General features: G+C 58.9%; 1 protein-coding gene across 7 annotated transcripts; it reads left to right on the plus strand.

Moving 5' to 3' along the window:
• Positions 1–7121: 7121 nt before the first annotated feature.
• On the plus strand, positions 7122–60254 carry PMEPA1 (prostate transmembrane protein, androgen induced 1). 7 transcript variants are annotated; one of them, XM_042930580.1, is made up of 5 exons: positions 24671–25589; positions 26165–26237; positions 52000–52154; positions 57564–57617; positions 58049–60254. In XM_042930580.1, exons 3-5 carry the CDS (start codon positions 52044–52046, stop codon positions 58595–58597), a joined length of 714 nt encoding a protein of 237 aa, XP_042786514.1. In that variant the 5' UTR covers positions 24671–25589; positions 26165–26237; positions 52000–52043; the 3' UTR covers positions 58598–60254. The 7 variants fall into 7 exon arrangements, with proteins under 7 accessions (XP_042786509.1, XP_042786512.1, XP_042786514.1 ...); XM_042930575.1 differs by lacking the exons at positions 24671–25589; positions 26165–26237 and adding an exon at positions 7122–7230; XM_042930578.1 differs by lacking the exons at positions 24671–25589; positions 26165–26237 and adding an exon at positions 7179–7230 and having other exon boundaries at positions 52003–52154.
• Positions 60255–68854: the final 8600 nt, after the last annotated feature.

The raw sequence follows: 68854 nt of genomic DNA on the forward strand, positions 1-68854 counted from the left end.
GGCAGCCCAGCCTGGCCCCGAACGCCTTTTATGCCACCAAGAATCACTGTTTTACATTATTAATCACTCCTGACAACAGCACAGTTTATCCTTCACGAGAACAGAGACACAGAACACTTCTTCTCGGGTGTGTCTGGCCAGTAAAAACGGCTGGAACGACGCACAGTCCTTTCTGGAAGCGCGTTTCCGACGCGAGTTGAATACGTCTGAACGCGTTGAATCTCCTCTCAGCCTGTGAGAGAAAGGCCTGCATATTAAGTTATGGACGGTACCCAGAGACCCTGGACCTGAGCCTGGAGTCAAGAGCAGGATCCCGGCTCCCCTGGGCATTTTACCGGGAGCTTGACTTGGCCAAGTCTGGTCCTGGCCCGGGCCTCAGTTTACCCATCTGCCAGAAGCCAGGATTTGGCTCTAGTGTTTCCTTCTGTCCTTTCCTTCTGCCCACCCTTCTTCTCCCCGCCTGGGTCCCAAAGCCCTGTCTTCTCTGTGCGACCCAGTTCTCCTAGAACCCGGAAAGACAAAAGTGGATGGGAGAAAAGAGACGTCCGCCCTGGTGGGGGGGTGCTTCTACGGCCAGTTCAGCCAGCCGTCTTCGGCTTGCCGCGGGAGAGCTCAACCACGTGACATGGGTCCCGGAGCTAAGCTCCTGCGTCAACACCTAAGCACACACGACACGACCAACAAAACACACAGCCCGCGCGTACCTGCCCTCCCCCCAGCACGGGTATGTGCCCCACACACGAACCCACAACCCACAGCACACAGTCTACCCCGCCCCACCCCCAGTGCATCCTTATGGCTGGGACTTCTGGTTCCAGGCAAGGAGTTGTTCTCCTTGGCGGGCGCTGGCCCAGGCTTCTGGCTTCCGGATACTTAGCTAGAGGCTTGTCCAGGATGGGCATCCATCCACCTGAGAGGTGCAGGTGTGGGGGGTGCGAGCGAGCGGGGAAGAGACAGTTGTCGGCAGGTAAGTAACAGAGGCAGCCCCGAGGGTGACTTGCGGGTTGCGATGTGTGGGTGCCACTTACCCCACCGAGACTTGCCAAGTGCCTGCTGCCTGCCAGACCCTCGTCACTCACCCGCCAGGGGTGTAGACCCAACCGGTTCTCCAGAATCGTCACGTGGAGACAGGCCACGAATGCGCCACCACATGGGGCCGCTGCCGCTAGTCCCTGGGCTGAGGACCTGACACGCACACCACCCCTCACTGTGAAATTCTGGGTCCACCCCTCACTGAGGGGTGGGGGGGGGCAGGCTCAGCGAGGGGAGGCCGCCTGCCAAGGCCACCCATGCCGGGTTCTGGCAGCAGGTGTCCCTCTGAGTTCGGTCTTCCCCTCCCCCCATCTCCGCTAACTCCTGCCCCCTGCTCCCCACAAAAGTCAGCTGCTCCTCGGCTTCCGAGGGCAGGAGGAGCCCAGGGGAGCCTCCAGGAAGCCCAGGGAAGAGCCCAAAGCCCATTGGCGAAGGCCACGTGGCAGGGAAGAGCCCAGGCAGAGGTGGGAAGGGGGCTCAGGCTGGAGGAGAGGAGCGGAAAGCCTCTTCTGCTGAGGCTTAGACTTGGGCTCCGGGGCCCAAGGAGCTGTATCCACACCCTGCCCCGCCTCACCTGCGGGTTCCCACGCCTCCGTGCCCCCATCTGTCAAATGGAAATAATAATATTAGCTCAGACCTCCTGGGGCTGTTGTAGGGACCCAGGGAACTCACTGTGGATCCCCACACGTATCTGTGGCATGGCGACGAAGTGTCTAGGGCAGGGCCCGGTTCCCAGGCTGTGCCCAAAAAACATGAGCCCTGATTAGTGTTTGGAAACAAAACAAGACCCCCCGAGGCGGGAAAACACAAGGTCCAAAGACACTAAACTGGGAATATTGGAAGGCTGATTACTCCACACACAGGATTTGGGGGAGAAGTGGCTCCAGCTGGAAGGAGTTTCCCAAGGCGGTTAGTCAAGAGGTGGGGTTGGTTGTTCAATCACTCGGGGGCTGCACTGAGCTGCTTCTGAGGAGGTGAGGGGCAGGGCTGGACCCGAGGAGGCTGGGATCTGCCTTGTCCCCACTGCCCACAGCCAGAGCAGGCCCCGCGCCGACTCAGCAGGGCACTTTGCACAATGCCCAGGGGACACAGGACACGGCCAGCCACCCTCGGCCCCACCAAAACCCACACAGGCTTCTCCCAGGCTTCCCGACTGGCTGCCAGGGCAGGCCTGGCCCCCAAGCGGCAGGGCCCCCTGGTTCCAAAATTATTCATTATTAAGAACTTCAAGACGGTGACAGGAGAGCATTAACCTAAGCTTGGGGCCCTTCTGTGAGAGGACCCCCCTCCCCCCCCGCCACCGGTACCTACACGGGTCACACTTGTGAAGCTGGCCACAGGCCCAAGCCCAGCCAGCAGGGATGTGCCTCTAGCAGGAGGGCCTCCTTACTGGCGTGGACAGGACCTTTTCTCTCTAAAGAGCCCCTCTGGTGGTTCCAAAGCCACACTCAGGGCGGACCGCAGCACTGTCCTGTCTGGAGGCCCTGAAAGGCCCGTCCTGCCGGTCACCCGAGGACATACACCCATTTCACAATCCTACGCCCCGTAACCGGGCTGGGCACTGGCTGCTCCTGGCCTGGGACTCCCGTCTCGCTGTCCCACCTGCCCAGAGAGGCCACTTCTTGGGCTCCAGCTGCATCCAGACCAAGGCCCTCTGTATTCCCTTTTTTTTTTTTTTTTAACATTTATTGATTTTTGAAAGACAGAGAGAGACAGAGCGCAAACGGGGGAAGGCTAGAGAGAGGGAGACACAAAATCCGAAGCAGGCTCCAGGCTCCGAGCTGTCAGCACAGAGCCTGATGCGGGGCTCAAAGCCACAGACCACGAGATGGTGACCTGAGCCGAAGTCTGCCGGTCCACCGACTGAGCCCCCCAGGCGCCCCAAGGCCCTTTGTATTCTTTCCAGCTTTGCAGTCAGTGCCTCTCTGAAACCAACACCCGGACTTCTGTGTTTCTCCATTTGTCGTCTGTTTCGCCTGCAAGAAAAGGAGCCCCAGGAGGGAAAGGGTTTGTTTGTACCTGGCTCTAGGAAGATTCCCAGTAACTGTGAATTGAATGAAATGCCACCTCCTCAGGGTGGGCTTCCCTGACCACCAACCTGGCCTCTAACTCATCATCACCGTATCTGAAGGGACCTAGTTTAACTATGAATTTGTCTGTGAGTCTGTAGCCTCTCCAGTCCTATCCCATGTGACCCCCCCATGTCGCATGAGGGTGGAGACTTTTTTTTTGAAGTTTATTTATTTTGAGAGGCAGGGGTAGGGGGATGGGGGGTGTGCGGAGAGACAGGCGGAGAGGGAGAGAGAGAGAGAATCCCAAGCGGGCTCTGCCCTGTCAGCACAGAGCCTGATGCAGGGCCCAATGTCACAAACCCAGAGATCACGATCTGAGAGGAAAACCAAGAATCAGACGCTTAACTACTGAGCCACACAAGTGCCCCGAGGGTGGGGATTTTGTTTTGTTTCTTGCCCTGTGCCTGGTACCCAGCAAAGAGCCTGGCACTGAATTGGAACGCAATATTTGCTGAATGAATGAATGAAATTTTTCCCCCTGATTTATGGCCTCCCTCCCACAGACTCTTGTCCAGCAGATTTGGTCCACCCTCCAGCACCCACACACCCCGTAGGGTGAGTGCTCCCACGCTGCACCATTCACACCTTGGCCCTGCAGCGTGACCCTGGACAGAATCAGTGAGCTTTGATTCCTGTGCCTGGTCTGGCAGTGGGCACTGTCCTCCTCCTCACCAAATTCCCAGGGCCACAGTGCCGGGCACGCACAGGGCAACCAGATTTAGCAAATAAAAACACAGGACGTCCAGTCAAATTTGAATTTCAGATAAGCAACACACGAATTTTTAGTATAAGCATATCCCAAATATTGAACAGGATATACTTATACTAAACGTTATTTGTGGTTTATCCGAAATTCACATTTATCTGGCAGCCCCAGGCACACACAAAGCTTCCCATGCATGTGGCTTCTCAAGTTTATGCTTCTTCCAAAGCAATTCTGTCCTTTCCTAATACCCACCTTAGCCGAGGACCCCGTCATGGGGTGAAGCCTTCCCAATTGACAATCCTCTCCTCTGTAAACAGGAAGACCCTAACCCTAACCCTGACCCTGACCCTGACCCTGGACCTTAACCCTAACCCTATCATCCCGGACAACGACATCATTCACGATGCTATTTTGCAGAGGAGGAAACTGAGGCAGTAGTGGTGAAGGTACTTGCCAAGGTCACGTGTCCCACTCATCTTTGGAGATGGCGGTTGTGACCACCATGCCTGACGCCCCACTTTTGGAAACAGGGCGCAGACCACTAAACAGTCCCTCCCAGGTGCCACCATTAGAACAGCCATGTCACACTGTAGGTGCTCAATAAATGTGGCCACGGCCCCGTTGTCCCAGGAAGATCAACCAGAGGTCAACCTTGTGGGTAAGTTGTTGCCGTTGTTTTTAATTAATTGAATTCACTGGTTATTTTTTGCCTGCTGGTGGTTCAGCCTCAATTGTGTAAATACTGCTTCATTTCCAAGACAATCAGAGCGCCCTGATTTCTCACTGCCAGACAGCCCAGAGCCTCTGCAAGAGACTTAGAGGACAGGGTGGTTCCTGGTGTCCTGAATCCCCAGCACCTGGGGCTGGAGCTCCTGAGAGTTTGTGGATAGAGTGAAACAAGGAATAGCTGAAAGGGGAGGCTATGACAGTGGTCTTTTTTGGCCCAAGAGATGAGTGGGACCCATGGTTATCCCCAAGCCCAGCCTCCATTTTTAGGGTCCCCCAAGCAATGATCAGGACCCTCCAGCTTTTCCTCCAAGCCGCAGAAGCCAAATTATAACAATGGGGCACCTGGGTGCCTCGGTTGAGCACCCGACTTCGGCTCAGGTCATGATCTCACGGTTCGTGGGTTCAAGCCCCACGTCAGGCTCTGTGCTAATGGTTAAAAAAAAAAAAAAGTCCAATGAAAACAAAGAAGATGAATTGGAGGAAGACGTCCCCCGACCCCAGATCTGCTGGCGAAGTCCATCCTGCCTCAAGGTCGGGGCTGAGACTGTCCAGCCCATTGCCGGGGCGCCCGCCATACAGGCCCTGAGCACTGCCTACCTCCCTGTCCGCAGGGTTGGGCACAGCTCCGAGAGTCAGCTTCTCTTCCCAAATGATGGTCAGTGCCTTTGAAACTCCTTCTGTGCTGGACACCCTTGGACTCCTCCATAAACCCCGAAACCCCCAATCACCCCTGAGCTGGGGTCTTCCACAAAGTTTTCTGCCTGCCCTCTTAAGAGAACAAGAGACATCACTGTGACCAGCTGCCCGGAGAGATGTCACCCACTCCCCAGGCTGGCTTTCTCAAAGTTCTGCAAGTCTCTGGGCGGGTTACCATCTATTAAAAGGAAATAATAATTTTTAAACACCTCTCCTACCCTCGCCCAATACAAAAGGAGCCTCTGCTCATGCCTAAACTCCAGCAATTGAAGGGATACGTAGAAATGTAAAGAAGGAGAAAAATATGGGGGGGGGGGCGGGGGTGCAGCTACCCCAGGGACCTGGCTTGTGTAAGAGACTTGTGTCCTCCTTCATATAGCCCTAAGCAACCAACTCCCCAGGCCAGGCCAGTTCCCACGTCTGGAAAATGGGGATAAACATTTCTGCCCGGGGGAATAGGTATCAGGTTGAGTTAATATTTGGTAAGTTTCTGGCACAAGGTAGGCGCTCCATAAGCGCACGTAAACCAGAGACTTAGGCAGCGGTCTAGGAGAGGGCACACCAAATTGTGGAGAGTTTGGAGACGTGCCAGGGAGAGGGCCTCTGACGTAATATTTTAATATCTTTTTAACCAGGAGAATGTGTTCTTGCAGCCCTCGTGTAATTAAAACTTAATGAAATAAAAGTACACCCCCGCACTTCCTCGCCCACCTTTGAACTCCGGAGGCGCCCCCCCCCCCCCCCCCCCCCCCCCCCCAGCCAGCGGCCCCTCGGGCAGCAGACAATGGGAGTGGATTCGCCCCGGGCCCTGCGGGCTGGGACATTACACAAGTCCCCGACACGTATTTACATGACAAGGGCTCCCGGGCGTTTCTCCGGGCTGTCCGGGGCGTGTCTAAGCGAATTCCAGTCTTACCCAGTCGACCTCCTTGGGGTCGGGTTAAAGTGCGCAGGGGGCGCAGGGGGCTAGAGGCCCCGTGAGGCCGCAGACCTGGAGGCGGGGAGTTTCCTGCGAATCAGGTAGGGAGCCATCGGGAGGACTCCCCCCATCTTCTCCAGTTCTCCTACCCGGAGTCTCAGGGACCTCTCTGTGGCGGCGGGGGGTGGGGGGCAGGCTTCCCCCAAACCCGGGTCAAGAACCCCGGGGGCCCAGAACGCAGCCGCAACGGGCGGGGCCGGGGGGGGGTTGGGGTGAGCCCGGGACGGAGTGTGTGCCGCGCGGGTGTTCCAAACTGACCCCGGTAGGGGCGGGGACGCTACGCCCCTCCTCCGCCCCGCCGGTCCCGGGTCTACGCGGGCCGCCTGGCTCTGGCCCTTTAAGAGCCCGCCCCCTTCCCTGTCACCCCGCCCCGCGGCCCGGGGAGGGGGGTGCGGGGGAACCTCGGCGGGGATTGGCGCAGCGCGCGCCCCCTCCCCGGCCCCCGCGCGGTGGGAACCGGCAGCCCCGTCTAGCGCTGACGTCAGACCGTCTGCCTGCCTCCGACCGCGGTCTCGGAGCGAAACCCGATCTCCTTGGACTTGAATGAGGAGGAGGCGGCGGCGGCGGCGGCGGAGGCGCTCGGCTGCGGGAAGCCAGCAGCAGAGGCTCAGCCCAGGCGGCAGCGCGCGCCCCGGCTGCCGGCCCATTTCCCGGACGCCACCCGCGGGCACTGCCGACGCCCCCGGGGCTGCCGAGGGGCGGCCGGGGGGCCCAGAGGAGCGCGGCCCCGCGCACTGAGTCCCGCGGCGCCCCGGGAACTTGGCGGCGCCCCGAGCCCGGCGAGCCGGGGTGCGCCTTCCCCGCCGCGCGCCTCCTGCATGCGGGGCCCGAGCGCCGGGCGCCGGCCGGAACCCCCCCCGGCCGCCCCCGTGCCCCCTGCGCCCCGCGCCGCGCCGCCGCGCCGTCCATGCACCGCTTGATGGGGGTCAACAGCACCGCCGCCCTCGCCGCCGGGCAGCCCAATGTCTCCTGCACGTGCAACTGCAAACGCTCTTTGTTCCAGAGCATGGAGATCAGTGAGTGACCCCGCGCCCCCCTCCCTTGGGGCCCCGTCGGGCTCGGACCCCGAGTCCCCGCGCAGCTGCGGGCGGGGGCCCGGGCCGTGCGCGCCCCCTCGGGCCGTGCGCCCTGCGCCCCGGGCGCGCCCTCCTGGCTCGCGGCAGCTGGCGGCCGGCCCGGCTTTGTCCCGCGGCGCGGCGAGCCTGGCACGGCCCCCGCTGCCCGCGCCCCGCCCGCTGGGACTCGGACCCGGGGTCGAGCGGCGCGGAGGGCGGCGGGGCGCCCGGCGCGGGAGGGCTGGGGCGGTCGGATCCGCGAAGTTTCCATTTTATTTCCCTCAGGGGCAGTCTCGATGGAGCAATGAGGCCGGCTCTTGATCAACTTTGGCCGGGGGAAGGGGGGGTGGCGGGCGTGTGAGACACTGTCTGGCCTGCGGGGTGTCTGGGGCCCCGGGTGTGTGTCTGGAGTGTGCGCGGCGCTCACGTCTCGGTCTGTGTGAGTGGGTCTCCTTGCGTCTGTGTGCGTGTCTGTGTGTCTGTGTCTGGCGCGTCTCCGTGTCTGTGTGTCTGCGTTGCAGTCTGTCCCGGGAATATGAAGTCTTCCCGTGTCTCTGCCTGCGTCCGGCTCTGGGTGCGTCTTTTGCGTGCGTGCATCTGTCCGGGGGCTCGGGGGACCGTTTGTGTCCAGGTGTCTGAATCCAGGGCTCGGCGCTGGTGGGTCTGGCCGAAGGTGGATCTGGAGTGTGTGTCTCATTGTGTGAGTGTCTGTGTCCCCGACGCACCTATAAATAGCCTCTGTCTGGACAGCTTGGCTCAGCCTGGCTGGGACCGTGGTTACAAATGAGTCAAAGTTTGGGGCTGTCTGTGTTTGGGACTGCCTTGCCCTGAAAGGAGGACGGAGACGAGGGTGGGGAGGGGGTGTTCGAAGATTGGTACCAGCTCGCCCCACACGTCCAGAAGTTCAGACAAATAAGCCTCAGATTGCCCGTGCGTAGCCCACTCAGGTGGGGGTCGGCTTGGGTGGGGAATGGACTGCCGCTCCCTGGGGTCTGCCTTCTAACCGGTGCCCCGTCCCCCAGCCCATCCTCTGGGGGGGGACCTCTTGCCCCTCCGGGCTTCCCGTGTCTCCGCCCTCGCCTCTCAGCACCCCAGGCGGAGGGAGCCTCCTTCCAGCTGGGAGGGCAGTCACCGGGTGACTCATAAGCCAGTTTCCGCAGGCGGCTGCCACGGTTGTGGCCCCTGAGCCTGTACAGTGAGGCACAAGAGGTAAAAATAGCCCGTGACCGGCCCTGCTGGGGCAAGCTGGCCAGTTGTGGTGGTGGGTCCTTCCACCCATGACTCCCCCACCCTCCCTCCAGTCCAGGAATTGAAAGCCTTGTCCCCCCTCCCCCCCCCCGCAAGGTGCCCCCACCCCCCCCACCCCCCAGGTGCCCCAACGCGCCAGGCCAGCGAGGTGCCTGGAGAACCTGCCAGAGCCAGCGTTTGCGGAACTGAGTTGCATTAAACCAGATTGTTTCCCAAAGGCCCTTTGTGAAACTCAGGAGGCTAATGAAATGCACGGGGATATTATTAAAATATGTTCGCACATGTTTGGAGAGAGCCTCGCCAGTGCTGAATGGATTGCTGCTTAAGTACCCTCAGTGCCTCATTTCTCCCTCTCTTCTGGAGAGCCGCCTTAGTGGACTCCCCACGGAGGGGTCCGCGCTGTTGTGTCTAACTTATCATTATGAGGCCTGGGCACAGGCGTTTCGCTCTTGTCCTTTGTGTGGAGGACTTTTGAAAACATCCATTCTTACTCCTGCCCCTTCTTGGGCTGTTCAGCCCTGATGATATTCTGGCTGACACCGAGGTGTTGTTCAATCCCATCGCCTTCGACCTGTGCGCTTCCCACGGTGGGGCTTCTGAACGGGACCCTCGAGGGGAGCCCCTGGAACCCTGGCCTGCTCCAGCTGGCCCCAGGATGGGACATGAGTCACCGTGTTCTCCACACGGCCCCCTACTTACTGGAAGAAAGCCCAGGGCAGGAAAGGAAGTGATCTTTAAAATGCACGTATAGTATAACAGTTTGTTGGAAGTGCTAATCAGATCTCCCCCCCACCCCCCCCACCCAAAGGGTCTCGGGAGGAAGCTCTCAAGGCCTGGAGGTTCTTCATACAAGAAGATGGGGAGGAAAAATTCAAAGGTGGAAGGAAGGCCACATTTCACAGGACAGGAGTTCAAGATGGTTTGCAAGTAGGACGTTAAAGATGCATTTGGAGCTGGGCTGCACAGGGGCGTCCGGTGACTTCTTTGTAGAGGAGAGGAAATTGTTCTTGGTAACTTCCTCAAGCCACTCGAGTTTCCTCATCTGAAAAATGAGATCCTGATGGTTGAAATTTTTAATTCCACCATGTTTTAAGATGGGGCCTCTGCCTTCCAAAGCCTGGCTGGAGGCTTCAGGGTCAGCACTGGCTCCCCTCCCCTCTGATAGTGCTGGGTCGCTGCTGTGGGGGTCTGTTGCCCTAGATTTCAGAGCTGGGTGGAGCGTTGGCCAGCTCGGGCTTTATAGATGAGGGAAGGTGGCAGTGAAAAAGCTTTGCCCCGGGTCCCCAAGCCACGCCAGACCCAGACCCCGGAAGCACACACACACCGTCTTTGGAACTTGGAACTTGGGCCCCACGGTGGGTCTACCTTGAACTTGGGGGCTGGAAGAAATCAGCAGCATCCCCGTTGCACCTGGGAGGGTGGGAACCGGGCTGTGTCTGGGGAAGCTAGGTCTCTGGGATGGTCTCGACTTTCATAAGATACTGCCACCATACTCTGGGGTCCCCCATCCACCCTGAGAGTCAGGAGGTGAGGGATGCTTTCTGATGGGAATGCACTCTTCCCAAGACACCCCACAGAAGAATACGCTATTCTTTAAAAAAAAAAAAAAAAAGCCAGGGGTCTTGGGGTTAAAAACGGCCAGCTCAGGTGACAGCCCCCAGAGCCGACAGTAGGGAGTTGGCTGGGCGACTTTTCAGGAAAGGATTCCTCGCTGCACGCGTGTTTCTTGACATTCTTGTTGGCCTCTTTACAGGTCTGTGTCTCGTAGAAATTAGCCCCTGCCTTTCTCTTCCAGCTTCTGCTGCGGCTTTTGGGGGGCAGACGGATGCCTGCACAGACTGACTTGTGCCATGCAGCTGTTGGTGCCTGGGCAGCGTGTCTGGAGGGCCCTGCCCCAGACCCACCCTGGACCCCTGCCAGTCACTATGGTGGCAGCTTTGTTCCCTAACACCACCAACGTCACTGAGCCTCTGGTTCCTCTTCTCCAGCCAGTTCCCAACAGATATCCCCCAGACTGGAGACTTGGAGAAAGAAGTCGCCGGCCACCTGGTGTAGTGATGTCTCAGATCCAGGGTATCTCACTCTGGGCACTAGGACTGCCTTGGTGTGGCGGAGGGGGAGGGTGCGTTGTGTGCTGGGTATTGAGCAGCACCCTTGGCCTCTGCCCACTAGATGCCCATTGGAGTAGGATTCTGCCCCCCCCAGGGGGGCACATTGCCCTAGCTGAGCACCTGCCATTTTAATCAATTATTAGTTTCTCCGAGGGGCTTGGGGGGGGGGGGCGGGAGGGTAGACGTGAGTTGCCAGAAACGGAACCTCGGTCTCGTTCGGCGAGCGGCCCCTGGGGAGGCCGATGGTCTTGCTCGGAGTTGGCGCCCGCCAGTCATTCCCTTGGCCTTTACTGAGCGCCTGTTGTGTGCCTCGCACTTGGGATGGGGGCTCTGCTGGAGTTCCCGGTTTTCGTCTCGGATTTGCGTTCTTTAGGAGGAGAGACTCTGGCATCGTGCGAGCTTGGGTTTCCGGACTCGGTTCCGCCTGTGGCCGACTTCGTGCCAGCTACCCTGCGGGCCGCCTCAGCAGGGACTTTTACCCCACGTGTTTTCTGACTGTCCCGGGTTTAGGCTGAGGTGCACAGGGGTTGAGTTGAGACTGGATGTCAGGGCAGACGGTTGGCCACGGCTCCCCGGAGCTCTGGGGCAAGCCAGCCGTGCCGGCCAGTGTGACCCCAGGTCAGGGCTGGGCTTCGTGACCGTGAAGGCACAGAGTACGTCATTGGTCCGGGATGCATGCACGCAGACCCGCACGCACGTGTCCGTGCATATCCGGTGCACCCACAGCCTTGTGCGTGCACACACGCGTGCACACACGCGTGCACACACAGGCCCAGCCGCGGCCTCTCTCCGGATTGGGAATGGTTTCCCCTTCTGGGCACGTAAGGAAAACGAGGGCAGGTGTGCTCGCCTGCGTAGCGTGCCCTCTGAGTTGTGCAAATTTATGCTCTCTGCCTTGGAGAGAGAAGGGGAGTGGATGGGTGTGTGCAGCTGCCCAGGAGAGGAGGCTGTTGGGGAGGATGGGGCGGCGGCAGCTTTTTTAGGACCTCAGGGGGTGGTCAGCCCGGACACCTGCTGTCTCCGTGTCCCGGCCCAGGGCCAGGCCGCGTCTGGTTCCGGTTTGGTGAGTTGTTAAAGTGGAAGAAAGTCTCCTAGAGGAGGTGCCTCGCGGTGGGGTCCGCAGCAGAGGGTGCGCGAGGCCTTGCTCCTCATCGGACTTTGTCATCCGGAGACTGAGCTCGCAGGCAACTCGGGGTCTGGGATCCTGCGCAGAGACAAGGAAGTCTTTCACGGGGAACTCGGGAGGCTCTCCTCCTGCCGGCCGTGGACGCGCCGAGGAGGCCGTCAAAGCCGAGGGCCCGTTTTGTGCCTTCTGAAAGGTGTCGTGTGCACACGTGCATGCACGTGTGTGTGCGTGCGCGTGCCGGGGCACGCTTAGGGGCACGTGTGGGGGCCCTGTGGGCCGGCATGCCCGCTCCTCTCGGTGCCTGGCAGCAGTGAGCATGGCTTCCCGAGGCTGGTGAAGCGCCTGGGAAACCCAGGTTTGTCCGGCGGGGAGGGGGCTGCAGAGCCCTGGGGGTGTGAGTCCCGCCCAGGGGGCAGCCCCGCCTTTCCGTTTCGGGGAAACAGACGCTGGAATTTGATGTAAAACGCCTGGCGGTTCTTTTTTTCTCTCACCTCGAGGGCCCCACCGAACCTGCTCACAGGCCCGCTCTCCCCGCGGGGTGCAGTGGGGCTGAGGGTGCGACGGGGGCCAGAGGGACGGGCCTCACTCAGAACTGCTCCAGAACCGACTGGCCGTCCTTTGGCCCGTCTGGAACGCGGGAAGAACAACGGGTCCTGCGTGCTGGGGCGTTGTGACGCCTGCGAGGTTACCGTCGGGGAGTGGGGTCCGGTGCCTGCACGGCTCGCTGTTCATGCGGGTTGGCGGTAACTGAGGGGGGGGTCAGTCTTCAGCTACCCACTCTGCCCTGTCCCCTGGCGGTCACTGCCTGATGAGGAGGCCTTCTCCCTCCTGGGGGCTGGGGTGCTGGCACTCGCTGGGATGTTGGAGTCAACGGGCACAGGGCGGGGGGGGCCGTGACCCTGAAGGTGGAGGTGCTTGAATGTTTCACTTTGCTTGTCCCTGCCAGGCCCACTGCAGAGCTGGCTGGGAAACCCCCAGCAGACCTGCGCCCCCAGAAGGAAGCCCCCCACCGTCTCCTAGGGACCCCCGTGGGTTCCTGAGATCTACTGGCAGCTTCGGAAGGGGGGGGGCTGCGTGGGGCCTTGAGGTCAACAACACCGTGACATCCAGATGCCCCACCAGGTCCAGTGCAGAAGACGACCCCGGGAACTAGGGATGGCTTGGGGCTTCTCTTTTCCTTTTTGAAAATTAACTGCAGTTTTTAACAAGTGAGGGTAGACAGGCCGTGAGCCATCAAGATAGGAGCCTGATCTTCCCCCCCCCCCCTCCCCGCACGGCAGGTGGGGTGGGGTGGGGTGGGGACACGTCTTCTGCTTGACTTCTCCCAGCAAGTACACGTGACCTGTGCCTGCCCCCTCCCAGGTGAGCGGCACCCCTCCGTGAAGTCGTGACAGTCAGTCTCCCTTTCCCTTCGGGTGACACGGCAGACGTCTCTGGGTCTCGTCAGGGCCTTGTCAGGTGCTGGTGGAAACGTCTGTCACCAAGCGGAGAAGAGTCCCAGAAGGACTTGCTATCGAGAGCGGGGCCTTCAGTGGCCCCCGGACGGGCCCGGGAAGGGTTGGGGCGTCCCCAGGCTTTGCGAGAGAGCCACAGAACGGCCGTGCCTTCTGTTTCCAGGGTGACTATTGGCCTTTTGCTTGCACTCCGTCTCTTAGTTGCATGTGGGGCACTTCTCATGTGCCGGGTGCTAGTGACGCGTGTTTCTCCGTCTTAGAAGCCGCTCCGTGACAGAGCCATTGCTGTCCCCACTTTCGCAGCTTCGAAAATGGGTTCAGAGAGGGTAAGGCACTTGCCACAGGTCCCAGAGCCAGGAACTGATGCTGTGGTGATTCAGACCTGAGCGCCTTGATCCTGATTTCACCCCCCCACCCCCCTCGACACCACGCCGACTCCCTGAGCCCCAGCGTCGTCTTTGCAAGGGTCGACACGGCAGCGGTGGCTTAGATGTTTTCGCAGGACCGCAAGCCCATGTGGGACCGTTCACGAGGCAGGAACGCTAACCAATCTCGGGTGCCCCGTCGAGTCTGTTCTCCCACTCTGGCGGCACATGGGCTGTCGCCCGTCGGCCAGGTGTCCACCATCCAGGTGTGTCCCTTATCAGGCTGCCCGAGGGGCTGGCGTCTCTGCGTCCCCAGTACAGCCCGTCCGATGTTGGGGCAGGAGACAGGAGATCGCTGAGGGGCCCAGGGCTGTTCCTGGAGGGACCCTCTCTGTTAACCCTCCCCTGAATTCCAGCCTGCTGGGTAGGTTATGAGAATGCAGGCCTGACGGGGGCAGGTGGGGCACACGCAGCCCCCTTTGGGGGCCTCGGTCACACCGTGCCGTCCCAGGCGCTGCAGATGTCAGGACAGCACAGACAAAACCCTGCCCTCCGGGAGCTGCCAGTCTAGGGAGCAGACAGAAAGGGAGTTTATTTCCAGAAACGAAAACGGGGGGCGGGGGGGGGGCACTCTCGAAGCCCCTCTCAGGAAGGCTCCCCCAGGATCCCAGACGCCCTGTTTGGGCTCCGAGCACCCTGGGGGGCCTCCCCTGTCACACCCGTCGTGTTGGGTTGGGTGGTGTGTAATCGGTTGTCCTCTGCGTTGTTTCTGGTCGCCACTGAAGGGTTGGGGACCCTGCCTGTTTTGCCCAGTGTATCTCCCGAGCCTGTAGAAACCCCGTATGTGTATGAGGGAGGGGAGCGAGCGTGGGAAGGGCGGGTGGGCGGACTGGAAGCTGAGTCCCAACTGGACAGGACGCAGTGAAGATAAAGATTCTGAAAACCATCGGGGCGAGCGCACAGTCGGTCCTGAGCCTCGACGGGCATCTTCGCAAGATGCAGGGAAGAGTAGCACCTACTTCGTAGGTTGGTAAGACGGTTGCTGAGTATGAAAGGCGCTGGCTCGGTATTATTTGGAATGCGGCAAGGAGGTTTCCGCTGTTTGGGGCAGGGACTGTGCCTTGGCCTCCTGGCTCCCGTCGCTCTGTCAAGGTCAAAGTCGCACCGAGGGGCAGGTGCAGCGATCCATTGCACACCTGCTTCCCCTGCTTCTGCCCCAGTTGTCCCGGGAGGTCGCCCCCGGGCTTAGAGTATCAGAAAGACAAAAATCCCTGGGGGTTTGTAAAATGGGGCGGGGGACCCCCTGCCCCAGGAGAAGTCCCCTGCTTCAGGCCTGGAGCGTTCGGGGGCCGCTCTCCCACCTGTCGTCACCCCCCAGTGTGGCTTGCGTTCGCTCTGGTTCCAGGTGAGGTGCCAGCTTGACGAAAAGAGTTGGGTGCTTCCTGTGCCACCTGTGGAGGTATCGGGGGTCGGGGGATCTTCCTGGTGTTCCAGCAAATTCTAACACGTGTTTGTTCTCCGGTGGGTCACTTGGCTGAGAGTCGGTGCCTGCAGCAGTATCTTGGGAGAAGCCTCGGGAAACGTCGAGTCTGAGTTTCTTTCTTCGCCTTCCGGTGGATTGTAACTAACGTCAGCGAGCGTTGTGTCAGGGGGTTTGGGAAATAGCTCTACTTGCAGAAAAGAGCTTTAATTATGGGATCCGGATGCCGGATAACGTTTGCTTCTGGCCTCTAGGAGCCGGCTCTCAAAGTTCCCCTGTCCACCAGCCACACCTGCCAGAGCTCCGTGGCACATGGCGTCGGGCTCCCCCAGGCTGGACGGACGCGGCAGTAACCTCGAACGGTCGGTCGTGCGGGTTCACCACCTCGCCTTGTACGTTGGGAGAAGGTGTCCCAAGTCTTCTGTCCCTCGTGTGCACTTCGGTGGTGCTGGGGGCGGGGCAGCCTTGCCGACCCCGGTGAGGACCGATACAGCTTTTGCAGGCTCTTGGCCCGGAGTAGATGCTCGATACGCAGTGAAACAGATGGCAAATGAACGGATCTGTGGGGTTCCTCACGTGCCCCTGTGACTGCTGGCCGCGTGCGGTGATGTCTTCTGAACTGCTGACGTATGATGGGGTCTGTCTGGAGCAGCTCCCAGCCTTTACTGTCACCAGTGGGGAGTCATCGATTCCTGGCATGCAGGTCACATCCGCATGTGGGAGAGTCTCTGTTGGTCCTGAGGTCTCCAGGAGATGATGTTTCCATGCCTGGGCTTGGGGGAGGCGGTAAAAGTGACCTATCCAGCCGTGGATTTGTTTGAGTGCCTGTGGTTAAGAACACAGAAGTGTGGGGGCGCCTGGGGGGCTCAGTCGGTGGCGCGTCTGACTTCGGCTCAGGTCACGATCTCGCGGTTCGTGGGTTCGAGCCCCGCGTCGGGCTCTGTGCCGACAGCTCGGAGCCTGGAGCCTGCTTCGGATTCCGTGTCCCCCTCTCTCTCTGCCCCTACCCCGCTCACACTCTGTCTTTCTCTGCCTCTCAAAAGTAAAGAAATGTAATATAGAGAAAAAGAATACAGAAATGTGTGCTTTACTACATAAAAACACGTATTTTTACGTATATAAAAGAGACCTATTTTATGATATAAAATATGCAGAATGTTTTCTGGCTGGGAGACTTTTTTGAGGTCCCTTGACTGGATGCCACAGTGGTGGCCCTGCCTCCCATGGGTCTGCTGAGGACTGAGCCCGAGCCTTCCCCTGGCTTTGCCCCAGGCTCCACCAGGCAGGTGAAGTCAGGGTTCCCCGGCTCCGTCTTCAGAAGCAAGAGAAGCAGGGAGCTGGGAGAAGTGTTCCGGTGCATTTGGGGGAAAGCAAACTGCCTTTGCCCCCGGGTCGTTTTGCCCACAAGGGTCTGACAGCCCTGATGGGGGATGCTTGAGTACTTTCCAAAAGCTGTCCGGGAAGCCTGGCCAACAAGGTTGAACCCGAGCCCTGTGTGTGTGGGTGTGGGTGTCGGGGGGGGGGGGTGATCCGTCCTTTTTCAGGGAGGCCCAGGACTTGCACGGGACCCCCGCGCACGCTATCCCTTCATTACACCCTCCATTTGATAGTAGGTAAAATAGCTTCGCGCTGAACTGTCTGCGGTTGACGTCAGTGTAGAAATCGTGTGAGCGTTTGGTTCCTGTCGACGCCGTGTTGCAGGATCCTGGCCGCAGAAGAGAGAATCTCTGTTACGCGTGCAGAACAAAAAATAAAAGTTAAAACCAAGATCTTGACCGAGACTGTGGCTGTACGTGCTTACTTCCTGTGCCTCGCTTACGCGGCTGCGCGTGTTAAGGATTTCGTTAAGGTCTTAAATAACCCGCCAGAAGCAAGTGGAAAGTGAGGTCCCTGGGAGCCCCCCGCCCCGTTTTACAAATTCCCGGGTCGATAGGCTGCCGTACGGGACCCGGTCACGGCCCTCGTTGCCTTCCTAAAAACAATTTAGTCGGTAATAATTCTGTAAACCTATGGATCAACTTTGCGCAAACACCCTGAGTAATTTCTTTGTTCTCTTCTTTCTACTTTCTAATTGGTGTCTGTAAAAGCCAAAGGTTTGGTCTTGCGGAAGGCATGATTCATTTATTGGTGTCTGTGCCGCCCCGTTATCATTCAGTCATTTCAGAATGCCGTCGCGGGGAGCCTGGAGTGATTCATACCAGGCTGAGCCTGGCAGCCGTCGGGGTCACGGCCATCGCAGGAAACGATTTTTCCTAATCTATTTATGGGAGGGGAGAAAGAGGTGGGTGTATTGAGATGATGGAGAGGGTGTCGATTACATCGGCGAACGGAACCGATTAAGTAACACCAACAGGCCCTTTGCTGCTGGTGATCGTTAACGCCGGAGCACAGCTAAGTGTGTTTGTATCTCAGGTGTATCTCGCCCGTGTTTACGGAGCCCTGTTCCCCAGCGGGCCGACACGCGGGGACGCCCCCATCGGTGTCCTGGAGCAGAGCGTCCTTTTAAAGGCACCAATACAGAGAATGTTGCCATTAAAAAAAAAAAAAAAACATCCATCGACTGGGTCCACCCATGGAACAGTTTATACAGGTCTAGGCTTAAGGGTCAGAGGCCAGTCCCCACCCTCCCGTCTTTTCTCGAACAATGGCAGTTGTTAGATGTTTGCAGTTGTGAAGTCTTTCGTGACTCTGCAAAGTTTGGGGACTCGTGCGTGAAGCTGCTGTTTTGCCTAATTTTATTACTTAACTTTTGGCCCTAAATAAAATTGTCACTACCCTCCCATCTAGAGGCTAATTAGAGTTGCTTGCTGCGTGGCCCAGAGGTGTAATTACGAGCCCAGCTTCCAGTTGTCCATGTAAATCCAGGCCCTGCCTGCCGGGTCATCATCGTGTAGTTGAGGAATATTCCTCCCCGCTTCTCTGGCGACTCTCCGTCTGCGTAACTCGCTCTGCTGGATCCTGCCCTCTGCATCACCGAATGAGGAGGGCCTGTCTCTCCAGTTTGGGAATCCCCAGCTCCTGTGACCCTTGAGCTGTGGGAGAACCCAGCCCATGTTCACTGAGCGGCTTTGTGACTTCAGGGTGTGGACAGGGACGAGTGCATGGTGGCCGGTCCCGCACTGCCCTTTCCTGCCTGTGATGTTGCTAACCCACAGCAGCCTCTGCTCCTGCTGGGTTCAGACTTTCCCCAGGGTGGTCCCCTGGCCACTCCAGTCGGGGCTCAGAGAGCTCGACCATGACGTCGATGATTCTGTGGAAGGAGGCTGGGAGTTGTCCGTGCAGAGAGGTGCGGCGGGGGAAGGGACAAGGGCTACAGGGCTCCCTCCGAAGTGCAAGACAAGTCCCGGGCAGCCCCTGCTGTGAGCTCTAGGAATGTGCACCCCCCCCCACCGCCCCCGCCACCACTGCCCTTGGGTTGCTGCAGCCCCTGCCTTCTGTTCTCAGGCTTGGGTCCGTCTCCAGGCTCGTGCTTGGCGAGACCCCATCCCTGTTACTCCTTAGCTCCCCGACAGCACTCCATTTGTCCCTCTTTAAAATCAGGGTCACGAGCCCGCATGTCACAGAAGCACCTCCACTTTGCTTCGACAGCCTCTCTCCCCTTGGACATCATAGCATTCCTTTACACTCTAGTGAGAATGAGCTCTGGACCCTTTCCCCAGAATAGACTCAGGCGAGGAGGGCTGGGGCTTGGGAAGAAGAACCAGAAAAAGGAGAGGCTGGGAGGCAGGGCACTGCTTAGGGAGTGGGCACCTGGTGCCAGCAGCTGTGTCCATCTGATCGTTTTCTGAGTGTCTGCCCGCAGTGACGTTGTGGCTGCTCCTCGTGCCCTGCCTCACTGTCCTTGTGTCAGCCCTGGTTTGCCCCTGAGGAGGTGGAGCTAGGTTGTGTGCTACAGGTGGGAGATGGCTAGGAGCAGAACAGGATTTGAACTTGGGCAGCGGGGCTCCGATCATCATCCCCTTTGCCCACCATCCCCTAAATGTCAGAACCACCTGTCACCCACCCCAAGGGTGTGTCTTCTCTGTCTTTGCCCTCAGGATTCTCTCACCACCTTGTTCAGGCCTCTCCTCCACGTCGCTTCCTGGGGGGGTCACCTGGCCGCCGTCCCTGGGACTCAGGCCCAAGAGAGCAGGAATTTGTTCAGCGCTGAGCCGCAGCTGAAGGGAGAGAGGGTCGCCGTGACCTGTGGGTGCTGGGCAGGGCCGGGGGCTCCTGAGACGGCGTGGAGTGAGCCTAGAGAACATCACGTTTGGAACGCCCCTCCTGCGGCCACCTGGGGGCTCGCGAACCTGACCCTCAGGTGCACCCCAGGCCGGGCAGCCGGGATGCAGAACCCTCTGGCTGGTTCCAGGGTGTGGCCGCAGGGAAGCTGAGGGCCAGCCAGGAGGAGGAGGAAACCAGGGCCGGTTTTCAGCCCAAAGCCCTTCTGCTAATTGGAGGCGTGCTTCTGTTACTGTTGTCCTCGCAAGGATGCCCCCCACCGACGGGAACTCCGTGCACCAGGACGGCGCTGCCTCTCGCGTGGGTCCCGCCTGGGGTCAGCAGCAGGATGCAGGGTGTTCTTGATGCCTGACACAGAGCAGACCCAGTGGTTGTGTTCTGGACCAGGCGCTTGGACCAGCTGAGGGACCCCTGAGGCCTCCACTCAGCCTCGGGGGCAGGGGCGTCGCCTGGGGTTGGGTGGGCATTCGGCGTCCTGGCCTCTTGTTCTGCTCCCCGTGGCTGGCCCCATGCGGCCCTGAACCTGGGCTCGGAGGGACCCGCCCGCAACCTTCGCCTTCTGGGCTCTCAGGGACCCGTGGGAGGCCTTCTCCTCCACCAGAGGTGGCACTCGCCTTTTTGAAAAGGTTTCTGGGGGCGCCTGGGGGTCTCGGTCAGTTGAGCGTCCGACCTCGGCTCGGGTCTTGATCTCGAGGTTCAGGAGTTCGAGCCCCGCCCTCCCCGTCGGCTCTGTGCTGACAGCTCGGAGCGTGGAGCCTGCTTCGGATTCTGTGTCTCCCTCTCTCTCTCTGCCCCTTCCCCCTCCTCTCTCAAAAATAAATAAACATTTTAAAAAAAAGAAAAGGTTTCTTGGCACAAGGGCTAGCGGTGGAGAAGACAGGCAGAGACAGGGCACTGGCGGGCCCCCGGTTTTGAAGGCAGAATGTTCTTTCTGGACAGGTTTCTTGTCCCTGACCTGCCCGATGAGCCCGTGCTCGGCTCTCTCCCCTACAGTCTCCTCGTCCGTGTTCTTCTCTGTAAAATGGGCGTGATCAAACCTACGCAAGAAAGAAGACCCCATCAGACCTCGTGCGCTCCTTGTCCCTTCTCTTCCCTTAAGTTGCTCAACTTCCTCTGGAACCTGTTCTCCCCGCTGTGACATGTTTATTGAGGCATAATTTACAGACACAAAGTGCACAGCCACGGCATACACTGTGATGAGTTGTGGCAAATGTGTGCATGGGACGCCTGTCCGGATTGAGACGCGGCTCCTTCCGTCTCTGGACAAGTGCCCCTTGCCCCTTTCCGGCCTGTGCCCCACCCCCTCCCCCAGGCAGTCGCTGTGGGTCAGTCTTTCCTCGTGGAGAGTTTTGCATAAATGAAGTCCCCCCCGTGTACATGTGTTCACTGTCTTTGTTCCGCTTTGCTCACTCCGTCTCCCGACTTTGGGGTCCGTTGCGTAGCATGGGTCGGTAGTGATGTCTTTTTATTTGCAAGTAGTGTTCCCTGTGTGGAGGAATCTCAGAGTTGCGGTGTGGACTGGGGCAAGGGGACTGGAGATGGGCCAAGCCGGACCCAGAGGAATCCTTGTTCACTGGTGGAGTGCCAGCCGCCTCCAGGGGGAAAAGGTTTTGTAACCTGAATCTGGGCCCCATAAATGAGTCCATGAGACCCGGACGTCCGTCCAGCCCCAGCCGGGGTGGGGTGGGGGCACTCGGGGTCACAGCCGAGTCCTTGGAGACTCTGCAGGCCACACCTCTGCCCCAGCCTGGCACGGTCCCGCCAGCCACCGATGCCAGCCCGCCTGCCCGCCTCACCTGGCCTGCATTCCTCTGCGGGGAGTGAGGATGTGGGTGACCCCAGACAGGTATGAATCATGTCTGGGGGAGGCGGTTACTCAGGCCGGAGCACCGAGGCCGCGTTCCTGCCGGCTGACAGATGGCTTGGGCCTCAGAATGCTGCTGTGGGTCCCCGGGCAGAGCATGCCTCCCTGGGGAGTGTGGGGCTGGCACGCTGGGGTCCCCCCGGCCAGCCTTCTCTGCAGAGGGGACAGAACCCGCAGAGTGGCCTCAGATTCAGGGGCCGGCTCAGAACAGGGGTTGCATCGCGGTCGTGGGTCCCCACTTGGTCTGTAAAATGAGGGTGTTCGTGTTCTCGCTTCCTTGGGCTGTGAGCGGCAGTGGTGTTCGCTGCTGGCCTGCCGTGTGCCAGGCGCCGGGCCACGGGGAGCCCCAGGGGAGCCCCAGAGGCAGCCGTTGTTACTAGACCTGTTTTTCAGACAGGACGGGCTGACTGAGGTGTAGAGGAGAAGTCACTTGCCCCAGGGCACGCTCGTCCAGGGTTAATTGGCCGAGCTGCCCCTGGATCCCGCTGAAGCCACCTGTGTCGCAACTGTCCTGCCTCGTGAGTTTGGAGAACTCGACAGGCCCACGGCAAATCGGTAGCCTGTGCGAAAATTTCCGAAGGCAAGGGGATGGGCATTTCAGATTTCGTAGTTAAGTACTTGGGCTAATGCATGTTAAATGTGTTAGGAAAAATGGAACAAGCACATCGCTGATTTCATGAGTGTTGTTGAGGACCAGGCTAGGTAGTGAGTTGAATATTTTAAGAACTTGAATTTTATTTTATTTTTTTAGAAAGTTTATTTTATTTTGAGAGGGAGAGAGAGAGGAGGAGGGGCAGAGAGAGAGGGAGAGAGAGAACCCCAAGCAGGCCCTGCACTGTCAGCACAGAGCCCGCTTCGAACCCTTTGTCCTCCTCTCTCTGCCCCTCCCCCACTGCGTTTCTCCCTCTCTCTCTCTCTATTTCTTAACATTAAGTAAACTTAAAAAAAAAAAGAATTTAAATTTTAAAATTAAAATATTTAGGAATTTTACTTCCTTGAACTGGTATCTGGAAATGGCAGAAATCTGGAAGCCTGGTTGAGAGTCCTGTTCTAAGAGGTTCCTGCCAAGGACTCCTCGGGGGGGGGGGGGGGTCCTGAATAGCTGACTCCCGGGGTCTCCTGCAGAATGGAAGCACCTTGCTCTTTGGTCTTCTGAGGTCACCCAGCTGTTCGAAGGTCAGGGTTAACTCAATTCTAATGAGATCAAGGTCACGGGGTTACGCCCCCCCCAACCCCGAACAGAGGGGGCCCAAAGGGCAAGTTCACAGGCAGAGAGTTAGGGGTGGAGGGGGTGGGGTCAGACACGGAGCAGCGTCAGGCAGGTGATGGGACTCCTGCCTTGTTCTCGGGATGGTGCTCGTGCCGGGGAAGCCAACCCGGTGCCCGTTTGGACTCTCGGGGCGCCCCACAAAGTGTGCGGGGTGGGGGGCTGCCTGTCATCGGATCCGTGTGTGTGTTTTAACCAAGATCTCTTAAGTTCTTTTTTTGTAGTGGAAAAAACCCCTCCCTAACCGAATCGCCCTCCGGTGCCTGAAACGGTTCCATGCTTTGCGGGGTAGATCTGTGATTTATCACCTAGCCCTCCTAACGCATGTTTTTGGCTCTGGGGAGCGGGAGACGCGTTGGGAGACCAGCGAAGCAAGGGGCCCAGGTGTGTCCAGCTGGGGGGCCCCGCAGGGGTGCGTGGGCTCCTGCCAGCACCTCTGCTGACGCTGTCCACACCGCGTCACCCCTCCATCACCTGGTCACTGCTGGGAAAGCCCCCGTGACGGAGGCCTTGGGGCACGTTCTCTGGCTTGGGGTCTGGCAGAGTTTGTGCTTATGTCTACCGTTTTCAAAACCGTTTGCGTGTGACCAGTGGGTGGAGGGAGCTCCTCGAAGACCCCCCCCCGCCCCCCGGCCCCAGTGAACCAGACTTGAGCCTCCTCAGAGGCCTGAGTCCCTTGAGGGACCCACCGCCGGCAGCCGCCGCAGAGACCTTCTCGAGGAAGGAAGAGGCCAGACGGCTACTCCCTCGGCCCACTGGCCTGACTGGTAGGGCCGAGAAGGGCACGTGGGTGCTCGCCTCCTTGCCCTCTCCCTGCTCATCCCGGGCCCGGCCTCCTACCTGACTACCTGTCTAGGAATTTTTATGGGCAACCCACAGAGGCATTGCAGCTCGGCTGGAATGTGTAAGGTCCTGGCCGCACCGGTGGGAATGCAGGGGCGGGGGCCTGCCTGGGCTTTGTGCTGTCTCTTTGTGCCCTGATTTTTGCCTGGTTAGTTCTGGCCAGATTTGGGGTTGACCGCTTTCCCGGAGACCTTGACCCACAGCAGGGACTGAATCAGCCGGGAAAATGGTCCTGACAGCTCCTGGGCACCCCCACTGTGTCCCTGGGAACATTGCCCAGCACTCTTCTGGTGGTTTGGAACCCTACCGGCCCCCAGAGATTTCCTTTCGATAGACCCATTGCAGGGATGTGCACACTGAGGTTTAGAGGGCGCCGGCCTTAGGTCGTACGGCTGGTGGGTAGCAAAGCCAGGACTCTAGCCCTAGCGGTCTGGCTCTCATGCCCACGAATATAGCCGAGTGTGGGCAGTGGGGTCCACCAAAGGAGAAGAATCATGGCCCCTCAGGGATCTGACCTTGCCCGTCAGCTTTCGGTCACTGGGAAGGATGGTAACTCAGGGCTCCTAGAGCTCTGCCTTTCGTCTCCGCCCTGTAGAGTGTCCAGGCGAGGCCGGGAGCCCCGGGTGGATTCCGACTTCCATGGGCCACCTCGCCAGTGGGGGCCGGGCCAGCAGCCCCAGCTGGCACGGGAGAGGCCTTTCTGCCTCTTCTGCATCTGGCAACCTCCGCCCCCAGGGAGTTCGCCCTGGAGCGAGAGTGGCCATTGGTGTGCCCATCCCCCACTGGCTGCCAGGCGATACAGGTTCCTCGGAAGGAACGAGGGTCTGAGCAGAGGAGGGGTCTTCCGGAGGAGGACCAGGTCCAGAGACACCTGGCCCCGGGGATGGCGAGGTTGGGGCCTCTGCCCTTCTCTCCTGGCCATCCGTGGTTTCCTGCTTCTGGCCCTGATGGCCCCATTACCTACCCCTGCACCCCCATGAGTTCCCGGGTACATCCTGATGCCTGCAGCCTGTCGACGTCCTTGAGAAGGCCAGACCCCGTGTGTCTGGAGTGAGCAGACACGGAGGACCCAGCCCCAAGAAGCGGGAGGCAGTGGGGCGCCCGCTGTGGAGCCAGACAGCCCCCATCACTAAGGGAGCGTGCCTGGGGTTGCTTCCCGACTCTGAGCCTCTGTTTCTTCATCTGTAAAATGGGCATCCTAAGAGTCACTTCCTAGGATCACAGTGGGGATCAGATGAGACAATATGTGCTTAGCTCAGTGCTCAGTGCCTTGTAAATGCTCCAGAAATGGCAGCGTGTTCTGTCATTAAGTCCTGGCAACTCCTTCACCCTTGCCACGACCTGCCTGGAGAGAGACCCTTTGTGACTCAGCCACGAGTCGCAGCCCCTCCCCCTTCAGAGCCTGCTTTGGGGACCCCAGCCCAGCCCCTCTTGTGGGTGTGCTGATGAGGCAGAAGAGCCGGGAAAGGAGGGTCCCCTTGCCCCACACCAGAGGCTGGGGCGGGGTGCATCACCCGTGATTTCGTGTTCATTTAGCAACCTTTCGGATGGGTCACTTCCCTCAACATTTTACTCCTTCATCCATGAACTCATTCAACACATTTGTTGAGTACCTACCGTGGGTTGGGCTGAACGTCCTAGAAGTATACAGCCATGAAAAAGACAAACTCAAGTATGGCCGACGGAAACTAAACAAGAAAACCACTGAATGTATGGCACGGCTTGTGGGAAGTCCTACAGGACGCGACTCGACAGGGGCACAGGCGGGCTGGCTACGACGGGACCGTCTTTCTCTCTTGGTCCTGCTTTTCCATCAACCTTGTAAGTTGAGGGGAACCCGGATCCCGTGGTGTGGACGCATCCTAATTTATCAGGTGCCACGGTTCGCTTAGATATGGAACTTTCTGAAGAGGAGACGCTTCCCAGCTTTCCTGCCGGGGTGCTGATCGAGAAACTTGGGGAGTGAGCCGGGGACCTGCATTTCCGCAATTTTCTAGGAGGAGATGCAGATTCAGGAGCCCGGGTCCTGGATCCTAATCAGCCTTGGGCAGCAGGGACGGAGGCGGGCACTTTGGTTCCCTGAGTGCTTCCTAGGACGGATTCCTGGCCGGGGATCCCGGGGCTCACCTGTGGGCCTGCTTTTCTGGCTTCTGCTGTTTCCAAGGAGGATCCCCGAGGACGCCCAGGGCAGCGCGCAGCACCCGTGCAGGGGAGAATGTGTAAATGGCTCGGTGCTTCTGAAGGTAAAAGGCGGCTTGTGCTCCTTATTTAACAAAATTTCAAAGGACTTGGTAAATGACGAAGACACAAGTCCAAATGGCTGTCATCCCATCACGTGAAGGTGGGTTTAACTTGCGGAAAGTACCCTGCCGGCCGAGCTCCAGGCCTTTGCAAGGAAGGCTGATCAGAGAGCTGGTGGCAAAGGCTGGGGGAGATGCGCCCGCGTCCCCCGCCCCCAGCAGTTTTGGGAAGGGGAAGCACACGTCCCCTTCAGGCTGTCTGCTCTGTCACAGCTGCCCGGGATCTATTCCTTGGGACGGGGAGGCCCCGTGGGGACCTCCTGCCCATCCTCTGGCACGACTCTCTGCCCCTCAGAGTCTCGAGCTCCTTGTCTGTCAAATGGGCTGATGCCAACCGTTTCTGTCTGAGAACCAAGGTGAGAAGGACACAAGTGTTGGGCGAGGCTCTGCCAGTGCCCGGCACATAGTAAGTGACCCATCAACCTCAGCCGCTGTGGATGCACAGCCTCACTCCCCCGGGCCGCGTGTCACTGCTCTGTAGTGCTGTTTGTGTCTGTGTAATACCTCGAGCTCCCAAGCCAGACTTTCGTACACAACAAAGGCTCCTGCTGGTAAGATAAGTCTGCAAAACCACAGATGGGATTCAAGCCTTTTTTTTCTTTTTTTTTTTTTACAGACAAGGGTCCCTGAGTGAGACCCAGAGAGGGTGCATAGGGGCCTGGGGCCACACAGCCAGCAGCCATGGCCAGGTATCCAGGAGCATGTCCCCTCCCCGGGCTTGGAGCAAGGCCTTCCAGACTCAGGAAGACCCTCGAGTCCCTGCGGGGGGTCTCTCTGTCCTTGTCACGTCCGCCCAGGCTACACGTGGGAGTTTTCTAAACTGGTCATCCTGATAAATGGCTTCTGTGTATGCTTGCTGCCTGGATCCAGGGCCTCCCGTGGATTTGTTCCTTTAGTGATGGGCCGAGGGATTCCCCACTTTTCGTTTGGAGACAGCGCGTCCAGCCTTGGCAGTGACCCAGCCCGGATTCCCGGCGCGGAGCCCTGGCCACATCTGTTTTCCAGGAGGGACAGGCAGTGCGTGGGACCGGAGAGGCAGGCCCGGCTAGAGCCACCCTCGCTTCGCCCCCGCGCCCCGACCTTTCCGCCTGGGAGGCCAGGCCTCCGTCCCGGTCGTACAATGCCCCCTTCTCACGTTCAGACTGGAGGTCTAGACGCTCCTGCTCGCTTTTGTTCTGCGGGGGTCAGGGGTTGGGGAGGGGCCTCAGAGAGTGGGATTCGGGCACAGGCAGGAAGAAACCTTCCCCGAATGAGGAAGGGGGGTGGGAGTGGGCGCAGGGACAACAGTTTCAAAGGAGGCAGCCCGTTGTCCCCGCCTGCCCGTCGAGTGAGCAGTCCTACCAGCAAAGCATGCCCCGATTTGTAATGATGGAGGCAGCTCCTGACAAATGCACTGTGAAACCCAGTCAAGCTGACGCCCCCTCAGGCCTGCTTAGCTGACATCGTCTAAATAAAACCCCACAGCCTGTGCCAGTAGGTCTGGGCCGGGCTGCCAGCGGGAACCCCAGGGCCAGAGGCAGCGCTCAGCCAGGCCCGAGCCCAGGAAACTGTGCGAAGAGTTGTAGCCAGGCCACGTCTCCCGGCCTCCGCCCACTTAGGGGCCGTCTGGGTGCTTCGTAAAGGGCAGGCAGACAGAAACTTCGCTGTGATGTGAACCTCCAAGCCATCCTGCCTGTGGCCACTGGTGGCAGAAAGCTCGGGGCCACGCTGGGAGCTGGCGCTGGCCCAGGAGGGACACACAGTCTCTGGCTCGATACTTTGCTTCCGGACCCAGTCTTGACTGGCAAGGCCTGTCACCTCTGAGAGCCTCATCTGTAAAATGGGCTTATGAGGGGGCACAGTAATTGCCCACAGGGCGAACCGGGGTGGGGATTTCGTGAGCGGATCTGCGTTCCCTGCGCCGTGCAGAGTGGGTGCCTTCGCCCCTGATGCCGACTGTGACGTTGATCGCTCTTGGGGTGGGGAGGGAACACGCAGGTGCCCCTTCCGGATCCGGAGCAGGTGGGGAGCGCGGCGGAGGCCCCGGAGGGCGGGCTGATGGCGGGGGCAGCCGCAGACGGGGCTTGTCTTGCCCAGCACTTGCTGCTGTGTGAGGTGGCCCATCGCTTGCCTCTTCGAATGGCTTGTTCCTCTCCCAGCTCTGCGCTGCTGGGGACAAGCCCCCAGAATTGGGGTGGCCCGTGGCACCGATCGCCCACGCAAGCCACCGCACCTGCTGGCCCAGCCTCGGGGAAGGGAGAGGAAGGAGAGCTGTTTCCAGTCTCTCGGGAGCCGTTTGTAAGCTCTTGCGGGGTTGAGAGGAGGCTGGGGAAAGCAGAACGGGGTCGGGAAGGGCGGGCAGGGAGGGGGCCCCGGTGGGAGCGAAGGTGCCCAGAGGGGCGGGACGCTTTTGTGGGGATTTGCCCCGATCCTGCCCTGTAGGCCTTTTCTCATTCCCTTTCAGGCCTAGGACTCTCCACGGCTGTGTCTGGGGACGAGTTGGCAAAAACATTGCCTGTGCCGGCTTGGCCGACTTGCGGGGTGGCTGGGGAGAGGGAGCCCCGGGCGAGTGGGGTCGCTGATTCCGTCCACCCTGGTTACCAGGTGAGAGTGACAGCAGGTGTGTGTTGGGGGCAGGGACTCACACGTGCAGGGAGGAACTGGGATCTTTCTAGTGCTGACTGGGTCACCTCGTCCCTGGCTAGGGGTCCCGCTGGTAAATGGCATGCAGCTCGGCTGGCCTCTGAAGGTCCAGCTCGGGGACCGTGAGGACCTCCGTTTCCCACCGCTTCGTCCGAACCCCCTTGACCAGCGAGGACGCTGTTCTGACTCCCGGGGTCCTGTCCCCCCACAGCGGAGACGTCTTCCCGAACCTCCACCCCGTGTGTCCGGGGGACCCCAGAGGTTCCGTCCACAGACAGCCGTGCCCCGCAGACCGGAGTGGAGATGAGCAGCCTTGTAAGAGCAGTTATTAAAGTGAGCGTGTGGAAACCAAAAACCAAAAAGGGGGGACATGTAGCCTGTAATCCCCCCCCCCTTTATTTGAGTAGTTTTCAGTCACTATAACCCCCTGGGGAGGCATCAGGATTTATGGCACCTGCACAGTGACTCCTGGTGGACTGGTGTAGACGGCTTTTTTCTGGTGTAGACGGCTTTTCTCGGTAGGGATCCTCATCCTGTAGGGTTTTGTTTGCACCGTTTGCCGTGTGTCCAGGCCTGGGCTCAGCTTGGAGCATGTGAGTGAGGTGGCCCCCACATCGCGGCCCCCCCCCGGGGGCAGAGGCCAGCAGGGCCTGCCCTGGTGCTGGGTTGAGGGAGGGCAGGCGAGTGTCGGAAGTAGAGGCTGCCTCCGGCAGGGACAGGCACGTGGAGGAAGTGGCCGCTTGGCCAGCACCCCAGCAGAGAAGGCAGCGAAGGCTGGTGGAGAGAATCACCACGTTGGGCTCCTGGTGGCCCCCGGGCCTCGCTCCAGAAGCTGGCGGTCCTGAACGGAAGGGACCAGAGACCCGCATCTAGGGGACCCAGCCCTCTCAGGGCGCCCCAGGTGGTAGCACCGGGCCCACCGGCCCTTGGGGACAGCTTCTGCTCCCTTTGCCCGGCCCTGCCCTGGCTGCGTGGAGGCCCAGCCCCTGGTTTAGGCTATGTCTGGGTCACGGGGTGTGTCCCAGAGATGCACCCTGAGGCCAGCCGGCCCGGTCCTGTCCTCCTTTCCCGGGGAGGGGCGATGGCCGGTGTTGCGGCAGCCCTTTTGTAAAAGCTGGGGCAAGAACGTCCCACAAAACACCAAGTGGGAGGTGACGCCGACTTCCTGCCCTCCCATTTGTTCTCCGGGTCCCCAGAGGCAGGGGGCACAAGTTCCTGCCTCCCCGCCACAATGCGTTTTATTTTAACCCCATTGCCACCCTGTTTTTAAGTGCGCAAGAGACTGCCCACACTAGGCGCCGGGAGCGTGTTGGCGCTCGGCTTCTGAGAACAAGAGTGAGAATTATTCGCCGGCCAGCCGCGGACGGGCCTGGAGCGACCTGGAACGTAGCCCAATCAGAGATGATACGTTTTCGAATTCTCCAGAGCCGCCAGTCCCCCTGCCGTCCGCCCCCCCCCCCCCCCCCGCCCCCAGCCCCGGCCACTGGCAGACCCCAAATCAGACCGATAACTTAGCGTTTTCATTTAAGCCCATCTGACAAATCGTTTCAGACGGAGAAAGCAATATTGCGTCTTTAAATGGCTACTTTGTCAGCGCGTCTCTGGGCGCTGTAAAAAGTCCTTTGTTATCTGTCTAGACAGCACACCAGCGGGGTATTTGGTCTGTGCGAGGGAGAGAGATCTGACAAGGTTGAATTCATTTACCGGCTTATTTAAAGCAGGATTTCAAAACACTTGCTCATAAACTGTTTTCGGCCCCAGACTGCCCCGGCCTCCCCCTTGAGCCCACACTGGCTTTTCTTGTTTTATATAATTTTTTCGCCTGTTCGGGCAGCTCTCGAGGGTTGCAGCCGCCACCCTTTCCGACCATTTTGACCACCCGCCCGCCCCCTTCCCCAAACTGTTCTCTGGCGACTCTTCCGATTCTTCCCTCCCTAAAATTAAGGCGCTTCGCCTCCCGGCAGTGTGTTTGTGTTTATAACACATTTACTTGACTGTGCTAATTTTATACCATCACCAAAAAAAAAGAGAGAGAGAGAGAAAAGTGACATTCCTGGCTTTCTCCCCTCCCCGTGCGGGTGGGCAGAAACCCCCTCCCATCCAGCCCCTTCCCAAAACTTTCCCCACTTCTTATCACTTTTGCCTTTTTTTTTTCATGGCACACATAGACATCAAACATCAGAGGTTGGCTTTTTTAAGGATGACAATATCAGGGCACCTTGAATGGGTCCGAGGTTTTACTTCTATGAAATAGATGCATTAATTAACCTCGTTGCCATGGCGACTAGGTGATTGTTGCAGGGGTGGAAAGGGGGCGGGCAGTGGGAGCGGAGGGCCCGCTGGTGGGGGGGGGGGGGGCAGCCACCATTGCTGTCCCTGCAGGAACTGAACCTGCAAATGGCATTGTCCTGCCGTCCACCAGGAAAGTGGGCCACTTTGGGCTTTCTCCCGACTGCTGTGGGGGGTGGGGGGGCTTCTCAACTCCGTCCCCTGTAGGCGGCCACAGAGCCAGTGCATTTAGGAAATGGAGTTGAGTTACGGTCCGGGTGTATGTTAGGGACACTAGAAGGGGGCGCTGCAGGATGGAGAGGCAGAGACACCACGTGCCTTGCTCCCCCCCGCCCCCGCTGACCCCCTGAAAACTATTGTCCTGGCTGCAAAGCCATAAATTTCCACCCTCCAGCCAGCAGGCATCAATCTGCCTCGGGGGTTTTACATGTAGGGGGCACAAAAGGTGGGGAGACGGTTGGGGGTGGGGGGGAGGGGGGGCCCGACCGGATGTCTCCTGGGATCCCTAAACTGTGTTTCATTTCTGCCAGGCCAAGCAAATCCAGCCTATCGGTCTGCTTCCTTGGGGGGGCAGCGGGGGGGCACTGGGGGGCTGGGGATTGGGCGTTTCATCTGTAGGAGATAGGACACAGAGAAAATAACGTCCCAAAGCACTGGGCTTCTTGGCCCGATTCTTTCATTTCTCCTCCCAAAACAGAAACCACAGGCAGGAGCGAACCTTGCTACTCCCATTGTGCCCGTGTGGCTCTCTTGACTATTCCCGGCTTCGTGCGGGCGGCGAAACGATGAGCTGCCGGGAGAACTCGAACCTCTTCATGGTTTTTAGCCCGAAAACCTGTAATTCCCTTCTCCCTGGAAGACAGAGGTCGGGTGGCCGAGTTTGCTCTGTTTTGAGTTAATGCAGTCACTGAGGTGTCTTTCCACTCCCCCAAGGACCACAGTGTCCATCTTTAAGGAGGAAAGTCCAAAATGAAGAAAAAGGGGCCTTTCTTTAAGAGAGAGACCAAAACAGGGGCGCCTGGGTGGCTCAGTCGGTTAAGCGTCTGACTTCAGCTCAGGTCACGATCTCGCGGTGCGTGAGTTCGAGCCCCGCGTCGGGCTCTGGGCTGATGGCTCGGAGCCTGGAGCCCGCTTCCGATTCTGTGTCTCCCTCTCTCCCTCCTGCTCATGCTCTGTCTCTCTCTGTCTCAAAAATAAATAAACGTTAAAAAAAAAAATTTTAAAAAGAGAGAGACCAAAACAGCATGACCAGGTTCATGATGCCTGCTGCTGGGCCCACTCCCTCCCCGAGGTGCTGGGGCTAGAACGGGGCAGAAGAAGGATGGGCTTTTCAGGATCACATCCACGGGCTGGCAGACGTGTCTGCACTGGGATTGGGTCTGTCTGGGAGTAATTAAAGGAGAAGGATGATATTAACCCAGTCACCCGGCCAGCGGGGCAGAGGAGTGGCACTGGCCTTGATGTTCCCCTCCAAAAATTAGCCTTTCTCAGCATGTTAGGAACATACTCTTGGCTTGAGTTTGGGGGGCTATTTTTTAGTTTTTTTGCATTAAAAAAAATTTTTTTAAAGCTTTAAATGTTTATTATCGGGAAAGAGAGACACAGAGTGCGAGTGGGAGAGGGGCAGAGAGAGAGGGAGACACAGAATCCGAAGCAGGTTCCGGGCTCTGAGCTGTCAGCACAGAGCCCGTCGTGGGGCTCGAGCTCACGAACCGCCAGATCATGACCTGAGCTGAAGTCGGACGCTTAACCGACCACCAGGCACCCCCCCCCTTTTGCGTTTTCACGTTTGTATAATTGATCATGTCTCCTGGTCTTTTAAAAGAGCAGCCAAAGATACCGTTCCTCCTAATGAGATCAGCTTCAGTTTGTGCAGGGAGACGTGAGCTTTGAAAGCCCAGCTGAAGCATGTAGGTGGCCCAGACGCCCCAAGAGCCCGCAGCTTGAGAGATGAGATTTTTAAAGTCTCCTTTTTGGAGCTCAAATCTGGGAGGCCTGGCCTTATTTGTTTTCCCTGTCTGAAGAGTTGGAGAGGCCGGGGTTTTGGGGCGGCCTTGGTGTGCTGCCTTATTTAGGAGGCGAACTGGTGCTCATTTGTCAGGCAAAACAGATGTGGGGAGACAACATCTATTTTCATAATTCGAAACAAATCTGGTGAGCCGCCTTCCTTTTCAGTGGGGCCCGCTCATGCAGAAAGCCCCACTCCCAGCAGCATTTAGCAGAAATATTTATAGCTCGTCAGTTGAACTTTTCTTTCCTCCAGGATGAGTTGGTTTCTGCTGGCGACTGGGGCTGTGAGCCCGGGGCCCTCGATGGGTAATAGGTGCTATTGCAGGGAGTTGTTTTTGCTTTTGGTTTTTTTAATTTTAAAAAGAAAGGGAGCAGGGGGTCCCAGCCAGAGTGATTGTGCTTCACCTCGTCAGTGGGTCCTCTGGTCTTCCGAGTGTGGGGGCTGTTGGCTAAGGTGCCCTGTTTTCCATCATTTGTTATGGAGCAACCCCCCCCCCCCACCAGCCGGGCAAGCAGCTGGCTCCCCCACCCCTCCGGGAAGACTTTGCTTTGGTTCGCAAGGGAATGTGAGAGTCATTTCCCCCATTTTACAGATGCAGACACCAAGGCTGAGAGAGGAGCAGCCAGCCCCAAGGCTGCGGCAAATTGATGGTGGAGGTGGTCCCCTGCCTTGGAGGCGGGGTCCAGAAATGACTTGGGTTGTCCGGACAGCTGCTGCAGCCTCCCGCTAAATGTAGCTGTGGAAACACGATAGGCAGGTTGTATCACGACAGAGGGCAGGTCCCAGTGTTGGGAAGAGGCTCACCTGTTTGTTCATCCATCAGATGGCGGAGCTCCTTTGAGCCGCCGGAGGAGCTGGGGGCGGAAGGGGATGCCTGCCCTCACGGAGCTTAGACCCCAGTGGGGAGCAGACAAACGACGTGGTTTCCGATGCTGGTGATGCCAGGGAGGAGGAGAAACGGGGTCACGTCAGCATGCGGTGGTGGTGGTGGTGGCGGGGGGTAGATGTTCGCAGGGGGTCCTGATTCCAAAGGCTCTGCGGGGGGCGAGGGGAGCTGGCACATGCACGAGGCTTTGAGGGGTGGGATGAAAACCATGGGAAGCTCTAGGGTGGAGAATTTCTCGGCGAGGGGGGTTGAGAGAGGCACAGCCCTGCTGGCTGGGGACCTGGGGCAGGTGCCCACCGGGCTTCCGTCCCCTGGTCTGTAAAACAAGACTAAACAGTGTGGGAGTTTCTGGGACAGCCACAGATGATGCAGTTTTGCAAGATGCTACTGCTGGGGAACGGGGTGTGGGGTATATGGAGATCTTCTTGTGCTATTTCTTACAATTTCTGTAGACGTACAGTTACCTGAGAATAACATTTCTTTTTAAAAAAGGGAAAGCTGCTCGTTGCTGGGACCGCCCTGGTGCAGATCGTATCCTCGTTGCCACCGTAGCTCAGGAAAGGAAAACCCCGGGTAGCTTCTTTGTTTTTGTTTTTGTTTTTATTTATTTTGAGAGAGACAGTGCAAGTGGGGGAGGGGCAGAGAGAGAGAAAGAGAGAATCCCAAGCAGGCTCCGTGCTGCCCGTGCAGAGCCCGACGCTGGGCTTGAACCCACAAAGCCGTGAGATCATGACCTGAGCCAAAAACAAGAGTTGGAGGCTTAACCGACTGAGCTCCCCCCTCCCCCCGGGCACCCCAAGTTTCCCCCTCATTGTAACCTGCGCACTGTAAGCGTGGGGTCTGGGGGGCTCAGGGAAGCTTGCGTGTGGCCCTTTATTGCCCTGGCAGGAAGGAGGCCCGTGCCGGGGTCAGGGTGTCCTCGGGGTCTCAGGTGGGTTGCTGGCTTGGAGGGCGGGGTGGATCCTGGGGGTAGAATGACGTCCGGAGGCTCGGGTTTCTCATCATGCCCTGTGATTGTTCACGAAGGATGGATGGAGCCCACTGGGAAGTTGGAGGCGAACGCATCGCCCGTGTGCTCGCTGGACCCTGGGCGGATGTGACTGGCCGTGGGCAGCACGCTTTCTGGGCCTGTCTGTGGTGGAAGGTGGGGTGGATGGGTGGGGGCTCCCAGGCCCAGGGCTGGTGCAAAGCCTTCTAGCTGGAGAGCTGGCAGTGAAGGGTTTCCCGGCCGGTCAGAGGGCGCAGCTTGGCCATTAGGAGGCCCCTCCAGGACCATGCAGCTGGTCCCAGAGACTGCAGGCTCTTGGTCCCTTGGGGGGTCCCGGGCTTGCGGCCTCCTGTGTACTTGGGTGAACGGGCTCTCAGATAGTAACCCTTTACCCCCGCTTTCTCCTTGACCTGAACCCCACCGATGGTCGGTTTTCTTCTCCTTCCGCCAGACAGGGGCCCGTAAACGAGTTGTGCACGCGCACAGGGCTGCCGTTCCCCTCGCTCACGCGTGTTCTTGTTGTAAGCCTTCATGAAGCGCCTACTGTGTGCCTGGCGCAGGGGATGTTTCTGTGACCGGGGGTGGGGGGCCGAGGCAACCTCAACCCCCGGCCATATCCTGCCCAGGTGTTAAATGGACAAGTGGCTTTCCCCAAATCGTGTGCTTTCGAATCCAGTTTTTGGACTGGGTGGTTTTATTATTCTTTGAACCAATCGTGTGTGAGTTAAATCTTGGCTGCTGTCTCTGTGTTGGGACCTAATTAGGATCTCTTGTTGCCTGGCCGTGTTTACTGAGCAGGTATTGTGTGCCAGACACTGGGCTTGAGGCCTCGCCCGCCGCCCCACTCAGTCCAGGGTTTCTCAGCCTCAGCACCACGGATATCTGGGCAGGATCGTTCTCTTCAGTGGGGTATCCTGGGCACGGGGGGGCCGTTCAGCAGCGCCCCTGGCCCCTCTACCCATTAGATGCCAATAGGACCCCTTTCCAGTGGGGGACAGCCACCAGTGTCTGTGGGCACTGCCAGATGTCCCTGGTGGGCAGAATTGTCCCCAGTAAGAATCATTGCTTTCACCCTAAGTTCCTGCCCTTGAGGCCGCGGAGTGAGTGTGGGCAGGCCCGGCGTCTCTTTGTCAAAAGCAGGTGATGACAGGCCTCCCCACGGCCGCTGGTCGGGAGCCTCGAGTGATAGACCGCACTGCGCAGCCTGGCTAAGCCTCAGCGGCTGACGCTGTCCCCGCTGGTGTGTCTGATGGGCAGAGAAGTCACTCCATCCACCCGTCCGACCGGGTTCGCGGGGCTTAACGGTGGGCGAGAGCCAGGCTCCAACGCCGCCAGCTGGAACCACCTGCCGAGGATGGCCAGCCCTCTGGGGGAGCCGACCCCGGCCAGGTGCCCTAGTGTGGGTGCCAGGGCGATGCTAGAGCCCCCCAGAAGACCGGGAAGCTGGCACTGGCCCTTGGCTTTTCTCTGGTCTGTCCATGTTGCGTGTGACCCGAGCCAGGGGCTCCCGAGACCCGTTGTCCAGCGGGCTGGTTCTTTTCCTAGGTTCATTCGGGACCCCAGTTGCTTCAGGGATCTCTGAACCACCCAAGGCACCAGCTGCCCGCCCTCGTCCTCTCTCTCTTTTGTACCATAATCAGCTAAATCTCAGGCTCCCGCATTCGCTTTTGCATCCGGGACTTCAGCTAGGAGTTTGTTTGGACAAATGGTTCGCCCACTGAAGGAGAGAGAGCCTGACGGAGACCGGTTAGTCTGCTGCGGGGCGCTCGTAAAAAACCCAGAAGCCTGCAGGTCGTGGGCCCCCCTCGGAAAGACGGCGATTCAGTCCGTTGGACTCGGGGGACGTGGGGCTCTGCGTGCCACGGCAGCTCTGACGTGTGGCCTTGTTGGGAACACCACGCCGGAAGGTGACACCCGAACCCTTTTCCGACTCGCATTTTCTGTGCTGCCCCTGCCCAGGCACACGCCCGCAGCCGTCGCCAGGCCCCAGCAGCTGACCCCTCCTCCTACCCGCATTCCATCTGTCTTGCCCTTGAATGTGACCGACGTTCGCACCTCAGGGCATTTGCACTGGTCATTCATTCAGCCAGGTGCGTTCTTCCCCCCAGCTTTCCTCACCTGTCACACCTCCAAGAGGCGGTCCCCCATCCGAGGGACACTGTGGTCACCTCCTTCCCGGACACTGTGGTCACCACCCTCTCGTGGTCTCTGCCGAGCGCTGGTACGCGTTGCTGCTTGTTGGCATGTTTGCTGGCCCAGCATCGGTGCCCCTGGTCGGCGTGAGCCCCGTGGGGCCAGACGGCTGCTTCCGCAGAGCTAGTTTGGGGCTGAGGTGGACCCATCTCAGATGTGAGGGGCCAGCGTCCCTTACAGACCAGCTCCAGCTGAGTTTCGGGTTTCTTGAGAAGACAGGTGAGCCTTCTTTGAAAGGAGGACACTCAGGTGTCTGCAGAGAGGCCCGTGTCCTCAGAAGGTCCCTGCAGCTCCCGCCTCTTCGGTGCCTGAGGTGACCCCTGACGGATTCCCTCCCTCCCACTGGCTCTACTTTGACACGTTCCCGGTGGTCCTTTACCTTGGGGATCCAGCGACCCTCTGAGACAGCGTATTGGGGACATTTGATTGTATCGGGGCTGACACTTTATGTCAGGGGGGGGGCGGTGCGGGGACCCAAGCTGCTCTCCCCCCGCCCTCGGGAAAGAAGTTGCAGGTTCTTCGCCCCGTGCTGGGGGGGAAGCCACTAGCAGCCAGTGCTGAGACGTGACTGAACTTCTCCTTTCTCCGTTTCTAAATTTTAAGTGGCGTGTTTAGAATTGAATCTTCAAACCTGGGAGCCAGACCTGCAAGTTGAAAGATGACAGCCGAGAGACGGTTTCATTTGGCTGGCCGCGGCGGCCACATGGCAGATGCCGGGAGCGGGAGACGGGAGGGAGGCTGGGAGAGGGGGAGGCGGCTTCTGTTTCAGCTCTTACCCGCCCCCCCCACCCCTGCAGTAAAGCACCCTCCTAGTGCCAGCCCCGGGGATCGCTTGGGGCTGCAGGCATTGCCCTCCGCCAGGGCGATGCTAGGCACCCCCCCCCCCCATATTTTTCCTTTTTTAAAAAAAAAAAAACTTTTTTGTTTTGATACAATTGTGGGTTTGCAGCATTTGCAGACAGATGAAATAGACAGAGCTTGCTTCCCCCAGTGGTGAGGCCTTCGTAGCTGGAATACAAGTATCACCTCCCGCAGACCCAACATTTGGTACGAGCCGTCGACCTCACCCACACACCCCCACTTGATGGGCACTCACTTGGGTGAGCGTGCATTTGTACACACACACGTGCGTGCATACGTACGTGTTCGGCTCTGTGGAATTCTGTCGCGTGCCTGTCCAGACACAAAACGATCCCATCGCGAGGACCCCCTCATGCCACCCTCTTGTGGCCACGCCCACCTCCCACCCACGCCTTCGCTAACCCCCCCCCCCCCCCCGGCGGCAACCTGTAATCTGTTCACCTCTCTGATTTTGTCAGTTTGGAAATGTTCTATAAATGGGAGCGTTCGAGGGCAGCCTTTTGAGACTGGCTTTTGTCACCCAGGTAATTCTCCGAGGATCCGTCCAGGCTGTTCGTGTGTCCACGGTTGGTGCCTTTTCCTCGTGCGTAGCATTCTGGAAGGTGCGGTGTGCCACAGTGGGATTAACAGGTCGCCTGTCGACAAGCGTCTGGGTTCCTTGGAGTTCGGGGCTCTCACAAAGGAGGCTTCTGTGAACAGCCATGCGCGGGGGTCCGTGTGAGCGCGAGTTTTCCGTTCTCTGGGATCGAAGCCCAGGAGCGCGGCTGGGTCACGCGGTAGTTACGTATTTAGTTTTGTGAGAGACCCTTCGTTTTTGGTCAACACCCGTGTCTTCTCCGGCCTCCGGGGAGAGGTGCGAATCCTGGGAGAGTGAACACGTTCCTGCCTGGGATGCTCGTCGTGGGCCGTGCCAGGCAGGGATTAGCCACCAGGGATGCCGTGAGAACAAGATCCACTAGGACCTTCTCTTGGTGCTCCCTTGCTAGTGACTTGAAATCAGCAACGAACAGGCAAGCGTGTCCCTAAAGGAGGTTAGTCGGTCATGGCAGCCAACACTTACCCACGTGCCACGTGGGTCCTGGGTTCCTTTCGATCCTCAGACAGGCCAGTGAGGTGGGGCTGTCATTCACCCCAGAAGATCAAGAGGCAGAGGCACGGAGAGCCGGAATGAGACAGAGCCAGGAAAAACCCATGGGGACCCCTGTCAGTACACTGCATTGCCCCTCGTGGCCGGCATGGGCCACCAGCAGATCCAGAGGTATTTGGAACGGGGCACCTGGGATGCCTCCTTGATGCGGTAACATGGAAAGCCATGCAAAGATCCCAGGGCAAAACCGCGTGTGCAAAGGTCCTGGGGTGGGAACAGGAAAGAGACCAGCATGCTGGAGTGTAGTGAGCAAGGCCTCGTAGGGTTTTAATTGGAGCATGAGTCAGTGATTCAGTTGATGCTTCTAAAAATCGTTCCGGGGGCGCCTGGGTGGCTCAGTCGGTTAAGCGTCCGACTTCAGCTCAGGTCACGATCTCGCGGTCCGCGGGTTCGAGCCCCGCGTCGGGCTCTGGGCTGATGGCTCAGAGCCTGGAGCCTGCTTCAGATTCTGTGTCTCCCTCTTTCTCTGCCCCTCCCCCGTTCATGCTCTGTCTCTCTCTGCCTCAAAAATAAATAAACGTTAAAAAAAAAAAAAAATCGCTCTGTCTGCTGGGTGCAGAACAGACCGGGCTAGGGGGCATCCGTGTGCCACAGGGGAGGCAAGGATAGGGGAGGACATGTAGGTAAACTCTTTGGCCTCGAGGGATGACCCCCTACGTCTTCCCCAGCTCTGCCTTGCGAGGGCGGGACCCCAGCCAGCCACCCCCTTGGGTGTCTGCAGCCCGACCTTGGGCTCCATGTGGGTTTCTCTTGCTGTTTGTCATCTCCTTGTCTCCACGCCAGCTGTTATCACACAAATTCAATTTACGTGCTCAGTATCAGCCGCTCCATATCATTTAATAAATGAACACCGACGTCTTCTTAGCCCTGATGCCTTGCCTGGTCATGTGAGTTGCCCACTTTTTTCTTTAATGTTTTTTTCTTTTTTTGTTGTTGTTGTTGTTGTTTTTTTGAGAGAGAAAGAGACAGCACAAGTGGGGGAGGAGCTGAGAGAGAGGGGGCCGGGGGAAACACAGAATCCGAAGCAGGCTCCAGGCCCCGAGCTGTCAGCACAGAGCCCGACGCGGGGCTCGAACTCAACCCCGCGAGGTCATGACCTGAGCCGAAGTCAGACGCCCCACTGACTGAGCCACCCAGGCGCCCGCCCACTTTTTTTTTTAATCTAACGATAGCCACCAGTTACTATTCCCTTGCTGGGTACCCGCTAGTGTTGAGGGAACTTAGTATACCTCTGCTAGCTCGCTTCGTCTCCGCGGTCCTGGAAAGTTGCACATTATGGACCCATCTTTATTTCTGATGGGGAAAATCTAAGACAGGTGGGCCAGATGACTGCTTGAGGCCACACATACGGGATTTGAATCCAGAGCTGGACCACTCGCCTCCCACGGCTCTGCCGCGTCCCCGTCTCCGTGCAGAAAAGGCGCCTCTGTGGGCCTCTCCTTCCTTCCGAGAACAGTTGGTTAGAACCTGGGTCTTGCCAGCCGTTGGGAGTTTCTGCTTCTGGAAGATGCTGTTTCAAAAGGCAACGATACTAAGGGCTGGAATAGCCTTGCCTACGGGGTGGGGAGCGGAAGAGGCGGCTGGTGTCTGGGAGGCTCGTAACTGCCCGCTGGGACTTTGTTTTGACTGTCACCTGAAAAGAGGAAGCGCTCGTGCAGAGTCATAGGGAAAGATTTGGCAGATTTAGACCCCAGACAGTCTCTCTCTTCTCTCTCTCTCTCTCTCTCTCTCACACACACACATGCACAGAAAACACCCAGAAACACAGACAAATACTCTGAGACACAAGCACCCAGATGATCGTAGATGGGAGACAGATACACAGACACCCCAGACTCCCGGACCCTCAGAGAGAAGCGGAGAGGGGCCATTCACTTTCCCACGGGCTGAGGGCGTGGGTGGGGCTGCTCCAGCCGGGATGCCACTCTCCCCGCCTGTGCTCCCCCCTGTCCCGGACCCTGCCCAGCCTGGGGGTCCACGCGTGGCCCGCTGCCCGTGTGTCCAGCCTTGTTTCCTGGATCCTCCCCACGAGGCTGTGAAACAGTCTGGCCGCAAGGAATGCTTCGTCGCAAGGGATCCTTCCAGCGACCGGCAAGGTGGCACTTGTGTGACCTACTCCGGTCTCTGCCGCCTCGCCCCTCCTTCTCAGAGATGAGCGGAGGCTCGTGGCAAGTTAGCCGTCGGGGCTTTCGGGGGGGGGGGGGGTTGTCGATGTGGCTCGTTTGCCGAGCTTCCTGTCCACTCTGGCGCGAGAACCGTGGTTCAGATACCAGTCCCCGTGTCCCAGGCCCTGCTGCCTGCACCTGTGTGACCTGGCCGTGTTGTTCTGTATCTCCCAGCCTCAGATTCCGTGTCCCTAAAATGGGGACGCAGGAGCAGGGCCGTCCCGGAGAGCTGCGGGGAAGGTTCAGGGAGACCACAGAGGACGTGCTGGCGTCTGCTCGCGGTTCGAAGGGCCTTAGATTTCCGATCGTCGTTCGCCTGTCCCACAAACAAACCCGGCCAGGTTTCTGGGAGCACAGATTTGACTCGTTCTGCCACAGAAGGGACAAATCAGGGTAGGGTTTCAGGTGACTCACTGCCCTGGAAAGCCTCAGCTCTGTGGCCGGGCCGGGCACACAGCAGGTGCACAGGAAGTGGTGGGGTGCATCTGTGTCTCCCAGGGTCGTGCCCTTCACAACCGGTGGCTGAATTCCTTACACGCAGCTGCTCTCCCTGGGCCAGGTATCATAGTCAGCTGGGAAACACCGCAGCCTGGAGGCTTGAGGAAGAGAAATTTATTTTCTTTCAGTTCTGGAGGCTGGAAGTCCAAGTTCAAGGTGCCGGCAGATTCAGTTTCTGGGGGGAGCTCTCTCTCCCTGGCTGGTAGACGGTCACCTTCCCCGAGCCATCACATGGCCTCCTCGATGTGTGGGTGCAGAGAAAGTGAGCTTTCCTGCACCTCTTCTGTTTTGTGTTTTAATTTTTTTTTTAATGTTTATTTATTGCTGAGACAGGGAGAGACAGAGCATGGGTGGGGGAGGGGCAGAGGGGGGGGGGACCCAGAATCCGAAGCAGGCTCCAGGCTCCGAGCTGTCAGCACAGAGCCCGACGCGGGTCTCGAACCCACAAACCGTGAGATCGTGACCTGAGCCCATTGAGCCACCCACGTGCCCCCGGCGTCTCTCCTTATACGGACACCGATCCTATAAGCTCGAGGCCCCACCCTTCTGACTTCCTTCAACCTTCCTTACTTCCTTAGAGACTCCTCTCCAAATACAGCCACGCTGGGAGTTAAGGCTTCAGCATGGGCAAAGGGGTGGGGGGCACGGTCATTCAGTCCGGAGCCTGAGGCCTCCCCGCCCCGTCTGATCCAAACAGAGGATTTGGGAAAGCTGCTGACAACTGTGGGCTCTGCGGCCCTGTCCCCTGCAGGGTCTGCTCTGAGCCTGACGCCACAGGAGCCGTGTTTCCGGGGGATTCAGTCCTCGGGTCGGTTCCGCCGGTGAGGTCCCACGTGCCGGTGAGGTCGGGAGGTGGGGGAAAGAGCCCAGAGACGTGTGTGATGCATCTGGGTCGACACCTGGAGCCCCTGCCTGGCTCCTTGGTGCTTGGCTGCTAGTTGTCTTGCTGCCTGAGCACCTGTGGGGGCCCAGACACTAGGGAGAAACCGGGGGGGGGGGCACTCTGTCCCTTGGAGCCGGGAGTCCCACATGACAGTGGCCTGGACTTGGCATCATAGTCCATTGCTCTGGGGCAGCCAGGGCTGGGCTTGACCTTGGCCATCAGGCTGTCTCCCTCCCTGGCCCTGGGTGAGCCCCACAATAGCTGGGCCCCCCTCAGTCCTGCAAGGAGGAGGCCGCCCGGGGCAGCCCCGAGGCCGCGTCGGATGGATCCTCGGAGGCTCTCCAGCACGAGGCCCTCATCACAGTGACTGAAGAGCGTGGACAAGTGGCTTTATACGACTCGCATTGTGGCTGCCGTTCCCGAGTGGCGCTGGTGGTCCAAGAGGCTTGGAAAGGGAGCCTGGGCTCACCCCCCCCCCCCCCCACCCCGGGGGGCTGGCGTCCCAGCTCCTGTCGGGAAACACCAGGCTCTTGAAAATCGGTAAATCAGAGAAACATCTGTGGTTTTCGAGGAGCACAGGGGCCTCCCGAGTGGCCAGGACAAGCACGAGTGGCCTTGTCGGCCACACTCGGAAACACACACACAAGCACACACACGTGCCCGAATTGTTTCCGTAAAGGTTTCAAGAATTAAAGCTACCGAGGTTTGCCGTGAAAACGCAGACAGCACAGAAAGACAGAAGGTAAGAGGCACCGGCCCCCTCTTCCAGAAGTAGTCGTGCTAACAAGTTTTCACTCTTTCTGCTCGAGAATAATTGCTAACCTCCGTCCAACGTCAGGCCTCGACCAGTAGTTCTCAGCGGGGGCCAGTTCTGCCCCCCGAGGGGACACTGGGCCACGTCAGGAGACATGTTTACTTGTCACGACTTGGGGGCAAGGGTGCTCCTGGCATCCAGTGGGTCCAGGCTGGGGAAGCCGCCAGCATGCTGTGACGCCCAGGACGGCCCCCACATTAGAGAACGACCCGGCTCAAAAAGTCGGTGATGAAACCCGGGGTAGTCGTATGTACCTTTTGAGCGGCCCCATTGGACAGCATGATGCCACGTTCCAGGCTTTCTTTAGGGGGATTTGGATGACTTCTGATTGTTCTAAGTTTTTATTTGAAATCGGGGGGGGGGGGGGACGAGCAGGGGAGGGGCAGAGAGAGAAGGAAACCGAGGATTCAGCTGTGCTGAGAGAAGAGAGCCCGACGCGGGGCTCAAACTCACGAACCGCCAGATCACGACCTGAGCCGAAGCAGGACGCTTACTTAACCGATTGAGCCACCCAGGCACCAAAATGCCCTCCCAGAAGATGATGGCCGTCGGCCCTGCCACCGGCCGACAGGTTCACCCATGCGACCCACTCCCCATTTGTTCCCTGTTCTCCTCAATTAACGAAATGCCTGTGATTTATTTTAAAGAACTTTCCGTGGCACCTCCAATGTGACCATTGGCAGGAACGGTTCTCTTCACCGTGAATTTACTCCGTGCTGCCAATAACTCTCCAACGGTGATTGATATTTTGCTGACAGCGGGTGTTTAAAGAAGTTCGATGTCAGTAACAATAGAAAGGAAAAAAAATCTCATTAGTTCTTTCCATTTGGATAATAGCAAGAGAGAGAGAAGGCTCGGCTTTTGTCTTTCCCGAGGGAAGGGGCGTTGGGTCCCGAGGCTGTGCTGTCCCTGGGGCCTCAGCTTGCCGTGCTGGTCCCACTCACGCTTCCAGCCCTGAGCTCACCTACGGGGCAGCTGCAGCCTCTCCGAGGCCACCCCCGAAGGTGACCTCAGGACGCGTGGGTGAAGCCCCAGAAACGAATGAGCCTCCGCACCCTGCTACCCCCAGGGTGTAAAAGGCATTTTACCCACTAGCCAGAGTGACCCTTCATGAGCTAGGACAGGGCGTCTTAGCAGTTAGAAGGAGACACACGCACAGCATGGAGTGTGTCCAATCCACGAAGGAGGGTGTCGTGTCCTCTTGGCATCTCGGCATCCGAACTGCTGTGGAACAAACAGGACAAGAGAGGTGGTCGGGACACCTGCCTTCCCCTCTGCCTGGAGGCCGTTTCTAGCCTTCCCTCATCTGCCTGGCTGACTCTCTCTCTCTCTCTCTCTCTCTCTCTCTCTCTCTCTCTCTCTCCTCTCCTCTCTCTCTCCCTTTCGGTCACAGGCACACGCACACCTGCACACGCTTCCCTACTGGGCATCCTCTCCACCCCTCCCCCCCCCCACCCCGCAGCTGTTACTCACTGACTTCTGCCTAGAAGTTTGGGTTTGCAGGTGGCCCGCTGGTCCCTGGTCTGTGCAGACACAGTCACCCACAGACATAGGTGTGCATCCTGAGATTCACTTAAAAAATACACACACAGACACACACACACACGTTTGTTTTCTTCTAAACAAAAACAGACTCGTCCTATCTGGTGGCTTCTCTTTCTGTCTTCGGGGTGTCTTTGGTGCCAGTGCTGTGGCTTCTGGGTTGTGTCGGCCCCTCTGGGGGACGTGTAAGTGGCTCCTGGGGATTTGAGCCCTCTGGTGCAAACCGGCAGTGCCCCCTCTGGACCCTCATCTGCGCACGCGAGAAGAAATGTGGCCATTTATTCAGCATGCTTCATGCACGTGCTGTCAGGGGAAGGTGCTGGTCCGGGTGCGGGGGACGCACAATAAGCAAAAAGTCACCTTTGGTGACACGGGCATTCTAGTAGGGAGAGGCAGGGAATAAATGGTTAGACAGGTCACGTTAGCACTACGGAGTAGTGCTTCAGTGAAGAGGAAAGCCGGCACGGGGCACAGGGTCCTCGGGCTTGGGGCAGAGCCCTGTTCCAGGCACGGTGCTCGGGGATGCTTCTTGAGGAAGGGGCACTGCCACAGAGACCGGAAGGAAGGGAGCAAGCACGTGTACTTGGGGGATGATCATTCCAGGCAGAAATAAGGGCATGTGCAAAGGCCCTGAGGTGGGGCTTGTGCTTGGCCCTTTTACGGAACACGTGGTTAGAGCACTGTGGGCGAGTGGGAGAGAGTCCCAGGAGAAAGAACATGTGGAGAGAAAGGCCCAGAAGTTGATTTGCAAGGTCAGGTGGGCATACTTGCGTGTTTTGAGAGCTTGTTCGTTTCGCTGTCCAGAAGCGCTCCCGATGTATCCCGTCCCTGAGCTACAGCGCTGGCAGTGGGGACCCGCTTAGGGAAGCCGTGGCCAGCTGGCTGCGGATTCGGACAGCCCCAGCCCAGGTCTGTGTGAGGAGGGCGGGCAGGCGATGTCCAGAGCCTGTAAGCCTTGGTTCCAGGGCTTCCCTCCTGGAAATGTTGGCTCCAGATTAGCCGGTGCGGCTCGTAACCACAACCGTGTGAAGAGGGGTGCGGTTCCCCCTCTTTTTTTCCCTAGATGCGGACACAGAGTCATGTGCCTGGCCAGGGTCGTGGTGAGCGGCAAAGCTACGATTCGAACCCGGGAGCCTTGGGGCCAGATGCGTCCTTAACCTGTACCCTGGGATCTTACCGTGACCAGCGGTGCGGAGAGCCTCAGTCCCCGCCCCCTCGCCAGCCAGCCTGTGGCTTCTTCCTTGAGGCTCCCCAGACAACGCCAGACAGTATCTCAGGGCTACGTGTTCAGGTAACGGGTGCCAGTCGCCCAGCTGTGTGCTTGGCACTGAGTGAGCGCTCGGTAAGCGGTTCGGTCTGTTTTTAAAAATGAGAATACTGGCCTAGATTTGCTGCCCACCTCTCAAGCCTCCAAAGAAAGACAGATTCATTTCCCACCCCCCCGTATAAATGGTCTTGCCCTAAGAAATAAATGTGCCGTTGGGGGGTGTTTGAAATGGCACCAGGAGTGATCAGAAAGTGATTCCTTTGACGTCTGGTTCAATTCTATTTGACATTCTAGGTGGGGAGGGAGCCGGGTTCTTATTCAAATGCAGGGAGGGGGTGGGTGGGGGGGGGGCAGTAATGAAGTGGCTGGAACCCCAGGCAGGCTGGGGCTCTGCTGAATGACAATGAAGCCCGCCCCAGTGGGTCTCATCCAGGCAGGTCTAACAAGATTAGATTTTCATAAATTTCAGACAGGGCCAATTCCTAATTCCTTGGTGTGCGGCCGGGAGGCCAGACAGGGCCGCCTGCACGGGCTGCTTGTTAACCAGGAAGCAAACCAGCTGCCCCCTCCGCTGGGAGCAGACACAAGGGGGGGGGGGTTGGCCGTGGGGGGTCGTCTGGTCTGGAAACCTCCTGTGGGCTGGCGGGAGCCGGGTGGACTCCAGCCCAGGAAAGACAGAATGAGCTCCAGTACCCAACGGCCAACCCCGGTGATTAACCGAACGCGTGGGGACAGTCACCCTCGCTTACCTGCACCGGGCAGGTGCGTCGTCCTACTGAACACGTATATACCCGCGTATAGCGAACAGCGCGTGTTAGCACAGTTCTGCACCGGCCCGCACCCCCATTGACAGCTGGGAACCGGCCGAACGGGGGTTGGAACCCGGGCTCCTGAGCTTGGTTCCGATCGAGGCTCCGTCCCCAAGAACAGGGGGCCGTGAGCTCGGAGGTGGAAGAACTCGTTGCATTTTTACCTTCACCCACCCGATCAGGAACACAGGCTCCAAACCACGGAGCCGTCAGCAGCACCTGCCGCGTGGTCACCAGTGGAAACCGTGGATTTCGCATCACGTCGAAAACCTGCCAGGTCCTGTTCAATGCGATACTATCCTTGCGTCACAAAAATAATTCTGGGTGTTCTTTCCATATCACGCATCTGGTTGAGAGTTTGATAACTGCCTTAATATAGTTGGCTTCCTTTTTAAGCCACGGTTTTATTTAATTTTCATTTAAAAGCCGCATTCCGAGAGAGAGAGAGAGCGAGCATCCTTCCTGGCTTCCCCGGGTTGCCAGGGCCCCACCGCAGGGAAGAGGGGAATCGGGCTTGGCCTGGATTCACGACTGCTCTCTGGGCCCATGCTGCACCCCCAGGGCTGTTGTGGGAATTCAGAGAGGGAGGTCCTGTCCTGGCTGGCGCTCCGTGTTCCACAGCAGAGGGACGGTCGCCGTTCGTATCTCTCCGCAGTGCCCTGAGAGGTGCCCAGAGCTCCCCCGGAGTGCCTGGGATGACCTTCCTGACCGTCCTGTGATTTTCCTCCACCGTGGGCGGGAGGCGGGTGCCACCCGCCACGAATACCGGCTGCATGGACCGCACGGCCGGGAGGAAGGAACGGCCCTGGGTCTGTGGGTGGTGTGGTCTTCGGCCAGCCATCCCCTCCGTCAGCCCCCTCTTCCTCGTCCGTAGAGCAGGTGCAGGGGGCGGTGGGCATGTTCGTATCGGCTGCACAGAAGGAAGGTGAGGACTCGGTAAGGCGACGCTTCTGAGCGTGTGGGCCGTGCCTGGCATTTTGGGGGGCCCTGGGCACACACCACCTCTCTCTACTGTCGGGCCAGCTGGGAAAGGACCAGAGATGGGCGTGCACACATCTCAAAGTGACTGTGTCTGTCTCTGGAGGAGAAGACAAAAGGGAGGGTCAGGCCGCTCCGATGAGGCAGACGAGCCTGTTAATTTGAAATTATTCACCAGGAAAGAAGACGCTAAATTAAATTAGAGTGACCTTACTTTGCATGCCGAAGATGGGCTTGGCCACCCCCGAGAGCCTACGGCATCCATCGCCCACCCCAAGGGGGAAATTAGGGAGAGAAATGGCACAGCCGCTCCCCCGCCCTCCCCACGGTGAGCGGACCTGATGCCCGGAACGAGATGAGGGAAACGTGTTTCTCTCCCGAAGGCTCCTGTTGGAGCTGTGCCCTCGGCACAGAAGCGGGATGAGTGTCTGTACGTCCCTCATGGCCTTGCATCCAGCTGCCAGCCGGGGTGAGCAATTTGGATCGACCTCGCCACAGACCCCCAACCCTGGGGCACCCCCCAGCCAGGCGCACCTCGGCGTCTCGAGGGCATCCGCCTGAATGAGGGTGTCAGGAATTGGGACGTGGGGACGGCGGAGTCCGCTGAGCTCTTACATTTCCCCCACGCTGGGTCGTAACGGGGACTCCACAGAGGCCTGCGTGGCCGGGGTCCCACAGCGTGTAGCTGGCAGATGCAGGGAGGCAGGACCAGGTGCTCCGGGCGTGGGGAGGGGAAACTAAGAACTTCTCAGAACAGGACTCTCAGGGAGGCTCTGGGTTGCAGACCCAGCCCTGCTCTTTCTGGGTGCACCTTCACCCTGGGCCTCAGCGTCCCCATCTGCAAAGTGCCGGTGGCGATGGCTCCCGCCTCACAGACTTAGGGGAGGTGGGCTCCGTGTGGACGTCGCGGCTGTTGGGGTCATGATAACGGCTGCAGTGACCATGGTGACCCGGGGCTATCGACCGACCCGCCCACTCCTCCCGCTCCTTGTCGGGAGCCTTTGGCTGTGGGTCCTGTGGTCATGGGAGACTTGAAAGCCAGGGAAGGGGGTGGGCAGGGGTAGGACCCGCCCCTGCGTGCACCACGCTGGGCACTTGGCCTACGGCCCCGCTGAAGGGGAGGGCTGTCAGATTGAGGAAACCAGGCAGGATCGCTGTGGCCCCGTCCCCGCCATCCGAGGCAGGTCGGTGACTTGGGCTTGTCTCCGGGCTGGAAATCCCCAGCTTGCCCGCCCTGCAGGCTTCGGTCTGCCCGGTGCTTTCAAGCTTCTTGAACGTGCTGCCAGCCGAAGGCCGGGCAGCTTCACAGATGGTTTCTGGGTTCTGGGGAGAGCAGAGGTGTGACCGCACTGGGCCGGCCTGCCCCGGGCGCCGGCCTCTGGGGCGGCTGGGGTTCCAAGGAGTAGTGCCCGGCTAGGGGGAGCGGGCCCACGCTCCAGTCACCATGCCTGCCTGCGCGCGGGAGAGGGAAGTCGGGGTGCCGGAGCCCAGGCCACCCCCCTGAGCCCCGGGGCCCGGCAGGTGATGTCACCCAGAGCGGTGCTTGGGGCCAAGCAGAGGGCGCAGGCCTGTGCAAAGAAGGCAGCCGCGTGCAGCTGTTCCTTTGCCGGGAGGGGGGAGGGGGGAGGCGGTTGATGCACGTGGTCTCCAGTTTGCCGCCTCTCCAGCAGGTGCTGTCCTGGTGCGTTTCCTGGAGAAGCGGGCTCTGTCCCCTGAAGGCGGTGCCTCCTGGAAGGAGGCCCCCGAGTGGAAGCGTGTGGACTGCCAAGGCCAGAGCACTCAGCCCAGCGGTCGGTGCTCTGTCTTAGGGGTTGGTGCGAACCAGCTGCTGGCCGGGTCCTCTTCTGGACCCCTGAGCGCCCCCACCCGCTCGTGCCGCCGGGCCTGGGCCTGGCCTGGAACATCCAGAGCGGCCCTGCTTAACCCTCTCTTTGCCGGCTTGTGGGCATACCTTGTTTCGCTCTACCGAGGCAGTGGGGAGCCCCCCCGTTAATCATGGTCCTGAGGGAGCGGCTCCCCGAGTGCTGAGCACATTGTCCACGCACAGTGCTGCCCCCAGGTGCCCTTAGCCTGCTTTTACGTCGGGGGGCTGGGATGGACTCCTAGGTGAGGTCCAGGGTCACACTGGGGCCTAGGGACCCTGACGGACCTGTAACAGAGCTTAGGAACCCTTAGGAGTCTCTCTCCTCTTCTGAGCCTAGACCCAGGCCTTTGGCTTCTGGAATGTAATCAGTCACGGCTTCTCTTTTTTCTGAGAGTTTTTCCCTCTCCTCACCCATGTGGATTTCTGGGGTCCCGGCCGTGCTGGGGTCGCGGCCTAGGGAGACAGCAAAGGCCTAGGGTGCTCACGTAGGTGATTTTGGGAGTCCTGTGCTCATTTCTGGGGCTGACTGTCTCACTCTGGACCCCAGCTTCCAGAACTATGTTCTCCTGCCCTTTTGGCCCGGCCTGGCGGGGTCAGGAGAGCCGTGGAGGGCTTGTTCACGCCCACAGGCCTGCCAGCTCTTCATCCACTGTCCCCTGGCCGCCCTGCCTCGGAAGCTGTCTCACCTTAACGTTCTGGGGCCTGGAAAACGCCAGGAGGAGGGCCAGGGCCTGGGACAAAGGCAGACCGGAGGCACGTGTCCCTTCCTTCGGGCCAGCGTGGGCAGGGCCCCTGGAGACGGCAGGGGGAGGGGGCAGAGGGGAACCCACCGCCGTGGTCCCAGCGAGGGTGAAGAGTGCACCGGACTGGGGGAGGGGAATTGTAGGCCCCTCTGAGGAAGGAGGGCGTGGGGGTTGCACAAAGCAAGCCTGTATGTTCCCTGAATGGGCGGCTTTATCCTGGGCCCTCATAGACAGGACCCTGCCCTTAGGGAGTCAGAACAGGCTGCCGAGGCCGACCAGCCTGTCTGGGGAGGCAGGAGGTGTGGCCACGGTTACTGGATCCCAGCAGGAAAGTGAGGGTGACCCTCCGCCGGTTCCAGGCTTGCCTAATCTTCCGGGCAGGGCCCCAGCCTTCTGGGCACTCGGGACAGTCTCCCTGAAGTCCCTGGCCAGCTCGTCCTCCCTCCTGGGCCCTCCAGGGCACGATGGGACGCAGCCCCGCCTGGGAACCAGAGCCACGGCCCGAGCGTGGACCCGTCCTTCCTTGTCGAGGGGCATCCCCATGCAATGTAGGGGGCCCCCGTCCAATTGTGACAGCCACTGATGTGCCCAGAAATTGTCACATGTCCCCTGGTGGGCAGGCTCCCTCGACTTAATAACAGCAGCAGGCATTGTAGGTGCAGCTGGGCACCCCTGTAAGGCAGCATGAGAAGGGGGGTGTCCTGGAGAGCCTGCGTGGGAGGAAGGGGGTGGCCAGGGCTTTGGAGAGGGTGTTGGGGGCTGGGGTTCTGTGTGGAGAAGCGCCCAGTGTTCTGTAAACGGTAACGTTCCCACCTAGGACGCATCGCTTTCCTGCTGGAAGCCGCAGGGAAACTGAGGCAGGAAGGAGTGGCCTCCGCAGGGCTGGAGTCCGGGTGGGCCCAGAGCCCTTGACCCGGGGCACCTCCTGCTGCCTGTTGCTTCCCGCTTCCCACCTGCCACCCGCCCCCACGCCTCCAGCGTCAGTTTGTCTCGGAGGTGGGAGAGCTGAGTCAGTGGCCCTGAGCTTGAACCTGTGCCCTGGGGAGCCCTCAGCGAATCGCTTGTTAGCGCCGGGCGTCAGGGTGCTCTGCCCCCCAGTGGGCGGCCGTGGGCTGGAGGAGGCCGGCCCAGCTGGGCCCCGGAGCTGTCCCTCGCCTGCCGTGTCACCACCCGTCACCACCCGGGTCCCCGGCTCGACCGGCGCTGGCGTCCCGCCCGTTGCTGGGGGCTCTGCTTGCACCCGGCACGGCCAGCTGCCGAGCCGCCTCGACTCGGACCCGCTTGAGTCAGCAGAAACCGCCCCGGCTCTGGCAGGATCAAAATAACCTCCTTCCTTTTCCAGTACTTGAGGGTTTTTTCCGCCTTCGAGGGGAAAAACAAAACAACACTGGATGTGGTTTTTCTGAGGCCTCTCTCCCGAGAGCTGGGGGGGCCGGGGGGTTGGGTCTTCTCACACATTCCTGTCCCGTCCAGGGTGGGGTGTGCTTGGGATAGACGTGCCTGTGTGGGTGCGCGTGTGTATGTGTGCGTGTGAGTGTGCAGTGGGGAGGGTGTGTGTGTGTGTGAATGTTGGGGTGTTGCAGGGAGGTGAGTGAATGCTCGGAAGGGCTGGGCCCCCAGCCCCGGGCCTGCGTTGGGGTCCCCTCGGAAGGGCTGGGCCGGCGTTGGGGTCCCCTCGGAAGGGCTGGGCCGGTGTCGGGGTCCCCTCGGAAGGGCTGGGCTGGCGTCGGGTCCCCTTAGAAGAGCTGGGCCGGCGTCGGGGTCCCCTCGGAAGGGCTGGGCCGGCGTCGGGGTCCCCTCGGAAGGGCTGGGCCGGTGTCGGGGTCCCCTCGGAAGGGCTGGGCCGGCGTCGGGGTCCCCGTGGGCTCACGTGTCCCCCTTGGTCCTGCAGCAGAACTGGAGTTCGTTGAGATCACCATCATCGTGGTGGTGGTGATGGTGATGGTGGTGGTGATCACGTGCCTGCTGAGCCACTACAAGCTGTCGGCGCGCTCCTTCATCGGCCGGCACGGCCAGGGCAGGAGGAGAGAAGACGCCCTGTCCTCGGTAAGCGTCTGGCGTCCCGCCTCGGGGTGCGCTCACAGGAACGGGAGGGAGGCAGTCGGCGGCCACAGGGGACACTGCTGGGCAGGCGATGGAGGAGGGCGTTCGGGGTACAGGCCGAGGCCGGAAGGGACGGGCTGGTGGGGAAGGCGCCCGCGGTCCTGCCGCCTTAGCCCAGACAGAAGGGAGGCGGCCCTTCCCTCTCTTCTGTACCCTGCAGGCGTCTGGGCCGGGGGCTCGGTGTCTTGGGGACAACAGGTCACCCTGGAAAGGGCCTTCCCAGCTCCACTGGTCCTGGCCGCGCGCCCTCGGACCAGTCCCGATTCCTGAGACGGGGCTGCCGTTTACCGTGAGCGGGGCTCACGCCCCTCCGCAGAGGAGTCGGGCTCAGCGCCGAATCACGGCTGGGGCGCTGCTGGCCAGGGCGGCCCAGACACTCCCGTCCACTCCGTCGCCCACCCACCCATTCATGCATTCACTGCACAGACGCCTACGGAGCAGAGGGCCTAGAACCTCCCAGACACTGGCGGGGGGGGGGGGAATGGCTGTGGACAAGCCCCTGTGGTTGCTGCCTGGTGGCTGGATCCACACAGACAGGGACACGTAAATCAGATGATACTGAGGGGCGCTCGGAAGGAAGCCAGAGTGACTGTCCCCGAGGATCCCAGCGTGGTGTGTTTGGGCCAGGAGAGTCAGGACGAGCCTCTTAGGCCGAGCTCTGAAGGAGGAGAGTGACGATGGTCCCGGAAGGCGAGGACGAACGCTGCTCTTGGAAGGGTCCCGGCCGTTCACAGAATACGGCGTTTTGACGTGACGTTAGGATTACGAGCGTCACGGGGCATTCTGGAAGCCCCACCAGTATCCCTTCGACTCCACAACGTGGGGGGTGCCCTGCAGGCCCGGAACTTGGCCCTTCTGCGGCTCTGAGCGTCCAGGGCCGCCTGGCCCCCTGCACCTGTGGGGCTCAACTGTGCCCTGCCCGCTGGCCGCTCTTCAGCAGGCGGGCCGCAGGGACTGCCGGGTTCATCCCCAAGTATGTCTGTCCCCGTGCGTGCGATGTGTGATTTCACAACCTGGGCAGAAGCGGGCGGCCTGGCCTGATGGACAGGCTGGGATTTGCAGGGAGAAGGTGGCACGTGGGTGGCCCGGGGCTATGCGCCCGAGCACGTCTCTGAGCCCGTGAGGACAGCCATGGAACAACCCGGCCTCCCGGTTCTGGGGGGCGCCTGCGGTTGGCGGTGGGGCCGAGCCAGGGGTGGCTGGCAGGCCTGTCCCCGGCAGGGTCAGGCATCTCCTCCTGCATCCGGCTGCCGCCGCAGCACGTCCACAGGTAGCCGGGGCAAGGAGATCCACCCCCTTGGTCCCTCTGACGGGAACACCGCGCGCCCCAGACCTGAGGCTCGGCGTGTCCGGGGGGGGCACCCGGGCTGCTGCTCTGAAGGAATCCTCTGCGGCTAAGGCCCGGGCTCACCTGTGTCTGTTTGCTGTGACTGTTGCCCGAGTGACGGCGTTGCCAGCTGCACTGTGGCGAGCACACACCTGCCTCCCCTGCGCCCGGTGCTTTCCCGCCCGCAGCAGCCTGGAAACCCCACTCCGTGGGGGGGACCCTGGGGCCCGCAGAGGTGGGAGCATTTGCCTGAAGCCTCTCAGCCTGTAAGTGGCAGTTTGAAGAGCCCAGGCCCGTTTGTCCTCCCTCGGATGCTGGGGCAAGGGAGGGCACTTGGAACAAACGAGAAGGCACTAGCTGGGGGGGGGGGGGGCGGGTTGGGGTGTGCCCAGGGTGGGCCACCTGGGCCCCTCTGAGCCTCAGTCTCCCTCAGACGGGTGGAGCTAGCCTTTCTGCAGCCTGCCCCATAGGTACAGTCACGGGGAGGATGACGTTTGCCCAGAGAGCTGGGGAAATGACACAGGTTCCGGTGGGAGGGATCCCTGCTGCCACCGGGGCGGGGAGACCGCCCTGTGGGTAGCACCTGGGACTTTGTGCCCAGACAGAGGTGAAGATTCGGGCCCCGGTTCCTGGACACCCGAAGCCAAAGGAGAGTCGCCGCCCCCATCTACCCAGCCACCTGCGTGGACCCCTGGGGCTGCCTGGCGGGGTAAACATAGAGCTTCGTTAGTCCTGAACTGAGTGTGGCAGCTCCCTTGGGGACCCCCCGCCAGACAGGGCGAGTCAGAGGAGTCTCAGGGCCCCGTGACCTCCCACAGGGGCCCAAACCTGGCCACTGTCAGCCTGGGGCTGGCCCTACCCCTGGCGTGGCTGTCCTGCCTCGGGTCCTTTTCAGGGTGAGCCCGTTTCATTCGCTTGAATGAGGCCCACATTTAGGTAAGCCTGTGGCCCCAGAATGTCACTTCCCTGTCTGGTGCTGATCCCAGGCAAGCCAGGGTCTAGCGCATGATGGTAACAACAGTGATGATCCAGCCACCACGGTGGCACCGACTGTGGGTCTGAAGGGTCTTGCGCTGGGGTTGGCAGGTGAGGGGAATGTTACCTGTGAAGGCAGGTACCGTCCCACCCGGGCACCTTTGAGCAGGTGGACAGGTGCAGCCAGGCCCCACCCAGGAAGCGTCCTGTTTTCATTTCTGAGCTGCTCCCGGGTCTCTGAACTTTGCTTTCAGACACCGCTTTGGACAAACATTCCCCGCTTTGAATTCCTCTCCTTAGCGGCCTTCATTGTTCCCGCAAAGTTTATGTAACGTGAACAGCGATGGTCACTTCACCCGTAGCCCCCACCCCCGGAAGATGGTTTGTGCACAGGGCCTGCTCAGCGTGGGGCAGGGATGCATTCAGACTAGGGCTCAGCCAGGGCTTTGGATGGGGCAACCCTTTGTTCTCTTTGTCCCCAGATCAGCCCTGGCGTGGGTCTCCTGCCTCCCACATGGCTTCTGTGGGCACAAGGCTTCTGATCGGGGCCAGTGCAGCCAGCTGGACATTCGATCACCATACAAATGGGCCAGGCTGCTAGAGGGGCTGAGTTGCTATGGGAGCCAGGGAGGCAGTGGAGCGGGGGGAGGGGGGTGGTGGGTGGTTCCTGGGAGGCTCCCTGGAGGAGGAAATGACTCCTAGGTGCACAAGCTGGAGGCGGTCAGGTGATGAGGCTGGTGGGTGATTTGGGAGTCTGTGGTGGGGCTCCTGGGGCAGCGACAGGTGCTGGGTGGTGCCACTGTGCAGCCGGGTAGATACTCCCTGTGCTAGGGCTGGGAGTCGGGGGAGTGGTGGGCAGAGGTCCTGGGCGGCCACGTCATGCAGAGCCTGGGACAGAGGGACTCGTAGGAGGGTTTTAGGCAGGAGTTTATCTGGGTCACATTTCATCCTTGGCTGCGTGCATCACGCCCCGGGACTCCTGACCCTACTGAGGAGCAGGTAGATGTCCCCATCTGCTTCCTGGCACATATGGACTGTGCCAGTGGCCCGACGGGGGGCTGCGGAGCCTGCCAGGACCAGCCTGAGCCCGGGTGGCTCCGGAGGCAGGCAGGTCAGGGTTTGGATCCTAGCACTGCCTTTCACCAGCTAGGCCTACTCAGCTCGGCTAGCCGACCTCAGCCTGCCTTGTAGGTTTGTCGGGAGAAATGAGATAGTGCTTTATTTATTTATTTTTGAGAGACCATGGCGGGGGGGGGGGGGGGGGGGGGGGGGGGTTGCGGGCAGAGAGATAGGGAGACAGAATCCCAAGCAGGCTCCGCACTGACAGTTTGATGCGGGGCTCGAACTCACGAACTGTGAGGTCAGGACCGGAGCCAAAATTGAGTCGGATGCTTAACTGACTGAGCCGCCCAGGTGCCCAGGAGAGTGCTTAGTGCAGTTTCTGCCACCAAGGCAGTGACTGATACGTTACTGATATCAGTAACAAAACGGCCTTCGGTGACCACATGAAGGGGCAAGGTCGTATGTCTGCTTGCATCCTAACACCTGGAACATACTAGAGAGAGACTCCAATGAGTCTGTGTGCGTGCGGGCTGAGTGCTTTCCTGGTGGGACGGTTTTGAGAGCCATAGAGCCCCCTAGTGGCCATGTCGGTAACTGCAAGCCTCGGCCTACCCGCCCCCTCCAATTCCTGCTCCAGCCCCAGCCGGTGGGTGAGAATGTCTTAGGTGGGGCCCCTCGGGAAAACGTGCCCCCAAGGAAACTTTGGGGGTGATAATGTTATTTCGATGGTAGAGATGGGTCTCTGGTATACACACATGCCAAAACTTAGCCAAATTGCATACCCTGGATATGCGCAGTTTATTATCTATCAGTTACGCCTAGAGAAAGCTGTAAAATTCTAACAAGACATCCCTCCCCCCGCCCCCAGGCTCAGGGCTGTCTAGCATCATGTGACCAGCATTGGCTGGGTTTGCCTCCTGGTACGGGGTCCCCCCTCCCTGACCCTTGGGTCTCTCCCCCAGACCTGAAACCGCACGTGGCCAGCTGTCCCCCACTCCCATGCAGCCTGTCCCCGGGTCGGGTGGAGGGCACGGGCCCGTGTGCAGAAGCCGCGGGCTTCGTGAGGTGGCACTTACCCCTTTGGCAAGAAGCGGTGCCTCGTTCCACCGTCGCTGACCGACCGGATCACGATTTGGTGACAGAGCAGCTCCGTGGGTGCAAGCGAGGGAGGGAGGGGCAGAGAGAGAGGGAGACACGGAATCGGCAGCAGGCTCTCCGGGCTCTGAGCTCTTGAGACAGTGGTGTTCGAGAAAGTCTGCAGACCTGACCGCGCAGTGGGGCGGCCAGTGCCAAGGCCCGCGGGTGCGTGCGCTTTGCACTAGATGGTGGGTGGGCGTGGCCCCCAGCACTTCCATATACTCGCTCAGGGCCACAGGCACTCCAAGCATATTCCACCCGTCGAAAGTTCCAGAAGTTAAGTAACTTGCCGAGGTCACCCCGCAAGCAAGTGGTGGTCGAGGCCAGGAGGGCTGGATGAGGCCCGCTTCCTTATCAGCCATTTCACAAGAGAACTTGGGTTCGTGCTAAGGTGCCTGGGAAAAGCTGCTGGAGAGTTCTGAGAAGGAGGGGCCCACCAATTAGATGTAGCTTTTGGAAAGCGTGAGCGTGGAGGGTGAATTTTCGGGGGACAGCCGGGACAAGGCGGGTGGCCGCGAGGCTTGCAGTTACCCACGTGGCCACGAGGGGGCTCTACGGCTCTCAAAACTGTCCCACCCGGAAAGCCCTCAGCCCGCGCAGACTCATTGGAGTCTCTAGAATGTTCCAGGTGTTAGGGTGCAAGCGGACGTGCGACCTCGCCGCTTCATGTGGTCACCGAAGGCCGTTTGGTTACTGCCGGAACCGCCCAGGGCCCAGGGTGCGGATGGGGAGCCGTGGCCGGGTGCTGCATCTGATGGCACATGCAAGATCGCAGGGTCAAAGCCAGTCGACCCGTTTGCTCTCTCCCCTCTGTTCATCCTGCTGACCCCGCCCCTCTCCTCCCCGCACAGGAAGGATGCCTCTGGCCCTCGGAGAGCACCGTGTCGGGCAACGGAATCCCAGAGGTGAGACCCTGTGCTGCCACCCCCCCCCCCCCCCCGCCTGTCCCCCCAGGCAGCTGTTGTGGACGCCTGAAGGCCATCCTCCCAGCAGGTCCCCCTTTCCAAGCCAGGGGCGCCTCCCTTGGCCGGAACGGCGTGGCCGCCGGCCCACACCTCCGCCCTTTTCCAAAGAGTCGTCGTCCGCGGCTGCTGGGATCACCCAAGCCGGGACGTCACGCTCTACCCGCAGGGAGTGGCCCACAGCATCTGCAACACGCGCGGACGAAAGTTGCCCCGATTTCAGCCCTGGGATGATGCTCCCAGCCCGGGGGGGGGCCCCGGCGTCAGTGCGCCGCCGGACTGCGCGCGCTGGGCGCCGCCACCTGCCGTCCCGTCCCCCGGAGGGCAGGGCCCCGCGCCTCACTCCGCTCCGCTCCCCCCCCCCCTCCTTCCAGCCGCAGGTCTACGCCCCTCCGAGGCCCACCGACCGCCTGGCCGTGCCCCCCTTCACCCAGCGGGACCGCTGCCTCCGCTTCCAGCCCACCTACCCGTACCTGCCGCACGAGATCGACCTGCCGCCCACCATCTCGCTGTCGGACGGGGAGGAGCCCCCGCCCTACCAGGGCCCCTGCACCCTCCAGCTGCGAGACCCCGAGCAGCAGCTGGAGCTGAACCGCGAGTCCGTGCGCGCGCCCCCGAACAGAACCGTATTCGACAGCGACCTGATGGACAGTGCCATGTTGGGCGGCCCCTGCCCCCCCAGCAGTAACTCGGGCATCAGCGCCACGTGCTACGGGGGCGGCGGGCGCATGGAGGGGCCGCCCCCCACCTACAGCGAGGTCATCGGGCACTACCCCGGGTCCCCCTCGTTCCAGCACCAGCAGAGCAGCGGGCCGCCCTCCTTGCTGGAGGGGACCCGGCTCCCCCACGCACACCCCGCCCCCCTGGAGAGCTCACCCGCCTGGAGCAAAGAGAAAGATAAACAGAAAGGACAGCCTCTCTAGGAATCCCGGGGCCGGGGCCGGGCAGCAGTGAGTATAGGAAAAAAAAAAGAAAGGCAAAACACTCCGCACTTCCGAAACCAGAAGACAGAGGAGGACCGGGCGGCACCCAGAAAATGTGGCGCGGATCCATCCTTCCCCCCTCTCTCTGTGTATAAATATTTACATGTTCTGTCTGGTCTGAATGCACAAGCTAAGAAAGCTTGCAAAAAACAAAACAAAAAAAACAAAAACAAAAAAAACCAACCACGTTTCTTTGTCGAGCTGTGTCTTGAAGGCAAAAGAGAAAAAAAGAAAAAAAAAAAAAAACCTACCCTAGTCTTTTCTGTTCCTAGTTGAGCTGCGTGCGTGAATGCTTATTTCCTTTCGTTTGTTTATGATGATTTCACTTAACTTTAAAGACCTATTTGCACAAAACCTTTGTTTAAAGATCTGCAATATTATATATATAAATATATATAAACTAAGAGAAACTGTATTGTGAGGGCAGGAGTATTTTTGTATTAGAAGAGGCCTATTAAAAAAAAAAAAAGTTGTTTTCTGAACTAGAAGAGAAAAAAAAAAAATGGCAATTTTTGAGTGCCAGGTCAGAAAGCGTGTATTACCTTGTAAAGAAGAAGAAGAAGAAGAAAAAAAACTACAAAGCAGGGGTTTAGAGTTATTTATATAAATGTTGAGCTTTTGCACTATTTTTTAATATAACTATGTCAGTGCTTGTTTGATGGAAACTTCTATCGTGTGTGTCGAGACTTTTAAGGGAGAAGCGGCGGAATTTGGCAGCGGCCGGCTGGCAGAGGGCGGGCTCTGCACGGAGTTGGGGGAGGCTTCCGGAGGGGGCGCTCTTCCTGCGTAAGTGGAAGCTTCTGTCTAGCGATCGGTTGTTACCGCCTCATACATTCCCCACCGAAGGAGACGCATTTCCCCCTCCGGGCCGGCACAGCCTTTGGATGGCAGACGAGATGGGGGAAATCGGTCACCCAGTGCCCGGGTGGTGGCTCTGCCTTTCCCCAGATGAAAATAAACTGTTCCTGAAGGATCGTAGTTTTTCCTCCTGTTTTTTAAGCATGAGCCCCCTCCCCCTCCCCCCAGGAAGGGGCCGAGGCGCCCCCTTTGCCGCCGCTGCCGCTCCCGGAGCACGTTGCCGGGACCCGCCGGAGAGGTTGGGGTGGCTGCTTTCTGTGCGGACGATCCGGCGGGTCCAGGACTTCTCAGCTGAGGCTGGTGGAGGCCACCGGCAGGTTGGAAAGGCCCCCGAGGAATCCGACCTCATCCCTGGCTTTCTCCTTACGTAGCAGTTCTCACCGAACAAACAGGACACCAGCGAGAAAAAGTGACACGCGCAGGTGTCTCCCGGGACACGACAAAGGGTTAAAGCGAAGAAAAACCGCACCAACAACGGGGAAACCGGTGTAAACCTGTGCTTTATGTTTTCAAATCAGAATTGAATTCTTTACCTCCTCTCCCACACGTCCATTCCTCTCCCCGTGGAAACAGTCGTGTTTGGCGTGTTCGTGTGTCTGTGTTTTCCCAGCATCTGTATCAGATACGAGTCTCGTTTGCCAGGATTTTGCCGAGTGGATTTCGGGCTGGCAGGATCCCTTGGTGGCGCTGTGCAGGCGAGGGCGCGGGAGTGGGCACACGTGTGTGACAGTGGCAGGCCGGCCAGCGGGGGGGGGGGGGGGGGCCGCCCCTTGGGATCTACTGGTTCACATTCCAGGGGGTGACCCGCCCCCCCCCCCCCCCCCAGTCCCTTCCTCCCCGAGCTGTCTTTTCCTTCTGGAAGAATGCTAACTGTCAGACTAACACAAGAGAAGGCATATGGGCAATAACTCGTTTCTAAGCAACTTTTTTATTACTTAAACACCTGAGAACAGTTTTGAAGTTCTGACCATTTGAACTCTATTTATATACACATTTTAAGAGCGTGGTGACCAACAGATAAACGCGGACTCTGGGCGTTCACTGCTGACCAGCCTGGCAGAAGGTTCTTGTACTTTGACAGTAAAAAGCTGCCTCTCCGTGGGGTCCTCGGCCTAAACTTCGCTCCTCTCGCAGAGAGGATGCCTTTCGCAAGTCGTGCTGAGAACTCGGTGTAATTTGTCCTAAAAGGTACAGGGACACGTTTATAGATTTAAAACAAAACAAAACAAAACAAAAATTTTTTAAGCTGTATCTTTCCTTTCCGTGAAGAGTCAGTCTCCCTAGTGCCTTACTGAGGAAGCAGTGTCCTCTCATCACCGGTTGGGGGGCATCCCTGGGCAGTGTCTCAGTCACCCCCCCGGGACTGGCCTTTCCACTCGAGGGCTGCGGCTGCTTCTCGAACACCCCCATAGCCCTCTCGGTACCCGGTCCCGCCCGCCCTCCACCGTGGAGGCGCCTGGCCCAGCCAGGCGACCCCCTCCTGCCCCTCCTTCTTGTCACCTACTGGGTCCAGTCCTGTGCCGACTCCCGGGCGCGTTGTGAGCCCGGACGCCGACCTCGTCTGCCCGGGCAACGTCGGGCCCAGGCGTGGCCCCGGTCTCGGTGTGGATCCTGTTGCCTGGCGGTGTGGTCTGTGTGGGAGGAAGCAGGAGTGTGGCCTCCTGACCTCAGCGGGCTTGAGGGCAGAGCGTGTCTCCGCGATCACATCCCGGGACCGCTGGGCCGCAGGGCCCCGGGGTTTCGTGCCCAGCACAGGCCCCTTGCAGAGGCTCTCGGCAGAGAGGCCGGGGGAAGTCGGGGGGCATCCCGAGAAAACCGGAGGGGGGGGTTGTTTCTGGAAACTACTGCTAGCGCTAAGCTCTTGGTCTCTGGGGGTGCACTCGTTCCCTCCAGATGCTGGCCGCCATGCCCTTGTCGCTGAAAAGGCTCTGAGCACCCCTCGGGAGGCCCCCTTTTGCCAGTAAAAAGTTTGGGGTCCTTGGCAGTGGCTGGTTGGAGGGGGACCGGGTGGGGCTTTCTCTTGTCCTCGTTTCCCTGCTTCTCAACCACATTTCCTCCCGAGGAAGAGCATTCCCCCCCCCCCCCCCCCCCCATAAAGCCCGGGTCTCCGCAGGCCGACTTGGCAGGGGCCCTAAGAGCCACCCGTGTCCCCCACAAAGTGTTCTTTGCAAGGAGCCGAGACTCCCCTCGCCCCCCACGTCTAGTGAACACCAGGCCAGGGCCAGAACCGAGTCTGTCCCCTGTCCTTGTCTCCTCTGTGAATGGTATGTTTCAGAAATTGTTCCCTACGTGCCCACACAGCTTCCAGATCCATACGACATCCCAGCGATCAGGAAAACTACGCGCGGGTCGTGTCGTTTTGTTTTGTTTGTCCTGGAAGCCGCGCTTCGAATTTTGCTGTACTATAGAGCCCAGAAGGACACGCCTTCTCGTTTGCCTGCCCGACTCCACGGCGGTGTGCTGATGGCACGCTTTTACGTTGCGTTCTTGGCGTTGAAACCGCTCTCCTTTGCAGCCCTGTTTCCCGAGTTCTGTTCAAGTTAAACTCATGTAAATTCCCCGTGGCACGCTGGGTGCGGCGCCCACGTTGCTGCCACGTGAGACTCTGTATTTGGATGCCAATCCACAGGCCTGATGAAATCGCTTCTTGTGTATCAATAATCATTAGTGGCAATGATGACTTTCTGAAAAGCTGCAATACTTATACAATAAATTTTACAATTCTTTGGAATGAGGCTTTCTGACTTCTTTGGTCACATTCACCTACCCCCCGCCCCCACGCCCTTCACCGCCCTGGGCAACAGTCCCAGGGCCCATTTAGTGGGGTGCGGGAGAGCCCGCTGAACTTCTGTGGGCCCTTGAGCCATCTCTTGGACCTCTGTTCCAGTTCAGGCAGCCTCCGGGGAGCCCGGTGAAGACACCAGCTCAGGCAGGGGGTTGTAATAAAAGGGGTTACAATTAGCCCACCGCTTTTGTTAATTGGGGCGGAAAGAGTTTGCAAGACACTGGCTACTTTTCCTCCCTCTTAGAACATCATCCTTCTCTGTAGCGTGCCAAAAGCTCTGATAAGGTCTGCAAGAAAGAAACTACCTGAGGTGGGTCCCTTCCAGAGGTAAACCCTGAGGCATGGGTTTGTGCTAGGGGATGGGTCAGGGGCGCTCCTAGGGGAGACGGTTAAGGGGATTGGGAAGAAGACCGAGAAGGAGGAGAAACAAAGCAAGGTGGGGACGGTTTTGGACACAGTCCGTCTCAGCCTGATCCCAAAGGTCCCAAAGGGACCTGTGGGGACCTCTAGGGGGTAAGTTGCTTCCGGATGAGAGGTAGGCTCTCAGATGCTCCTGGCTCTTTGGTGAGGCGTTTCACAAGCCCCGGGGCGGCCCTGAGGGGATGTTCCCAGATACCGACCATTAGACCATTAGAAACACGTGGAAGCCAGAGAAGGGGAGACAGGACCTTAAAAGGGATCGCAGGGAGTCTGAGTGAGCTACCCACAGTGCCCCTCACAGAAACTCGTGTTTCTTTCTCTAAATACAGCCATCTTTAACCTTGACCAGATGGTCAAGGTTTTTTAAAAATCAGCCCAAACTGTTGACTCCCCAGGGATGACCGTTGTTCGGGCCTCAACCCCAGGGTTCTGTAAGCTTCTGGAGCACAGAGCCCTACAGTCAGGGCAGAGCTTGGGGCATACATCTATCTTACTTGTTTCCTTTCTGTGGTGGAGGAAAACCTCAGATTACAAAAAATAAAAATAAATAAATAAAATAAATTTTTTTTTGAGGAAAAAAACCCCCAAAAGCTCTCTACTCTTCGGTATTGTATGGTAGAGGGACACCAAGGTGTTGTGTGTGCCCCAGCCTGCCTCCGGGGCCTGAGTCCTCTCATTAGCGGTCACTCTCCTTGCCGGCCCTCAGTCACCTCGTCTGCAGAAGGGGGTGAGGGCAGAGCCTGTGAGCTGGTTGAGAAGGGCGTCTCGGGTTCTAAACGAAAAGGACACCCTCCCCACACCTTGCCTTCAGCTCAAGCAGATAGAGCTGAATCGGTCCAGAATAAAGGTAGAGATCAGAATGCCTACTACCTACTGGGTGAAAGCCCTGTGCCAAGTTCTTGACTGAAATTGGCTGCTTGTTTGGGGAGGTCTCATCTCTCAATCATCTGACTTTTTTTTTTTTTTTTTTTTTTTAGCACAGCCGCATGCTGGGTGCTGCTCGGGGGTGCCAGCACACAAGGCCCAACCTCTGACCTCAAGGAACCCACCTTCTGGTTCTAGAGACGGACTGGCACCACAGCGCCATCCGGTGAGGGCAGGAGAGTGTGCTGTTAGGGTGAGGGGAGGCTGGACTTCAAGCCCGGAGATGTCAGCGGGGGAAGGAGGGGAGAGAGCGAACCAGGTGCCTGCGTGGGCAAAGTCCAGGAGGAGACTTAGCAGGGCCCCTGTACGGCCCGGCAGAGCGCTGCCTTGGAATCCGTTAATTCTTTCTCTAATAAGTGAGCCAAACCCGACTCAGGCTGGCTTTAGCAGAAGAGGGAATCGTTGACTCTTGTAACCCAAAAGCGCCAGGGAGAGCGGGGCGAGATTATTTGCCGCCAGATCCAGACGTGCACACTGTGACGTTAGGAAGATGTCTGTCTCCACCATCAAAGGGCGCTCCCCCTTACTGATGTCCCTTTCAAGTAGGTTCTCCCCTCCCGGTACCCGGCTTCTCCCCAGGCTCCTTTTCTCACTGCTCTGAATCAAGTGGGAAGAAATTCCTTTCTAATTCTTCCAGCCAAAGTCCCAGAACTGGATCCCATTGGCCTGGCTGCGATCATGTGCCCCAAGCCGAGCCAATCGGTGCAGCCCCTCTGCCTTGCTCTGATTGGCCACGGAAAGCATGCTCTGATTGGCCAGGTTTCAGTCACACGCCCTGGAGGCGGGGCCGGCTCTCTGCACTCCACCTGCGCGGAGGAGGGAGAGCGAGCGCCGTCCGGAGGAAAACTGGGGTGATTTCGCCCAAGATGGGGGGGGGGGTCTGGGTGCCAGGGTGCCCAGGCGGCCGGAACCAGCAGCTGCCGGGTCGCCGGACAGGCGAATGCACGGACCCTCAAGGAAGAAGGCTTTGGATGAGCGTCGCGCAGCCCGTGCGGTCAGCTCGGCACCAGGCGAGGCGGGGGGACGCAGCCCCAACCAGCCCTGCCTTTTTCGGCTGCTTCAAGTTGGTTTTGAGTTGATATTTGTTGAAATTATTTCAGCATGTGTGTCTGGCTTCCTGTCTCAGTCGCAGGCATAGACGGAACGTTCGCAGCGAGGAAGGCTGGGCGCGCCAACAGGGGAGACAGAACACACAGGAAGCCCGTGCCAAAGCGGCATCGCGTTTTCTTTAACACTTTGTACAGTTGTACCGAAGGAAAAGAACTGCGGCTAAAAATAAAACAAAACATTATAAGCTTCACAAATAATTTGGAACAAGTGATGGATTTAAATGTGCGAATACATTTTTAAAATAAATACCCGCCCCCTCTCCCCCACCCACCCCCTGCCCCCGCCCCGGCCCGTTCTCCCCCCCCCCCCCCCTTCCCGGGGTGCGTGTGCCCCTCTCCCCGTGCCCTCGCCCCCTCTTCCCTCCCTCCCTCTCTGTCCCCACCTTGCATGACTGATAGCCTTGAAAGTGGAGGCCTGAAATCATGATGTTCATCTTATTAAAAGGCTTTTATTGAACTCAAAATAATTAAATTTGTCTTTAAAAGCATCCAACTCAATTGAGTGAACAAGTTTAAAGATGAATTTTTAAAATGCATGGACTTCGTTAGACTCCTGCCTGCTGTTTGCAGCCATGGGCAGACGCAGAGGAGGGGAGCAAAGCGTAGGGAACCTGTGGCCATTTGATCTGGATTCAAATCCCCCCCCCCCCCCCCCCCGTCCCTTTCCAGCTAGTTAACCCTTCGGGCTTCTGTTTCCAAGAGGAGTAACTTGTGCAGAGAACCGTGGTCCGTGTCATCGATGCCTCCCCCGTGTCCCCCTGGCCCTTTCCCTTTCTGTCCACACGGGCCCACCCTCCAGCCGGTTCACTGGAGTTCTGCCGTCTGAGGCTTTCTCTGGCTTCTGAAAGCTTCTCGGCCCGTCACGCCGCGCACCAGAGGTGCCGGGGAATGGATGCTATGGGAGCGGCCTCTCCCGGGGATGCGACTAGGGGACAAACACCCCAGCTCCTTGACCCTCAGGCGGGGGGGGGCGGGGGGGGGATCACCACGGACGGTACTCTGCATGCTCCCAGTGTTTCCAGCGAGCTTGAGGCACTGGGCACCAGGAGCGCACTGACGTCACCTGCCTGGTGGCACAGCCCTGATCGGGCGCCGTCCTTCCCCTGGCCCCCCTCCCCACCGCCTCCCAGTATTTGCTGGTATCTCCTGGTATCTCCTTCCACCGGAAAGTGGAAGTCAGCAAAGGAGGGAAAAGGGTTCGCCGAGCAGAAGGCCCAGAGGGGCTCGCGCGCCCGCGCACGTGTGTGCAGGGCCGTGGGCGCCTGTTCAGTTGTGGACACGCAGACACCAAGTCTTTTTTTTAAGCCCATGTATCCAAAATAGCATTTCGACGTGGAATCGGCATAAAAACTGTTCATGCAAAAAAAAAAAAAAAAACCTTAAGTGTTAGACTGTCTTCGAACTTGGCGGGTTTCCGTGCCTCTGAGCGCTTGGCCCAGTGCTCTGCTCGCATGGGCCCCGGTACGGCCCGGATGTTTGTGCCCCCTAAATCTGTGCCCTGACACCCTATGCACCCAACAGGACGGTGTTAGGAGGCGGGGCCTTTGGGAGGTGACTAGGGTCTACGGGAGTCACGAGGGTGGATTAGCGCCCTCAGAACAGTCACAGGGTTTCCTGGGCCCCCTCTGTCGCCACCTGAGGGCGCAGCCGGAAGACGGCCCTCTGGGAGCTAGGAAGCGGGTCTCACCGGATGTTGTGTCGCCGGGCGCCTCGACCTTGGACTTCCCAGCCTCCAGAACAGTGTTGTTGAAGCCCTCCGGTCTGTGCTGTTTTGTTATAGCCGCTGAACTGGTTATAGGCAACTGATCGAGGCACCCCCGGTTAAAGCAAGCTTGCAAAACAATCAAGTATCAACTCTCCTGTCTCTGATAGGCTCCATGAGTCATGCTCGGGGGCGCAAATGTTTAGCAGAGAAAGGAATGCTCCTTACCCCTCACAGCCCTACGGCCACATACCTGCTCACAGCGCTGGAAATAACTGCCAAGAGCTTAGATTCTAGAGCCTGCCGGTCTGGGCTGGAGCTCCATCTGAACCACTCACGAGCTCTGTGATCTTGACCGCTTTACTCAGTAATCTCTCTGTCTTGTCTGTAAAATGCAGGTTTAATATTACTTACCCCTCCCTTGCAGGATTGCCAAGGGTTCAGTGAAATAATGGAAATGGGGTCTCTAGCAAGATCTAAGTAAATACGGTCGAACCCTGAACAACACGGGGGTTGGAGGCACCAAACATCCTGTGAAATCAAAAATCCATGTATAGGGGCACCTGGGTGGTTCAGTCGGTTAAACACCTGACCTCAGCTCAGGTCACCATCTCGCGGTTCCGCGAGTTCGAGCCCCGCACCGGGCTCTGTGCTGACAGTTCAGAGCCTGGAGCCTGCTTCAGATTTTCTGTCTCTCTCTCCCTCTGCCCCTCCCCTACTTGTGCTCTCGCTCTCTCTCTCTCTCTCTCAAAAATAAACGTTTAAAAAAATTCATGTATAGCTCTGACTCCCTAAAAACATAACCAGTGACCAGGGTGCCTGGGTGGCTCAGTGGGTTAAACGTCCAACTCTTGATTTTGGCTCAGGTCATGATCTCAGTTTGTGGGTCCGAGCCCTGTGTCGGCCTCTGTGCTGACAGTACAGAGCTTGCTTGGGATTCTCTCTCTCTGCTCCTCCTCCACTCGCACTTTGTCTCTCAAAATAAATAAATAAACTTCAAAAAAACCCACAAAAACCCACCAGAACTAGTGACCAGAAGGCTTACTGATACCATGAACAGTCAGTTAACATGTTTTGTATGTTAAACAGACACGTTTGTTTGTGTATAGTATTATATACTGCATCCTTACAACAAAGTAAGTTGAGAAAAGAGAATGTTCCAGAGAAAATCACAAGAAAGAGACAACAGATTTACCGTACTGGATCGCATTTACCAAAAAGAAATCTGGGTATAAGTGGATCTGCACAGTTCAAACCCTTGTTGTTCATTAGGTCAAGTCTTGGAACAGGAAATCCTTTCTCAAAAAAGAAAGAGGGGCGCCTGGGTGGCTCAGTCGGTGAAGCGTCCGACTTCGGCTCGGGTCATGATCTCACGGTTTGTGGGTTCAAGACCCGCATCAGACTCTGCTGACAGCTCAGAGCCTGGAGTCTGCTTCCGATTCTGTGTCTCCTTCTCTCTCTCTCTGCTCCTCCCCTGCTCACGTGCTCGCGCTCTCTCTCTCTCTGTCTCAAATAAATAAATAAATAAACATTTAAAAAATTTTTAATAAAAAGTTACACATTAACATGTAAAACTGTTCTATTCTCGACGCAACCCCTGTCCCCCTCGCCACACCCCCATCCACAACCCAGGAGGGGCCACAAGTCCCAGAAGGGCAGGACTCCTGCCCCTATGATGTGCGTCTCTGCAATTCCCCCATCATACTTTCTGGGCATAGAAGTCTCAGCATCTCAGGCCTATGGATGTTTCAAGAGCCTTTGAACATGTTTGAGCCCCAAAATATGGGGTGGGGGAAGGGAAGGGCCACACACTGCAAGGTCAGGATCCATAAATGTTTAATTAAATGTCCAGGAAACCTAGCGTTACGTCCAGCTCATTAATCGCTTCCTCTACTCATCATAAAAATGTCATTACGCTTCATTATATTTGAAACGAATTTATAGGTGAAATCTTCTCATGTTGCCAGAAATCCCAAGAACACTGGACGCCCAGTGAAGAAATCATGGCCAACTGTAATTAATGAATTACTTGTAGGCAAATAATTTTGGTAGTCACATCATCGAAATCTCTTTTGATTATCAAAATAAACGTTAGATGTGAATTCATTCCAGTACACTTGTTGGGATGTCGGGAAGGGCTTTCTGCAGAGAGGTGGGGGTGGGGAGGAAGCGAGAACAGCCTGGTCGTGGCCTCACCTCCCTCCCCTTGTCCGTCGCTCGCCAACCTTCCTCAAGCACCACGGCTACCTTTCCCCAACTCACCTTGGAGGAAAATCTCCCAGTGGCCTTTTCTTTGTTCCCAGCGAAAAATCTCAAGTTTCTACCACGGCCATTGATGCCCCCGGCCCCTGCCTGCCCCACCCCCCCCCACTCCACCCTGGCTCACCTTCCTGACCAGC

This window comes from Panthera leo, chromosome A3 (assembly GCF_018350215.1).
Source record: "Panthera leo isolate Ple1 chromosome A3, P.leo_Ple1_pat1.1, whole genome shotgun sequence".
NCBI lineage: Eukaryota > Metazoa > Chordata > Mammalia > Carnivora > Felidae > Panthera > Panthera leo.

What these genes read in the sequence shown, in the direction of transcription:
- PMEPA1 (XM_042930575.1), top strand. Translation starts at nt 7,122, where the DNA reads ATGCACCGCTTGATGGGGGTCAACAGCACCGCCGCCCTCGCCGCCGGG. An exon ending in GAGAAGACGCCCTGTCCTCG is followed by an intron (nt 52,155 to 57,563) that starts GTAAGCGTCTGG and finishes CTCCCCGCACAG; the next exon opens with GAAGGATGCCTCTGGCCCTC. An exon ending in CGGGCAACGGAATCCCAGAG is followed by an intron (nt 57,618 to 58,048) that starts GTGAGACCCTGT and finishes CCCTCCTTCCAG; the next exon opens with CCGCAGGTCTACGCCCCTCC.